The 70,407-nt window shown below is 43.7% G+C and overlaps 2 protein-coding genes across 4 annotated transcripts in view; both read left to right on the top strand.

Annotated features, from left to right (window-relative positions):
- Positions 1-13,310: 13,310 nt before the first annotated feature.
- Positions 13,311-50,135, top strand: ZFAND6 (zinc finger AN1-type containing 6). Of its 3 annotated transcripts, XM_032194797.1 has the most exons (8): positions 13,311-13,427; positions 15,896-15,990; positions 37,016-37,185; positions 38,401-38,512; positions 40,662-40,762; positions 49,104-49,217; positions 49,706-49,752; positions 49,835-49,888. In XM_032194797.1, exons 3-7 carry the CDS (start codon positions 37,035-37,037, stop codon positions 49,738-49,740), a joined length of 513 nt encoding a protein of 170 aa, XP_032050688.1. In that variant the 5' UTR covers positions 13,311-13,427; positions 15,896-15,990; positions 37,016-37,034; the 3' UTR covers positions 49,741-49,752; positions 49,835-49,888. The 3 variants fall into 3 exon arrangements, with proteins under 3 accessions (XP_032050688.1, XP_032050686.1, XP_032050687.1); XM_032194795.1 differs by lacking the exon at positions 49,706-49,752 and having other exon boundaries at positions 49,835-50,135; XM_032194796.1 differs by lacking the exons at positions 13,311-13,427; positions 15,896-15,990; positions 49,706-49,752 and adding an exon at positions 19,445-19,493 and having other exon boundaries at positions 49,835-50,135.
- A 3,892-nt stretch (positions 50,136-54,027) lies between these two features.
- The window catches only part of FAH (fumarylacetoacetate hydrolase), a 16,868-nt gene continuing 488 nt past the window's right edge, over positions 54,028-70,407 (top strand). The window contains exons 1-13 of the mRNA XM_032195157.1: positions 54,028-54,127; positions 56,510-56,620; positions 57,212-57,333; positions 58,224-58,273; positions 59,590-59,680; positions 60,211-60,308; positions 60,567-60,619; positions 61,492-61,591; positions 62,335-62,465; positions 63,141-63,216; positions 63,793-63,839; positions 64,614-64,715; positions 65,713-65,830. Of these exons, the coding sequence (XP_032051048.1) occupies positions 54,047-54,127; positions 56,510-56,620; positions 57,212-57,333; positions 58,224-58,273; positions 59,590-59,680; positions 60,211-60,308; positions 60,567-60,619; positions 61,492-61,591; positions 62,335-62,465; positions 63,141-63,216; positions 63,793-63,839; positions 64,614-64,715; positions 65,713-65,830 (1,180 nt within the window). The 5' untranslated portion in view covers positions 54,028-54,046. The remainder of the gene's footprint in view (positions 54,128-56,509; positions 56,621-57,211; positions 57,334-58,223; positions 58,274-59,589; positions 59,681-60,210; positions 60,309-60,566; positions 60,620-61,491; positions 61,592-62,334; positions 62,466-63,140; positions 63,217-63,792; positions 63,840-64,613; positions 64,716-65,712; positions 65,831-70,407) is intronic.

Here is a 70,407-nt window from a genome sequence, read left to right as displayed (position 1 = left end):
CCTCTCCAGCTCAGCAGCGATTACTTTCCAGCAAAGAGAAAAGCAAACAAACAAACAACACTATTAGCCTCCACAGCACCTTGGTTCTCTTCAGGATGAATGGCGTAATATAAATGTGGAGGATTATTTAAAAACCCATTGTGAACACTTCTGGCACATTAGCCATAATATTAGTCTGAGTGTTTTATTTGGCCATAATCCAGTTCTTTTGTCGAGATACACTACCTGGTGCGTGTGCTCGCAGATGAACCGATTGGCTCATAAAATAGCAGGATGGCAAAATTATCAGGAAAAACAATGTGTTTTTATGTTGCTGTAAGTCATGGATATGTAATAAAAGGGGGACATGAAGTTCCTGAGCCAGTGAGCATAAAGGTGAGGGTTTTATTGCGGCCATAAGTTCTGAAGTGTGCATTTAATACAGAGTGATATTTAGCTGCCCAGCCTGAGTTTTGTGTACTGGAGTAATGACAATAAATGTGAACTAGGTAATTTAGGAATTAAGAAGTCTAGCAAGGCAATGTTTTCTCTGAGATCACTGAAGAAAGGAAAACAATGTAAAATGTTTCCAATCAGAAATAAAAAAGTAAGGGCCTCCATAAGAGCACTAATGAGACACTGGCCCGAATTCATTCCACATGTAGTTTATTTGAAATCTGAGGAGGTATCAAGAGTTCACTTCTGGTATTTGAACAACATAGCCACAATCCCACAGTTACAATAGAGCTTAGTTTCTATGAAACTTACTTTCTATGTGCAGTCCTTATTAACAGGTCTGCGACCACTCCACACAGGATGGCTCCAAGGTGGAACGGAGGCATGGCACAGTGCCGTTGCTGACAAAATCATGTATATTGTACTAATTGCCATCCCTAAACAATGCATATTGATGTTGATAACACTCATCAGTACTCACCAAACTTCCTGAACAACTGATTTTCAGTGGTCTGTGCAATTGGTTGAATTTTAAAACTGTGTTTTGAATCAAGCACTTGGCTGAACATGAAAAAACTCCCTGGAAGGGTTCACTGAGTAGTGCTCTCGTACTGTCAGTAACTGCCACCACGTCTGGGGGTTTGTGAGCTGTGTGCACTCACGGCAGAGCTTCCACAACCAGGGGCTTTATGCTAGGCCTCAAGCTCAGCTTGTGTCTTAGACTCAAGTATAAGGATTTTCAGAAGGATCTCCAGGAAGATATTGTGGGCTCTTCACCTTCTCTGCTGCTTCAGGGTTAAGTACAGAAGAGGAGCTCCGTGATCCTGTCACCCTCCCGCAGCTGCAGTGGGCTCTCAAACTGAGCAAACCTCAACTCCAAACCCCACCCTGTTCCTGTTCCTTTGCTCACACCCAAAGGCCTGTAGAGAAGAAGAAGAATAACTGATCTCTGTATCTCCATGTGGCTGAGCTAATTAAGAGATGCATTAACCACGGGCCTAACTAGTGAAGCCTCAGAGCATCTCTTGTGCTGCTGGTACATCGTATAATCTCCTCACATCCACAGTGGGCCTCAGTCATTCATGTTCTGGCATCTGTGCAGTTTCTTGCTTCACAAAGAGTGTCACCAGGGAAGAAAGTGTTACTCAACACAAGTAAATGTGACAGCGTCTGAGTCTATAGTTAAGTCTAAACTACTCTGAAGTGAGAACTGAAGAAGCCTAACCCTGCCAGATGAGTCACTGGCAGAATCAGGACAAGAACAAGAATCCTTCATTACCAGCTCTGCGATATAAACACATGCCTTCCCTCTCCGTTTCCCCAACCTTTCATTAACACAGCGGTAGCACTTAGAGATTTGGTCTATTTTTCTCAGGATCAACTTTCACCCATTTTCGAGTCGGGAAGGAATTCTTCCTCGCCTCTTCTTGCTCTTCATTAACTTTCCCTGCTCCTGTAAAGCACCAGCAGTGTAAGGCTCCTCCTGGCTGCCAACTGGCCAGTGTGAACATGAAGCAGAGATTGCTGGCATGGGCAGGATGTTTCATACTTGCTGGGCTGCCCCTAGCCTCTCACCTGGGTAGGCATCCCCCTACAGCTCTTCCCGTTGCTTTTCATTCTTTGTGGGATGCTGCAGCCCAATGCAAACTTATTAAAATGCTGTGAGTCAGGCCTCCTCGAAAAGTCATGCATGACTTAAAATCACAAGGATGATCAAAAACAATAAATTGCATATTTTCTACTTGCCTTTGGGTTTTCTGAAGTTAAGGCACACCCGTTCCAGGTTTGCAAGCTTGTCTTTGCAACCATGAAGGCTAGAAACTTGGGGCACCCATTTTTCATGAGCTACACACAATATCTTTTTTCTTTCCTCCTCCCCCCACCTCCCCGTTTTTTTATAAAGAAAACTCAGTGAATAATGTAAGACCTGCAGTAAAATGACCAGAATTAGCAACACCGGTGCTACCACTGAATGTACTCAGTGAAACCAAATGAGGGATTTTCCTTTTCCATCTAAAATGAGGGGTCTGATTTTCACAACAACACAATGACTTAGGGTTTGGATATATAAAACTACTGTAGGAAAATACAGATAGCTTTTGCTGAGATTTTTTTTTTTTTTTAATTGTGTCAATGGATTGGTGTTAGATGACGGTCACAATGGGGCTGATTGTCCCAAGACTGCACCTTCAACTTATGATTGAGTGTGCCACAGGTTTGACTTGGGCTTGGCATATTCATTTCTTCCTGTTGCCTTCACATGGCTTGGTGTGGTTAAGCCGAATCTTCCAAGCTTTCTCTCATTTTTCCTCTTCTCTAAATAAATTTCAAGCCTTAAAGCAAGATGCTGGCAAGGCTGTGCTTGGCATATCCAGTTGCTCAGACTAAGCACCTCGCTGGTAGTCATGCCCCTCAGATAAGTGGGATGCTGCAAAATGACTGTGCAGCCTGTCCAGGCTGGAGATAGCTCCATCCGTGAGTAAGCCCTGCATTTCTGGGGGGCTCACTGCTGTCACAAACATCACCACCTCCTGCTTCCTGTGCTAGCAGCAGTTCCTCGAGCTTAGCGCTCTCCTTGTATCCAGGAATGCGACAGAAACTGCCAAGAGACGCGGTCCTTCCCTCAAAAAGAAAAGAAAAAAAAAAAAAGGCTGAGAAAACAAACTACATGTGATGGATGTTAGTCACGTTGCTTATTGCACTGCTGGCACACTCTCCACCCGGGGCGCCTATACTTACATCCAGGATTTGGGGATGAGTCAGGCATCCCGCATATGTACTTCTGGGTGATTTGAGCATATGCAGAACATAGTGGGGACTTCTTGATATACCAACATGCTTTTTTATTTCCCTCTGTGTCTGTAAATCCTAGGCAGAGAGTCCTCTTTCTCTGACACGAGTTTGCTGGGTGGAAAAACCTAGTGTGCCAGTTAGTCTGCTGGAATTGAACAGATGAATTTTGCCAAAACTCACAATTTTACTGCAGGACACAGGGCCTGGTTGTGGTTCTTTCAAATCTCTCTATTCCAGAGTCATGTTATTACTCAAGAATCCTTGTCAAAAAGTAGTTTACAGCCTTCCCGTTTATAAAATGAAGCTGGTTTCATGTGATTTTCCAGCATATCAAGAAGTGAAGACAAATAAGAACAAACTGAACCTGTATTTTGGAAACCAACACTCTATAAGGCAATTGTGTGGCTTTGGGGAGAGGGGGGGGAGGCTGACAGTTTATTTCTGAACAGTTTGTGTTGGCAACTCTGTAATTTTCCTTTAATAGCTATGTCTATGCTTGTGCAGTTTGGCTTACAACACCTTCTGCAATAAAGCTATCAATGTTCTTTTGTATATATTAAACTTTGTTTTATTTTTCCTTCTAGTTCCCGAGTCACTAACAGGAGAGATAATGTTATATGTAAGGCAATAATTCAGGCATTTCAAGACTAAAAGATGGAATATATTTCCCTGGGAAGTAAAGTTTTTAGTCTTTTCCATTTATTTAAAGGGGGTGGAAGCTTAAACACTGCCTGTTCTGCTTCCTTGTTTGTAGAAAAATAATTTTCTTTCTTTCTTTCTGTTGTGAAAGCAGGAAGATTGATTAAAAAAAAAAAAAAGATTCAGAATAGGAAAGGCAAAAAAGCCTCTGAGCTCAAGTAACACATCGATGAGAAAATGTTTGCTAGCCCTTTGCTGTAGCATCTTGCTTCCATGAGGCTGCTTTACTGCAGGCAAAACACAACAACATTGCAATGAATAAAATATTAAATACTGCCGAGGCTTTTATAAGGACATTTTTATAGTTCTGCCAGGTGCAGTGGCATCCTTTTAATTACCTGGACATGACAAAGAGTGCTGCAAAGCTGAAGTGTTGATCCTCTGTATACATAAGGCTGTAAAAGTAGCAGCCGGGCAAGAGATCAACTGCAGGTGAAAGGTTCTCTCCTGTGCACAGCAAAGGTCAGTGTCTGTTTGTTTGGATCTGTCTGTAGTTATTACCCTGCTAATGGGCGGAAATCATTTCTAAGTGTGTAAAACCCATTCATAAGAAAAATCACTTGATTTAGCCAATAAATGAATTCAAAGTACTGGTGTCTTCCCACCAGGCCTTATTGAATCTAATAAACGCAGTGCTGTAAGGAGCAATGTGCCCAGCCACCTGCTAACGCTCCCTGCCTTCTATCTTTGTAGCTATGTGTCCAGACCTTCACACCGAGATCCCCTGTCCTTGCACAGCCCCTGCACGTCTGATAACTGCTCTGCTTTGCCAAACAAGTTGGCTTGTGTACTCTTGTTCCTTGTCCTCCCCTCTTTCACGGGACCTGACCCCTTAGAAATTTCACTCCAATATTTCCCCAGACGTTAGCAGGAACTCATTCCTCGGGAGCAGAATCGATCCTGACCCCACTGAAATACTTCCTACATGTGGTGCCAATGAGAAATCAATCTTTCTTTTAGCAAACAATCGATTTGCCCACTGAGTATTAAGAGCAAAACTACTTACCCCTAAGCTAAACCAGCTCCCAGCGTGCTGGTTAGGGAAAGGTTTCCTTATCACGAAGCTGAGTCTGAAAACTGCTGAGCATCTGCCAAGACCTCAGCTCCCACTGACTTGGGAGACACCTGAAGTCATCCCATTTCTATCCACCTTTTACAGGATTTGATACAACCCTAGCTAAAAAGTATTCTTTGAAATTCAGCAGCTCACAACACAAGCTACAGGGTAGGGAAGCATTACCTAACTCCACAGCAGAGAGAAATTATGCATCTTGCCCAAGATCATGTGGAAAATCTCTTGAAGCACTGGAGAAAAAAAAAAATAATCCAGTATGTTTAGATTCTGGCTAAGTGTAAGAAGTTATTTTCCTTATTCCAATGGAAAGGGTCTGATACACACTGCAGGGAGCTTACACCTCTTGTGTCCTGTGGGACCATTTATTCATACGCTGTCTGGAAAGAGGCAACTTTTTGTTAGATGTGGACTAATACATCAGTCTTCGATATTTATGACTTTCTCTATTTTGCTTATTGCTTTGCTTTCTCTGATTTACTTATGTCTCAGTATTGATTTTGGACTTCACTGGGATGTTTTGTTAGCAGACAGCCTTCTGTTTCATGGTCTGTAATTCTCACAATTCCTTTCTTCCAAGAGCAAGGGCCCTGGCAGATCAGCTCCAGCATATTTAGCAGTGGTGTTTGCAACCAGCCATGCTGCTCCCAGTATTTTCTGCTGGACTTTATTGACACCAGCATAAAAGCAGCACAAGAGGCTGTGTGTCTTATACCGCAGTTCATAGTCCAGCATCCTAGCACCAGCTCATCCCCACCAGCACTTTAAGCTGGCTAATTATTACAGGACTGTAATATTTATGGAGTTATTCTGGTTGGTTTTACAGGCCGTGTGGCTCAGCAATGGCTAAACTGGTAGCAGTACCCGAGCTTCATTTAAAGGTAGTTTGGGTAAATCTGTGTTACTTAACAGCCACATCAATGACTGTCAGGTAGACATAACTTAATGCTTGACATATTCAACTGCATAATTAGGTATGTCAGCAAATTAACAGCAGTGTATTAAGCACAATTCTTAGCAAGACCTGGTGAGCTTGGTGTGGTGTCTATAAATATTATTTTGTACTAGTAACGACAAGAAAATAGGTAACACGAATAGTCCCAAGCAGATTCCAGAAAACATTACATAAGAGAGCAAAGCACAACTTGAAATAGATTTTATAAAGCAATATTTCCGAAAAATTTGAATTACTCGCACATTCCAATTCTCTCATGTTGGAGCTTTGTACTGAGGTGCCTTGCCCTTTTTCTGCAGAACCTGTTGTTTATTGTGGCAACTTTGATAATTAACAGTTTCCCAAAGGAGGGAAAAATTTTGCAAGCCTGTAAAATGTCAGAATATTGTCAATTGACCACTACTGCGAAAATAAAATGCTAACATGCATTCATTTTGAAGAGTGAAGGGCTGAGGAAGCACAAATATATGACACAAAAATGTCACAAGTTTTAGAGATGCTTAAAGGGATAAAATAACACACACACTCTGTATTTTTAAAGAGAAAATTAATAGATACGGATGAGCAGCCAAGAAAAAATTCTTATCCCCACGACCAATGCAAGAAGCATTATATCACGCAAATCTGTGTGTGCGAAGCTGATGTGAGCAAACCAAGTGACTGCCTGCACAGTTCACACCAACATGCAGAGATGCATTTTGTCAGTGTGTGACGTGTATTTTGACCAACACATCCACTGGATGCCAAGGAGAGAATGCAAACAAGGCAGAGGTAATGCCAGAAGAGAAGATAATGCCAGCATGGTAATGCCATTCTTTCTAATGGCCCAATTTTCCTCTTTCTTTTAGGAGAGGAGAAGCAGAAAAGGCAGAAAGAAGCAGAGAGAAGAAAGCTGGAAGGGGTGGGATGGAGTGCTCTGATGTCATAATCTTCCGGATTATCAGATATGTCATAATCCCACTGCTCAGCAGGAACACTTTGTAGGGCAGCAGGAGAGCAGAAAGCAAGCAGCAGAGAGGGAGAAAGATGAAGAGGGGGAAAGATGATGGGGAAGGAAGCAGGAATCACAGGCGGCTGAAGTTCCCCGTTGACTGATGCACATAAAGAAACATTTGCTAAGCAGTTTACAGGCAACGTGAATTTTCCTCCAAGTGTGACGTTAAGACAAAGCCTCTCTTCAACTTTAGACTCATCAGTGATCCAAATCCTCAACCTTGCTCTGTGTGCACTTCTGCCCAGGAAGCCCGTTGGGGCATTTTCTGTGTAACTGGTAAGTTGCTCGTGTGTGTTTTTAATACATTCTGTACAGTGCAGAAGATATTAAAATGTAGTAAAGGGCACCAAGACTTTCTTCAGATCAAAGTAAATTAAACTTCACATGAGCTGGACCAGATCTAGTTTTATAAAATGTAGCAGGGACAGGATGGGAACGAGGATGGACAGGCCTCTGGTGTTCCTGGGTTCTCTGTCACTGTGGTCCTCACACAGGCAATTTTCTAAGTTTGTTGGCTTCTTTCCTAAAGTAGAATACCAGCCATCCCGTTCCAGCTTTCGTGTCCCCCACCAAAGCCTGAGAAGGCTCAAAGCTGATCATGACAAATTACTCGGCTATTATGGGACAAAATGTGTGTTCTAGGTGTATTAAGACTTTCAGCTCCAAATTTCCTAAGGAAAATAGACAAATCTCAAATGCATTCTAAACATCTGTGAGTCTATGGAAATGTCCTGTTTTATTACTCTCTCTAGTAAAACATGTTATTGTTTTCAAATCTGGCAAAATCTGATGACAATTTGACAGAGAAGATTAATTGTCTCACTTAGGGAAACACTGATCAGATCTGCTCTGCTGTAAAACTTTTTATTGGTTGCAAATTTCAAGTCATTCCAGCTATCCAAGTCTGCTTTAGAAAAAAGACTCGAGACGTTATAATTTTACAAGAAGTGAGTAACTGCTCAGAGATCTTTGCAAAACAACCAATTTCGTTCTGAGCAATCAAAGCAAAGTTTCAGTTTCTCTAATGAGGTGGTTGTGTCGAGAAGCTGGAGAACACCGACACTGGATATTCCCTCTGTTGTTGCAGCAGATTCCTCTGGCATTGACAAATAGCCTGTCTGAAATAGCAAGGTCAGATGGACAGTAACAGAACAAACAAGAGTGTCAAACCCGTCGTAGGCTGATGCTCTTGGCATTCCTAAGCAGGCAGGTAGATGGATGAACAGACATTTTTGTCATTTGTACCGTTTGTATCTAGATCCTTGACAGCCACGTCAAGTGTGCTGTTTGCTTTCTAGACGCTGGGATGTGTGGCCAGGCACCAAGATTATTTACACAGAGCAGGCCAGACCTTTCTTTGTCTCTAAATCCCAAAGTCCAGTGACACAAGATTAACTAAGAGCTCTGCTACATGTAACGGAGGCAACCAAAAATTGCAAAAGCAAAAAAATGGCCTCAGGGACGTGCTCAATCCTGCTGGCTTGCAATGCCTCCACAGGAGCTCTGCTGGGAAGCGATCACCCCACAGTGCTGCACTGATGGCAGCACCTTTGCTTCCCTCGACTTGCGAGGACCAGAACAGAGCCACGTAGGGCCAGATGGTGTACACAGAGGCTTTTGGTTCCTGGTGGCTGAAGGAATTCTGGTGTCCTGTTGGAGCATCCCTGGTCCCTTTGTGCTCACAGCCTAGCAATTGGTAGCCTACGGGCTTTCTGTACAGTGACCTATTTGTGCAAGGGTTTACACAAGCATGGTACAGGGATATTTTAATGTTGCAGAATATAGGGCTCCAGATTTGGGGTTTAAACAGTGATTAATAATAAACCCCTGTTTCAGCTGCAGGGTGATTGTCAAGCATACACAGAGGCCCTCGTGTTAAGATGCTGCTGTTGAGGGTAGGACTGAGGAGCACAGAGGCTCTCAGTGAGGCTGGCATTCGCTGTATTAATGACTAAACATGCAGAGCATGAGCCTCTCCCTTCCTCAAAGCCTCCACTATCTACATAGACAAAGCAGATGCAGGAGGGGAAAAAAAAAAAAAAAAGCACAGAGGTACCAAATAATTTCTGCGCCTGAAGTTACTCATTGGCCAAGAATGGCACACTGTTCTCCTGAATACCAGGCCATACTCAATGATCTATTTAACGTGGATATTAAAAGCTTAAGTAGGGAGTTGTTAAGGTTTTAAAATGCCCCAGCCTGGATTTCTAAACGAGGCCTGTCTAGAAGGAGGCTCCCAGATTTGTAATTGTATAGCCAAACAATCTGCTTCATTTTGGACAATGCTGAGCAGACGGGGCTCTGCTGCATGGAGGACCTCCATCATCCACTCCTTCCTACTCAAGAAAGATGCTCAGCAGCTAGATTGCTCCAAGGTCCCTTCCCCAGCTCCAGCGGTATCAGGGAGCTGTGGCTCTGAGGCTGATGCTGTGACTCTGGGCAGGGCAGCACAGACCTGGCTCTACTGCCTGCCTGGATGCTCTCAGGCAGCAGCAAGCACCATCAGACGTGCTTTGCCTGCCATCCCACCTACCTGTTTTTGCAGTCAATCTCTACTTTGTTTTTTCCTGTTGGCCCTTGTGATCATTCAGCTTTCCCTAGAGCTCCTTCTCTGCTCCCACCCCTTGAGAGGCAGAAAGAGATGAAGTGTTTTTTCAGGGAGGGACTCTGACTGGGACACATGTGCATAGAGACGAAAAGCTAAATATCAACCTTTTTGTGCGTTAATAAATATTTATTATTATTATTATAACTATTTAAAAACAGACTTAATGAGCAAGACTCCAGAATTTCATAAATCAATGCCAAGAAATGGGATTTTTCATTTCTGCATTCTTCTGGTGAGAAAGAGTCTCTGGGTTGTTTTGGAAAACGAATGCTGAAAGCTGGAAATCCTAATGGTAATCAGTGTTTTTTTCATTTCCATGTGTGCATCTTTCTTGCAAACTATGTAACATCAGCACAGTAGATACCCTTTATATAATTTAAAAGTAAAATGCAGCGTGAAGCTTGCTGTTAGTTCTTGATGATAACATCGTATAAACAGAAGCATGAGGGAATCTGAAAAGATCTTGTGCCAATTTCTGCTCTTGGCTAAAATCCTACAACCCCCTTGAAGTCAGTGGCATTCTGGGCTTGCAAATACAAGCAGGATTTGGATTCTAATTCTACAATTTTCTGAATGTGGGCATTGAAAGAGAGAGCTGGCATTGCTGCTCATTAAAGGGAACTGCCAAAGGACTGCTAGGCCAAATTTCCAGTAGGTCTGGATCACTGAAACTCCAACTCATCTTGTTATTGTAAGGTGTGGAACAGAGGTCAGAGTGACCGTGGAAAAAAAATCCAGAGAGGTTCAGAATGAAATCAATCTCATTGAAGCCTCAGCTGTTCAAGAAAATCTTGTGCTTATTTCTTTTGGATTTATACAGGCTGTCTCTCAGGAAGTAGGGGCCAATTCCTCTCTCATTAAAGCCTATGGTGAAATTCTCAGCAGTCTCAGGAGGTGCGTGCTGGGCCCCAAACAACTAGGTTATAAGAACTGAAATGATGTTAGCACTAAACACCTGATCCAAAGCCCACTGAAGTGAAGAAGAGACTTTCTATTTATTGCCTCTGAAGATAAATCTACCTCAAAATGAATACATTACTAAGATTCCTCAGGTGATTTCTAAAGCTTTAGCAAAAGAAGAAATAACAACCTTCTATAGCTGAAGGAAACATAAAAGGAACCAAAGAAAAAAGTCCTCTGTGCAGGCACATTGGTTAAATAGCTTTGGGAGAAGGGGTTAAAAATTAGAAGAGGAAACTTATTTCAGATTTTTTTGCCAATGTTTTCTAAAGAGGCAGATGGCCCTTAAGAATATGAAAATAAATTGTGCTGAGATATCAAGGTGATGGGAAACTAAAGTACGACAAACATCTAAATAATGCAGGTCAAGGAGATTAAACACTTTCAATTGTGACATTATAAGTTGTGAAGTAGTAATGTTCATGGGTTGTTCCATCTTGCCATATGTCATCAAATCACCAGCATACCTGTGAAATCTTTCACCCCTCTCTGGGGTGTTTCAGCTTGTACCAAGGGTCATCTTAAAAGTCCGGAGCTTCTTTTTGACTACTCTTGTCAAAGAAAAATCATGCCTGGTAGAATTAAGTTGGGATGTTCATCTCCATGCATTGCCTATCAAGCTGTACATGCTTCTAGTCATACTATGTCCTGCTCAACACTTGTGTATTCTTAAAAATCAAAACTATTCCTATCCTCTTTGGCTGATTTCTGGCCCTTTCTGAGTCAAGGAGGCCCTTCTTTGGGTGCTAACAGTCATTTCTCTCATTAGACACTTCCCTCTCCCCATACCCTATGTGAATTAAGCAAGGTTTTTTAGACTGTTGATCTTAAGGTCCTCAATTGAGAAAACTGAATGCTATTTCTTTATCTTCCATTCACAGTTGTTGAAGGTGTACATTCATTTTTTAACCTCCACACTTCATTCTACATCAAAAATAAACATGGTCATCTTTTTCATGATTTTTTTCTCCCTCAGAGACAGTTTGACTACAGGCTCTTCTTCTACAGATGACATGCAGCTTTGCATTCCCCATTTCCCATCTGTTTGGGTCTTGAGTTGTGGAGGCTTTTGACCATTCCAAACATGCTGATTTTGAATGCTTCAAGAAATCCACTTACTCCAATCACTGTAACTAAGCTTTCTCATTTTGGCATATCAGAAAATTGATGAGCTTCAAACACAATCAAGGAAGATTACATCTGAATGTGCTGCAGTCCCCCCCTTGACATTTGATGCCATAAGTTAACATTTGTTCCACCATGTGTTGCTGCTCAATAACTCCTGGCAGGAGGTGTCCATCTTGTTCACTGTCTGAATTTCCCTTTTTATTCCCACTGCTGTCCTGCCAGCTGTTGTGTTGGTTGCTCACAACTGCAAAAGAATCAGCTGGCCTTTTTCTAAAGAGACACTGTGAATGTTCTACCCTTCTACTAAGCATCTATATTTCTAATGATCACAGAATGAAATGATGAGATGAAACCTGGCGCAAAGAAAGTAGTCTAAGATGAAACAAAAGGATTTAAGTATTTTTTAAAAGAAAACATATAGAAGAGATGACCATAGACAGGCTTGGAGGAATGTGATCATCACTCCCCACAGCTCCTTGTGATTACTGCCAAGACCATGAAAGCACTCCAAATAATGTTGTGGGGAATGCAATGCAGGTCATCTTCTGTTCGTGCAACCTGGCATTTGGAGGACTTATTGCATCAGCAAAGACAGCCAAGTGTGAATAACCTCTACCAAAATAGCCGTGAAACTATGTTAGCATTTCCACGCTGGTTGCACCAGCATTTTCTGGTGTTGATCCAAGCTGAGATATTCTTAACAAAAATAATGGGGGACTTCTTGCTATTAAGCCCTTTTGCCAGGTTTATGGATTTGTCTGCTGGGTTCACAACGTTGGCATCGGTGAGCTCTTCCCAACAGGCCATCTCCACTTGGACTTGATCTTTGCTGAAATCCTTACGTGTCCTCTTGCAATCATGGCCCCCTACCCTGCGCTATCCACAGATAAATTCCGCTCTCATTTGCTTTGTTTCATCTCTCTGGAGTCCCGTCCTCCCCCCTATCTGCTAGGAGCCCCCATCATCCTTAAATTTCACCTCACACCCTTCCCTGACAGGGAAATTACGCCAGACCGTGCTGTGGGTGCGACATAAAAACATTCAGTGTAAAAATAAGCTGTGGCACACATCTCAGAACCCTTAATTTTAATAAAAGGAGCACAAAGAAGGCCGGGCCAGGTGACATTTTAACATTTTGGGGACCAGGAGGAGAGCTGGAACCCACAGCTGACTCCCCCGGGGAAGCGCTGACAGGGCCGGGGGAGGCACAGGGCCCCCGGGAGGCCAGTCCCCTCAGGCGGGTTTGATTCCAGCGAGCGCTGATCCTTCGCGAATGTAGAACACGGGACACAACATTTTATTTTATTTATTTTATTTTATTTTATTTTATTTATGAGGGGGGCGTCCTCTCAGGCTCCTCTCAGCCAGGCCGCGGCCCGGCCTGAAGGGAGCAGCCCGGAGGTGTGAGGGCTCCGGCCGTGTCCTCCCCCCCCCCCCAGCCCCGAGCTCGCCTCAGGGCCCCGGGGTGGGAGGGGGGTGGGGGGTAACGGGGACCGGTGCCATGACGCGGGGGGGGGGGGGGGGGAGCACCCGGGGTGCCGGGCCGCTGCCCCTTTAAATCCCATCCTGCGTTTCACGTCGCCGCCGCCTCCTCGCCGTACACAACCCGCCGAGGCGCCGCCCCCACCCCCCCCTCCCTTCCTCTACCACCGCCTCCCTTCCGCGGCGCCGCCAATCCGCGCCCGCCCGCGTCACTCCGAGGGCGAGGGCAGGCGGAGAGGAAAAAAAAAAAAAAGAAAAAAAAAAAGAAAGTTTGGTGAGGAGCGAGCGGGGCCGCGGGCAGGTGAGGGGAGCGTGGCGGGGCGGGGGGGGGGGCTCCTTCGGGACCGTTTTTTTTCCTTATTTTTATCTTTTTTTCCCTCGCGGGGCTGCCAGGCTGCGTGCGCAGGAGCCCTCCCGGGGCAGAGGTGTCCTTGTGAGGGGGCTGCGGGCCCGCCCGGCTGCCTGAGGGCCGGTGCTGGGGGGGCGCTGGGGGGGGCGGTGGTCGGGGGGGTTGGGGGGGTCGTGAGGCGTTTGGGAGCCCCCCCGGTGGGGTGAGGGCTGCCCCCGGCCGCCAGGGCCTTCCCCGCGGGGCAGGGCGCTGCCAGCCCCTCGGGGAGTCCTCGCCGTTAGAGGCAGGGGCCGTCTCGTCAGCGTTTTTGGTGTTTTTAAGAGGGAAAAAAGTTCGTTTTCGGCGTCCCTGTGGCGCTCGGCGAGGAACCCGGCTGGGTTTAACCGAGCTGAACTCGCTCTGGGCTCTGAAAAAAAAAAACAAAACACAATAAATAAAAAGGCTGGAGCGAGAGATAAGGGCTGCGGGCATCCACGGCCCCCGAAGGACTGTGTGTGTGTGGGGTGTATGTGTGTGGGGGGGGGGGGGGGGGGGGGCGTGTCTTGTGAAATAAAAAACCAATATTTGTCTCCTTGCTGCTACCGGCGGAGCCTCCACCAAATGTGCTGACGTAAGGTGGAGGCGTTCAGCAAAACCAAGGGCAGCTCCTTCGCCCCCTCCGCGGACCGACGTGGAGCTCACAGTTGTGCTCTGAAGTCCATTCCCTGGATGTTTGTTCAGGCTTGCCCTATAATGGGTGTCATTGCATAAGAGTTGCAGGCAGCGTGCTGGCTTTCTTTCCTTCTCCGAAGGGTCCGTGCCCTCCTCCTCGCCGGGCCAGGCTGGCTGTGTGCGCCGCAGAGGGAAGGGTGCAGCTTTGCGAGCTGCCCTATGAACTCCAGGGGAAAAAAAAATAAATAATAAAGCAGCTCCTCTCTTCCTCCTGCTTCTAAGCAAATGATTTTGTCTGATGTCATCGTAAATAATTCCTTTTGCAGAGCGCTAATCCTCTTCTGAACCGTGGACGATGGTAACTCAGCGGCTGAGGAAGCAAATATGTCAATTCCTTAGTTTCTTTCCTGTGTCTCCTTTAACTTTTCTAGCATTGCTCTTTGAATTTGGCCTGATTTGTTTAGTTAGTGCTGGGGTGCCTACACCTGTTCTTCGTATTAATTATCCCTTGGCCTAGAACAAGGGGACTGGCTCTTGCCTCGTATGTATTTGTTCTGGCCAAAATAACAGTGTGTTCTGGGGGAATTTTTGTTCCTCATGATAGTGAGTATCAAATCCTTGACACGTCAGTGGCATAATTCCTTGATTGTACTGCTTTCCAGATAGTGTCTTCAGTAGTGAAGAACTTCCTCTATGTATTTATTTCTGCGGATCCTCTTAAAATAACTTTTGTCTTAGAAAAGTATGAATCATATTAAAATAACAACAGATTAAAATAAACTTACCTCTTGACTAATCATGAGTTGTTGACAAAGACGAAAAACTTGCATGTTACAGACCACTTTTGAGAGTGTAAGAATGTAAGTTTACCTTTCAGGTTTTTGTTACTTTATGATGTCAGATGGCACATACAAAACCTTGTACAAATAGCTTGAAAGAGATAGTGGCAAGTTATCAGGAGGGGAGTAGCATTGACACAAACTAGTGAAAAGCTGCTGTGGTTACAGATAAAGGTAATCCTTGTTTCTGCAAAGGTGTGTCCTTCTCTAATAGCTGTATAAATTAGTTTGATTTCTGAGAGAATTGTAAGTGCACAAACTTCCAGCTCTGTTTTCTTGGCAGTTAGTAGTTGTACATCTACCTTTTTCTTTTAATTAAGTACTGAATAGACTTTGACTTGTGTTCAAGATACTTGATTTAAACTACAAAGAGTATTACAGATTATATATAGAATGTTCTTGGAGCATGCTAAATTCAATGGAAATCAGCATTTTTTTCTACCCAAGAGATACCTGATGACAAGGAAAAGTCTTTCAAAATGTCTGGATCCCTTCTCAAGTACTCTGAAGAGAGTGATGCGTGGCATCTGGCACTGGAGTCCTCAGCTGTGTAGCTGAACAAGATGTCATTCCCTATTCTGATCTTAAAAATACATATATTAAAAAAAAAAAAGTCATAATAGCAATACGGTGACTGCTGAGTGATTAAGACTCATTATGGCTTTGCAGCTTTATAAGCCAGGAGATAAGAGTGGAACAAAAAAGGGGGGGGGGGGGGAGAGGAAATGAAAGCTGTTTTCTTAATGGCTTACTCCCTGTGCAGAAGGAAGCAGTTGGAATTTAACATGCTAACCTTTGGGTGATTTGAGATAGCTGCCTGAACTTCCAGGGGAATGTTGGGTGCGTAAATACGGTTATCCAGGCAACTAACCAGCCCTCTCTGATGAAGACCTGATATTTACCACATGTACCTTTTTCTGTTATTTCCAGATTTGATTATCACAGTGCGGTAATACATCTTGGATTCAAAGCAGCAAGAGAAATCTCAGGAAGTTCTTCAAGCTTACTGAAATCTCATCAGTCTGGTATGTTGCACTCTCTAGACTCTTGGAGTAGCAAGCTGAATTCTTTGTATGCAAGGGCCTCCTTAGTTGCTGCTAAGGATACTGAAGTTTCTAGGACTTTGGCTTGCTACCAGCAACTTTATTCTCACGAAGTAATATGCTACCGCAAGTATGGAGCTTTGTTTTGCTGGGGTAGTGTAGAAGATTGCTTTTGGTAGTGGTATTTGTACCAGGGCAACAAACCTGTACTTCAGAACCTTCAGTCAACACATACTGAGACCTTGTTTTCATCTTGCCTGTCCTGCCTTGAAATTCCAGGTACTTGTTGCAGACTCTTTAAAGTAAAAGCAGGCTGGAAAGAGGCTACCACTAAGTGACTTTCAAGAAACTGCACACTGATATATTGAAGAATGTGTAAGAATACAAAAGGGAATGTTTCTTTTATCACGCAGGGGTTTTCCTTCTGTATGTAGGCAGTTTGTTTAGGTTTGATTAAAAAAAAAAAAAAATGCCAACTTCTCAGAGCTGTTTCTTAAATGGCAAAGTTCTGAAATTCCTATGCTTATGTGCTTCTAAATTTCTATACTTGCAAAAAATCTTATACAGCAAGTTTATGGGAACTGGAGTTTGTAAACAGGTATTGCAACATCTGAGGATACAAAACCAATAAGAAGCTAAATATTCAACTTAAAGCTATCTCTAATAATAATAATCTAAAAGACAGAGCTGTAATTGTTTTAAAAAAATCAGCACATACTGTAATGCTGACACAATTGACAAGGAGAGGGTAAAGTCCTTTTCTACAATACAAGTTCAGTGTGTGAAAGCACCAGTTCTGTTACTGTGCTACTTATTAACATGTACAAAATCCAGAAGTTCTGTTGTATTCAAGAGGGTGAAAAACAGGTGCAAATTGTGAGGAAAGCTGGTGTGCTTCGCAGTGATCTTTTGGGAACTAGAGAGCCAGTAGCCATCTCTTTATCTAATCCCTGAACAGCCATCACATGTAGCTTTTGATCGCTACTATTCTGGTCTCTGTTTGAACTGGTGACTTAAAGATGAAAGGCTCTGTTCTTGATCTCTTGAGCTGTCAAGTCCTCCAAACTTGCTGTCTTCTGTATATGTAAGATTGCAGAACAAATGGGCTTTTAGCTGCTCCATGATTACAATAGTCAAATGAGAGTCAGGTGCTCTCTCTTGTTGTTGTCCTCAGAGCAAAGTTCAGTGGCAGCAAACCGAATCTTTTTTATGCTGCTGTCAAAGCTTCCCTGTTTAGTGTACTCGCAGCTGCAATCTGCTGTTTCATGTTTTTGTGTGTTACTAAAGATATTGTAAGATATTGGCCTAACTTGAGCCCAGACCTAAAAATGATGCCTGTGCACTTCCTCCCAAATGTGCCTGTGTTTTCAGGGAAAATCGGTTACTTGTTTGCAGAAACTGAGCTTATAAATTGAGTTTTTTAGTGTTCAGTTCTACTAGTTCGTCTTCAGCATGGGATAACAACTTGAGTGGCATTTTCTATATATGTTTGGATTTCCAACATGTAAAAGTAGATGTGTGTACCCATGAATTCTGGTTCAGTGAGGCAGGGCTAACTGTGAACCTAGTTTTGATCCCCTATTTCACAGATTTTTGGGTTCTATTACTTTTGCGAGGGTAGCAAATTACTCCTGGAGCATTCTTAGTAAGACAGTGGTGGTTTTTTTGTTTGTTTGTTTTTTGAAGAGGGACTAACAAATCTAGGAGGTCAGTCTTGAACAGAGGAGAATCTGCTTTGCCATTTCCTGGATGCTCTGGGTGAGCCATGCTCTTGCTTATCAGAAGCTGGCCAAGCTCCTGCCAGATCAGTGAGTCAGAGGGGCATGGAAGGGGCTGATGAGCACCAGAGCTGTAGTAAGGCAGTAGGCCAGGCTGCATGGCTGGGAGGGGAAAGATGGGGAGAAAGAGGAATGAAACTTCTCCCTTGTAGCGATAAGGAGCTGCTAGCTGCCTGTTTAACAGAAGTATGAGTTGCGTTGTTCAATGATAAAAGTTATTTTTCATCACTGTTGCAGTTGCCAGGTGGTTAGACTTCTGTAATAACACACAGAGCCAGACAGTTGCAGGTTAATACATAGTTGTTTTTTTTTTTTCCTTTTGAAAGTACCCAAACAACAAGAGTGGCTTTAGGGTTGTCATGTCCTCTGCCATTACTGGGCAGCTCTGGTGATAAGATTGGTGACTTCTGACGTTGTTTTTATGGGCCTAAAGTTAATGTGCTCTGCACTGAAGCTTTCCAAGATTGGTCACTGAGATTCTTGGAGGACGCTTTCCTGGTGCGTTTTATTTGCATGAACTGTGTGCTTGGATTTGATTGCTTTGATAGCGTTTGGTCAGCAGTGTCCTGCAAGCGGCCCCACAGCTATCCTCAGGGGGCCGGCTGACTTCCTAAAGCACTGTTGAAGTCCTGGCTCACGTACAGCGCAGGATTCAAGTGTAAGGGTTAACGTCTGGTTCTTACAGCTCGTTTTAGGTTCTGCGGGGGAAGTTATGTAAATCTTGTTAAAGTTAACTCCAGTCTTGCAATGCTTTGTGCTCATTAACCTAACAGCTGTACGAACTGCTGCTTTCCAGTTCAGTTTGGCTCTGCGGGGCGATACATCGCTCTACAAGAGAAGGCAGCACGGGACAGGTTACGTGACTGCTCTAGAGGAATCAGATGTCCTTCTTGACGGTGTTTTTTGTTCTTTTTGGTGTGAACCACCGCGTGCTAAGCTGTTTGAGCTTGACTAACCTGCATTGGGAAAGTGAGGGGCTGTATGGCAGCACAGCCATCTCCAGCGTGTCCCTGGAGGCAAGAACTGTCCTGTGAAGGACTTCTCCTCTCCCCCTCGCTCAGCACAAACCCAGCGCGTCCCTGCAGACCAGCGCCTGAACTTCCCCTGCCTGACCCTCTCCATCGGGCCTCAGCGACCCCCCCCCAAGTTTCCAGCAGCGCCCGCAGCCGCTGCCCCCGAGGCGCCGCCCGCCTCTGGCCGTGCTGACTCACGCTTCGCAGCGCCGGGAGCCTCCTGCCAGCGGCCGCCGAGCCTATTTTTAGCCGGGCCGGCCCTTCCCCGGCCGGGGGCGGCGGAGGGGCCGCGGAGGTGCCGCTGCTCCCCGGGGAGGGACCCCCGGAATTGGGGGGGACGCGGATCCCGGCGCTGCCTCCCGTGAAGGGCGGTGGAGGGGGTGCGGCCCCTTTAAGAGCCACCCCCCCACACACACAGCATCGGGGGGGGGGGGGGGGGGTGCTCGAAGCGCTGCCTCAACCGAACCTGCTAGCGAGGAAAAAGTTCTTTAACTAACAGACGCGCCGCTCCGCCAATCGCAGCGCGGAGCCGGGCCGGCGGGGCGGTGCCTTCCTTTCATTCCACCAATCGCGGTGGAGGCGGCGCGCGCAGGCTGGGTTGCGCCGGGAGAGCTCTCCCCCCCCTCCCCCCCCCCCTCCCCGCGGGAGCAAGAAGTGAAGTTGAGCCGGGGTCGGAGCGGGGAGCCGGGCGGCGGTAGGCACCTTCCCCTCGCGGCCGGGTCCTAGCGCCCCCCCGCTGGCCGGCAAGCAGAACAAAAGGGGCTCGGCGGGCAGCAGCCCGGCTGCCGGGGGGCTCGGCGGGAGCGGGGAGGCGGAGGGGGGCGGGGGGGGGGGGCCTCGGGCACGGCCGGGAGCCCCGGGGGGAGCCGCAGCGGCTCCAGCTCCGGCCCCTGGGGTCGTGCCCGGCTGCGGGGCAGCTCGCCGTGACAGCCGCTGCGGGGCCGGCCCGCGGCAGCGTTTGCTGCGGGCGGTGTTGTCTCAAATGGCCCATTGTTGTGCCGCCGAGCCCCGCTCCGCCGTTGTTGTCTCGGGCTTTGCTCCCTCTCGCTCGCAGGAACGCCTGGCAGGTCCTCGGCGTGCAGAACAAAGATCGCTGCGAACTGCGAGCACGGAGCGCGGCTCGCCGCCTCCTTTCTCCTCGGCTTCGGGGCTGTGCTCACGGACACGGGCAGGGGAATTGTGGTGGTGCCCCCAGGGCAGCTGCGGCCCCTCCAGCCAGCTGGGGGGGAGCGGGTTTGGCTCTCGGGAATCCTCTGTTGTCCGACCGTAGCGGGTGTCTGCTCCGAGGGGAGATTATTTTTAGTTTCTGCGCCAGGTGTGTCATCTAAGGCCTTCCCAGCACTATTTTTAGCGATCCTTGGTGCCTCTGAAAGACCTTTGGGAAGAGGACAAGTGTGATTTGCCACGGGTGGCATGGGATGAGGGCGAGAGGGAGGAGAGCAGGAAGTGGCGAGTCAGGAAGTCGGGGCTTTTAATGAGAATGAAGACTTTTTTGTTTTAATCGTCATCCTTTTGGTATCTTTGACAAGTATGTTAGACGAGGCCACATACAGAACAATGCTTTCAGAGCGATGATTATATTTTCTTGCTTCCCTAAATATTTCCTGTTGTTTATTTAAAAAAAAAATAAATAAATAAAACAAACATTGTGTCTCTACACGGCTGCTCCTGGGAACTGGAAAGAAATACTCGTGGCCCTAATACTTGTTGAGACTAAGTCAGGAGTTTGACGGGATTTGTATGATTAGTCGAGATGACAGAAGAATGGCTGTGAAAACTGAGCAGCAGTCTTCCAAGCGGCAAAGGAAAGCTATTGTTTAAACCTGTAGCGAACATAAACAAAAGTGTGGCTATTAAAGTATACCCCATGCTTTCAGTTTTGTACTGAGCCGTTTTGCTTACTCCAAAAATGCTGGCTACAGATTACTTCTTAAAAAATATGTCAAAGCACCTTGACACGCTGGCATCTTGCCATACTTCAGTGGCTCATAGGTCTGAATTACTAATTTGCTTTTGCTTTCTGTTTACAGCATTTCTTTTTGTTGTAGATTATATTTAAACCTTGAATATGCTTCTGTAGAATGAGCAGTGACTGTGCACAGTCCTTTAGGCGAGAGGTGAGCCAGATCTCTTGCATAAGGGGATATATACGTTTAAATCCCCGGGGTTTGATTCATTTCTTAACTTTACAACTAATGCTAGGCCGAGACTGAGTGTCTAGGTTTCATGTCTCGGGTGAGGGCAAGAAGAATAGAATAGTTTGCTTTCATTCCTCTAAATGCGTGGTATGAGTACGTGCATTAGACTTGCTCAAACAAACTGGAGCAAACTTAGGTATTTGTGTGCTGTTGAATATTGTGTTTGGCCAAAAGCTGGTTTTGCTTAAAACAGAAGAAAAGCTGCATGCATCAGGCAACTTGAATCGTACTGCTTGGTGTATGAGTAGCAGTTCTTCCCTGGTCCCCTCTGCCCCCCAACTTAGTTAGGAAAGAGCTTATGTGGGGCCAATTTTACTGATGTGTTCAATGCAGAAGTGAAGTGCTCAACTCTCTCACCACATGTATACAATTCTAACGCAGGCTGTTTGTAGAAAGCAAATCTGCCCTAAAGGATAAACATACCACTTTGCTGGCACAGCTGTACAACTTCTGTATTCAGGCTACAGCAAATGTTTCTTGCCTGCATTGAGAGCCGTCACTGGCAGGACGCGTGTTGTCCCCGCACACCGATTGGTTGTTCCAGCACTCCTTGTTCAGAAAAACCTCCTGCACATGCTCCATCTGCGAGCCTTAAATGCTGTGAATGTGTTGTGTGCTGTGGGATTTACATGTCTGCTTCTTGCGCCAGGATGGGATATACATCTCTGATGTGAATAAGAGATTCGTACAGGGATTGTCAGCCTGGGTACAGAGTGCAGGGCCGGACCTTGTCTCCCCTGTTGGTGAGGCAGAGAGGACCTGTGCTCCCTCCTCTGCTGGCACCTCTTCCTGATGCTGTGACATGGGTGGCTTTCTGCTTGCTGGGATGGTCACCCCACACTCTGCTTCCATTTAATGCTTCCTGGAGAAGGCTGTGCACCTCCCCTGGGGCAGTCATTGTAGAACATGCCGGTAGCCTTAGGGAGGGCAGCTGTCCACCCTGCAAACAGCCAGGTGGGCTCCAGGGCCCTGCTTGTTGCCGAGTGCCTTTTGCACTGTGAGGTGCCTCCTGCTGCTCTCCCAGCACAGTGGGTCCTGTGGGTGCTGGGGGCGAAGCCAACTAGGCTCGCTTAAATTGTTTTAAATTAGTGGCTCGAGCCAACCCAACTGGCTCTTTTCCCTTACTCTTCCTCCCCGTATTCCCCAAGTGCTTCAGGGATCATTTCTGCTAATTGCTTCATGCCCAAGGCAGAAGGGAGGGAAGTGGGTGAATAATGTCATCTCACAGACCTTCAGCCCTACCAAAAAGGGACATCTGTCCATGGTTTTAGATGTGGGTTATGCCTGCTAACAGGTTTCATTGCAGTTCCTAGGAGAGATGCGGTAAAGGGGTGAGTAGCTGGCGATCGTTGCAGCCGTGCTGGTGCAGAGAAGGTTGGTACTGGAGGTGTGGCCCTGGTGGACAGATACAAGGCTCCTCGAGGAGATGGCTGCTGTCCTCTGGTGTGGAGCCTGGTCTGGGTGGGGCGGATGATCAGGCCAGTGATGTTTACGTTGTAGTAAGGTCTTGTGAAAATAAGCAGTTAATTACACATGACCAACAAAGGAATAAAAACAGCTAAGGTAAGGGACTGTCCTTGCTTTAAAATCCATTTAACAGAGGCATGAAAGGTTTAAGTTTTTTTAAACCTGCCTTTTTTTTTTACCTTTAGAAATATCAGGAACATTAAGTCTTTCTTCCCTATTCTTGTTGGATGTCTCAGATGTGTCATAAGCTTCTCAGCCCTTAATTGAAGGGGTGGGGTGATATATTTTTAACAGATCCCTTCCAACTGTGTTTATAGGGCTTTTGAGTTAAATAGAGATTAGCAAAAACAAAGCCTTGACAGTGTAAAAATTGTTTCTCCTCAATCAAGTTGTATTTGCTTGTGCATTGTGCAGTTGTTGACAGAAACTCAGGTTTTGTGCATCAGAAAAGTAACTTTTCTAGCTATTAAATTATACATAGAGATAAACCAAGTTAAATCCTAACTTCATCCATCTTCTGTTCCATTTAGATCAACTTAAGAAAATGTTTTGAGTATTACTTAAACAAATGAACTCTTGCATTTGAGTATTTCCTAAAAATAGTTCCTTTTTAAGCAACAGTTTCATTAAATGTATGGCTCTTCCTTTAACTTAATGCTTCAGCAATCTTACAGAAGCCGAAACTCTGGTCTCCAAGCTGAAGACCACCCCTGCTCAGCCGTTCTGCCCTGTCAGGATATATTTGTGTCACAGCACTCTAACCTTCAGGGTATGGTATTTGTCAGTCTGAAATGTAATAATCCTGTATCTGTAGAACGAAACTATAAACAGTGCGGCTGACTTGGCAGGCCCTGACAACCACCTGAACGTTTAACTAGCCCAGGGTTTAAGACAACACCGCGCTGGTGCGTCCTGTGATTCACAGGGCTAATGCATTTTTATCCATGTGAAGGATTAGGGAAACAAATATAAACTTCATTATCAAATTAATGTGGAAGCTTAATAGCAGGATTTTTGAGGACAGAAGTGAGGTGCTCTTGGCCTGTTTAAATGTTTTGCGTTGGGCGTGTTTTGTTTTTTTTCAAACAATGACTTGACTTCTCACCATTAGCTTGGACAAGGCAGAAGGCTAAACAGCGTATGCCACTGGATATATGTACAAAATCAGGCTGATGGAAATACTGCACGGGGAAGACAGTTGCTTTAGCTGCTGGCACTGAAGGCTTTAAATTTTGGGAGGTGAGAGGCAAAAGAGCATCACTGCTTTTACAGGCAAAACTACAGAGCTTCTGTAAGTAAATTGGGCAGTTTCATGCCTTTTTATACACAAGTCTTATCTTTGGGTTAGAGTGTCAGAAGAAAACATTTAACCAGTTGTTGATCATGCTGTTTCTTGAGGACAGGGCAGATGAGGCTGCAAAGAAGGATGAAATTGTCTCTGCTATCTGCTGTGTGAATTTAAGCTTTTTTTTTTTTTTTTTTTTTTTTTTTTTTTTTATATAATAGGGAATCAGCGTCTTTAGTTCAATGTAACTTTACCATGTAGTAGAACATTTTCTGTGCAACAGAATCGTCTTTAGTTCAATGTAACTTTACCATGTAGTAGAACATTTTCTGTGCAACAGAATCGTCTTGCATTAGAGCCTTATCAAGGCAGGGGCAAAGGAAGTGCCTGTGTTGTGTCTAGAAACTGAAACACTTGCAGGTTGTTCTTCCTGCCTAGTTAGTTTCCTAAGTGAAATGTACAAGACTTCTGGGGCTGGGCCTCCACCATCCAAATATCATGTTAGTATGGTGTACTGTTGGGTATTGGTGTTCAGTCCTTGAATAAGTGATTTTGTAGGAACTAATTAGAATTAGCTATCAACCAAATGTTATTATCTTGGGAAAAAGTAACCAGAAAAATAATTATTTTAGGGCGTATGATATCAAAACCATTTGATTTCATACCTGAAAAAACAGTGTCAACATGGGCGGACTTACCTAGAAAATTTTTTAGGGAAGAGACTTTAGAATTGCTCAACTGGGTTGTTTTGAATATCAGTATGTTTTCATGGGCTTTGTTTAAAGTATCCTGGAAGAGCAGGAAGGAGGCATTAGTAACGATAGGTCAAGGTAAGTGTGTCATTAGTTACATAATAAACACTGTCAGCTGAGTGTGACAAACTGTGCTGAGGCTGAGACCAATACTCAGATCAAGGAGTATTTGATTTGTTGTGGACTGGCTCAGCAGCAGTGCATGAATATTTTGCCTTCCTAATAAGTCTAGTCAAACTTGGCGTAGGGCTTTGATTTCAATTGAAAATTCTTGAGCATAGCCGTGGAGTAACTGACTAGCTTTTAAACTCTTTTTTTTTTTTTTTTTTTTTGGAGGCAGGAGGAGGGTCAACAAACAAACACAAGAAAAACAAACAAACAAGCCCAAAACTTAAGTCTAATTTCACACTTCAGTCACTTAGTTGATTGTTGCCGTCCTGCATTTGCTTTTCTCTAACCTAGTGTCTGTGAAACTTTTGGCTGTTTTTTGATCCTATTGCAAGAGTTAGCTTGTTGTTCTTCAAAGTCACAATGTGACCCATGGTCTTAAGTTTATACCTAGTCATTCTGTATCTAAATAAATCCCTGATTAGTTGTTACCTACTTATCCTTCTGTCTTTTACCACAGATCCCCCCCTGCACAGCCAAAATGCTTGAAATATCAGTCTGTTCTGTTGAGGAATATTTCTGTCCTTGATGCAGCTATGACACCTTAATTTCTCAAACTGTCAAGGCCTGAGATGAAGAGTTTGCTGAAACTTCTTTGTATGAGCTGGTGAACTTGTGCAGGGTGGCACATACAAAGTAAAAGGCATGTTGTGGTATTGCTGGGTTTTCTTAGGCAGCATCAGTGCTATTTATTAAAATAGGAGGAAGTCTTCTCTTAAAATCCAGGGTTATGAGTGAAATTAGTGATTTTTATGCAAGGGATACAAATATTCTTCAACAGTGGTAATTTGTGTGTGTGTGTGTGTGTTCCCATCAGAAAAGGAGTGTGAGACATGTTTCTGGGAGACAATGCCAGTGCATTGCCACAGCTTGAAAAACAAATGGTACTCACGGAATTAGCCTAATGTAATGTAGCAGCTGAAGCTGTGATGCATGTGAATGTGTCTGTAGGGCTTACTGAAGGGCTCTGGTCTTGCTGATCTCCCATGTATTTTTGAGCTTATGCCTTAATAAATGGGGTATATTGTGTCCTGTTTTCCAGTGCTTCCTGATAGAAGTCCTGTTGGCCAGTATTTATGAATGAAAGGGAACGAGTGCTGTGATAGAAAGCCATGCAGTTGCACAAAATGAGGTTTGATGTCTTCTGAGCAGGTTCTGTATCACACATTAGAATAGATGAAGAGGTCTTAGTATGCCAGGCAAAGTAATTGAAGTGAGATCTGGCTTTTGTTTTCTGTGATTTTGTACTTCTCCTTTAGATCATGAATTTTCCTTTCTCTGAAGGTGTTGTTACTCTGTCATGTGTCGATCTGTTCTCTGGCAGAATACAATCACTATGGCAAGAGAAGAAGTTAGATGTATTTAAAGAATTATTGTTCAAAATGCAAATTTCTTCTCATATGGGTGGATGAAAAAGGGGGAATCCCAAAGCACTGCTTAACAGCTCAGTCCTTTGGATACAAGTCCCTCCCTTAAAGCTATTTATGGCTGTATTTTTCTTTGTAGAATTGTAAAAAGAACTCTGTACAAAGGTACCATCACATTAAATGGGAGACAGTGGCATCCAGCCATGCTATTTTTAGGCTATTGTGCTCTTAACTTGCTGATCTGAGTGTTCTGGACAGTGAGCGGGGGAGACCTCGTACTAGAAATGCCTGCTCATGGAGTTGAATCTAGTCTGAAAACAGAACGAATAGCAAACTTGGCTGTCAGAAAAGCAGGTCAGAGTTGTACCTGAAGTGACTATTACTAAGTAAAAAGTGTGATTAAAGCACAATGCCTGCAACGTAGACTTTTACTCGAAAGCTGGCAGTTAGCTCTGGCTTTTGTCCTGCTCAGGTTGAGTAACTGAAATCTATGCAGTCTGTTCTGTATGGGCTAAGAAAAGAAGGAGAAAAAAACTGATTGTCTGTTCTGTGATGGCAATGGGAAAAATGCCAGTTGTCCTCAGTTAAGTTTCTTCCAATAGTTCTTAAGCTTTTCCTAAATGCTGTGACAACCCCTCCATCTGAGCAAGTGGTATAGTTTTAGAAACCTTCAGAAAGGAAATTGCCTTATACTTGGTGAATTTTGGATTATTTAACTCATCTATTAATCTGATACTACCTCAGATAGTAAAGGCTGCAATAAGGCATCTCGTATGTAATTTTCACCCTGGCCTCTTTGTGCCATATGCAGCTTTCATCTTTTCTTGACTTCCACTATGACTGGAGCTGTGGCTAGAGTTGAGTTCCAGTACTACTTCAATATTTCCACCTATCTGCGGCAGAGCAATGCCACCTTGACTCTGCTAGCACAGAACTGTAGAGCTGCACCACGAACCAGATGCAGGAACTACTCTAGGCTCTGGAAGAACAAAGTCCTCGAGGTAAATCAGTTCCTGGTGTGCTAACATTAAGCCCATGTTACCCGTACCATGAAACCACTGCACTGGTTACGTGGAAGTACAAATTGGATGCACGTTTGTTGGTTGCACTTGGTTGCTGGCTTGTTGCAGTGTTTCAAGCAGTGTAAGTGACAGCTGAAAGGAAACTAAGGAAAGGCACTCAGCTTCATGGTTAGTGTGACCAGTTAGCTGATACAGCCCTATATTTGGTGCAACGTGGCAGTAAATGTTAGGGGATGGATAAATATCAGTTGCCCAATGCGGTGGCTGCTGCTCAGCTGTGTAATATTTTTGTATGTTTTGTGCAGGGTGATTGGTTTTACTATTTAGACAATTCAGTAACTTCTTTGGGATCATGTAAGCTGGCTTCCCTCCTGATTGAAAAGACACAACAACAGAACTGGAATCGCACTGGGGTTAAAACAAAGTAGCACCTTTGAATCCTTGGCTAAATTTAAGTGCATTGCAGAAGACCAGGAATGTAGCTTTGCCACAGGGAACATTATACTTATACCTCTTTTGCCGAAAACTTGTCCCTAAATACCCTGTTTGTTTGGACAGGCTTTAGCTTTAGGTTAAATTCCCCATCAAACCACAGTAAGGGTATTGTGTAATTTTGAACACTTAAATTAGACATGGTGCATCATTCTAAATAGAACAACACATCATCCATGATAATCACAATGTTCTTGGAAGTTAAGTTGAATTCAAGATGCCCTAACCAGAAGTGATGATGATGATGATCCTTTTATTTATTAACATCTAGGAACCCTAATATTAGAGCAGGACCTCCCTGAGCATTAGGCCTAGGCAGAACTGTAGCATTATGAGCTAATTAAAATTCTACATGGTGCTGTTTACAAAAACAAATTATAACGTGTTTTGTGCTTACTGTCAGTTCTCAGCAACAGGTGTTTTGTTAGCAAGAAGCTGTCTATTTTGGGAACTCGTGTTAAAGCGGCTTTTATCTCTTCTGGGTTTGATATGCTTAAAATAAGTGAAACTTATGCTGTATTGTGAGCAGATTACTTATTCACTGAATATCAAAAGAAGCGATTACTGAATCTGTTTCTATTCTTTTAGTAATTATATGGGTAATCTTGTAAGTGTTTGAATCTTTCCTACGTATTATTTTTATCAGTTTGTAAATCCAAACCTGTTTTGAAACGGCATGAAAGAGAGTTTATGGAGTTGCCCTCCATGTACGGCCCTTAAACTTGGGTCTGGTATCGTAAAGGAATGTAGGGAATTTTAGGATCTTCTAATTTTACCCAACCCCTGATTTCTGAAATGGCTGAGTGCGCTGTGTGGTGCCAAGGCAAGCCAAATGTGGCTTTGTCTTGCCTGTTTCAGAGTAGCTGTCTTGTCATTTCTGGAGCACTTTGAGAATTTATTTGAAACCTGACAGATTACTGACATGCCTTCTTTTAATTTATAGAGCTGTGATAGAAATATGGAGAGTAACTTGAGGGTTCCTGCAGGATTCTTTGGCTCCAGGCACCTCAATGCCAAAGCAGGGCTATGAGATAGCACTCTCTAGAGTTTGTGCCGGGGAAGAAGAGGGCTCAGCAAGCAGTGCCTGCAGCTCCTGCAGCTTGACACCGGTTCTGCTACGCATGGTGGAAACTGGTTTGTGCGAGCTGAGGTGGCGGGCTGCTGGAAAGCAATTACTGAGATGGTTTGGTTTTCTAATGGGTGTAACTTCTCAATCGTTGTTCCTCCTGAGCAGGCGCCTGAGCAGCACTGCCTAAAACTTGTGCTCTTTTGTTCATGTTTACGTATCCTATCACCAAAATAACTTCACGTAAGGTTTCTGTGGCAGTCCGGTCACAGAGACAGCCATCTTCCAAAAATGAACCTGCTACCTCTAGTCTCAAATCATAGGTGAACTGGGTAGGCTAAGCTAAGCAAGTGCACCTTCACGTTTTGGGAGAAAGAAGCCTTTGTGTCTCCTTGGCTTGTGTGCTGACTGAGGGTGATTTGGGTAGGACAGCGTGACCAGTGGGGTGCTGGCCGGTGTCCTCCCTGCGTTCCTCAGATATGCCTCTTGGACTTCTCCCAGAGATAGCGATACAAAAGCAGCTTCCAGAAACATGACCTGCTCTTTTCTCTTGCTTACTTTTCTTGGTCTGTAATTCATTCAAAAGTTGTCTTTTGCTCTGTACAAAATAACTGTAGTTACTGTGTTGCTCTTGGTGCTTTCAATGTTTAACTAGTTATCTTTATTGAAGGTCCCTGTCCTGTGTTACTGTAAACAAGTGTGTCCTGCTCCAAGGGCTGCTTGCTATTTTTTTCTCTTGAATGGGAGAAGTGATTTTTGTTCTCTGCATTTTTTTTAATTTTTTATTTTTAAATGTAGGTTGACCTCTCCGAAAAGGCAGCTTTGTCAGCTTAGATTTTCTAACAGTCATCACTGAAGAGGCCAAAGCTTTGAGCTAGCGGTGGTGCTTCTGAAAGCTGCTAGGTACTTCTCTGCGCTGGAGTTTCCTGTGTTACCTGGGACTGTCTTCAAGGGTATTGTGCTGCTAGGGGAGAAGAATTAAAGAAGCAGCTGTTGGGTTTTCTGCCAGACTGGTGTCTCTTTGAATTTCACAAAGTTTGGATCATGCCATACGCAAGGGCCTAAAGCTAATAAAGCTGTGGTGTTAATCTTGATGAACTAAGAAATCCAAACATTATTTTTAGTACATCTAAACACATAAACCTTGGTATCTTGAGTTGTATTTTGCTGCTTTAGTCTTTGTGTGAAACACATCCAAGATAGGAAGATTCTTGAAGTTTTTAAATGCAATACTCTGTATAGTCTTGTAAGGTGCTGCTGGGGTAACATCTGGTACCAAAGGCCTGTAGCTCTCTGTGGCAGCTTTCTGGAATTCCAACACTCATGAAACAACTTTTGTCTGTGCTCTACCTCTTAGAAATCCTGTGTAAATGGCATCTGATTCCTTGTACTAGTCAGTAAACCACACCTCTTACCATTCTCATTGTTTTTAGGATTGAGCTTTCAGTAGAGTTGTGAACATCATGGGATTGCCACTTTATTTGGTATGGTGAAGGTAGTAAAAGGTTTGGAAACAAGAACAACTTGCTTCTGTTGTCCACTTGTAGACGTACTTAGTGGTCACTGGAAGTAACTTGATGTGTTTGTGTGAGGGGAATGAGTTTCTAAAGTATCTTGTTTTACAGAAGCTAATCTTTGGTTCTCGTAATCCGTACTTTGCAAGGGTTGAACGTGGCCACAAGTAAACAAAGTAACAGCTATTAATAGTGTATGCAGACAAGCATGGAAAGCTGAATGCTTATCAACGATCTTCTTAAGACCAGTATTGAATCTGCACCTTTATTCTTTCCTACTAAGAGCAAAGAGGTAGTCCTGAAATGTTTTCTTGTTCCTCGTGTAACCTTGAGTACGACAGCAGGCAGCTGAAGTTAACAATGTAAACTCCTTAACACTGGAGGCTTTGTCTATACCCAGTGTTCCTGGGTTGTGCAATGATGTAACGCTGTTAGTAGGGTACTCTGCCTCAGAGCAGTTATGAAAGTTGCTGATGTTCCTTCCCTTTGTAAGACCTGTGCTCTGTGCTTTCTGTCCACCTTCTGTCTCTGAGACTGCACTTTGTTGTGGCTTCCTCTACCAGTGTGATTCTGAGCTGTGTGAGTAAACAGTCTTGCTCCCGTCTTAAAGCTGGGATTTATGCTGTAGGGTGAGCGTAGCTTTCTTGAGGGTCCAGACTTCACTTTTAATTATAATTTTTGTATTGAAAGATCTGAACTAGCTAGCTACTTGGAATTAGAATTGGAGAAAAGACTTCCTATAACTCTTTCCATTTTTTTTGGTAAAGTTTCTGCAGGGAGTGTCTAATATAAGTGCTTGTTTTTATCCTAAAATAAGTCTATGCATGAAACAAAAATAAAAAGCTGTTCAACAGGAATAGACTGGAACACAAGTAGATATTAGATGACTTGTCAAGTGAGTTGCAAGAACACGTTACGCAAGTCTTTGGTCACTAGTTTGAATATTATGTTTTCAATATTAAGCCATTACATAAAATCTGCTTCAGTAGCTCAAGTTGCAATTTAAAGCTGCATTCAGTTCTGAGCAGAAGGGGGACTCAGGGCCTACTGGAGTCAACTGAAAGCTTTAAAACGCAGGGATTCTCTGGGTGTTGAAGTTAGATAACTCCCGTGTTTTGAAAAATGCAGCAGCTGTGTGTTCTGCTGCTACATGAACAAAGAGGTCACTGCCCTTACAGATCTGCTTGCACAGTTGGTCCTTAACCATATTCACTTTTTTTTAACCCAGAGCGTTCTGATGAAACTGGGTCAGAGTGTAACTCTGCGTGCAGCTACGCTGGCAAATCTGAACCAGCTGGAGTGTTTTAGCCAGGGTGAGCTGTAGATGAAATGACATGTCTGACTGCAACCAGAAAGCTGGGCTGAGCCTTAATGACTGAGGCCCCTATTCAAATCTGCCAGTTCTTCTTGGCTCCCTAGCAAGTTGCTGGGACATGGCAATGCCTTAAAGCAGCTACAAGTGTCTGCTCTGTGAATGTAAATTGGAGCCTTTTGGGAGAGAGCAGAAGAGTAAAGAGAAAGCAGGACTATTTTGTAACTCTCTATTGATTCACACTTCTAGGGCTTTATACCCTGAGCAACGTCCTGCTTTCAGCATGACACCTGAGCAGCCATTCCCTGTTTCTGTGGGTTCTGCAGGGGACTGGTATCCTCTAACACAGCCCTTTGGAAATTTATGCAGCAAGATTCGACAGAGCTCTTTGCTTAGGCCTTTATTTGCCATTTGTTTTTGAAATTCCTGTGGAGGAATGTATTTCCTATTTATTACTTTTCGTACTAACGTGCCTTTTTCCTATGGTGATACAGGTGGCATTAGATAAGCGTGCCAGCATGTGCTATAGAAGTAAATGCATTTTTAGTCTACCCAACTTCTTATCTCGCTTTTGTTTGGGCCTGGGATGAAGGTTTGTACGTTTAAGCAGCACAATTTCCATTTTTATAGTTACATCCTTGCTTCGTTAGCACAAGGGGAAGATGACCATTAGCACTGGTGCTTGTTAAATCAGCGTTGAACCGTTCCATTATAAAGGTGATTATGATAGAGGAGGGAATATTCTAATCACTTGTTTAAGAATTGGACTCATCCTTTAAGTGATTTGAGATGAGTGTCAGTTGAAATCTGTCAGTGCACTGATCCATCGTCCTTGACAGTGAGGAGAGGAGCCTGAACTAAATGCTCTGCTTTCTCTTTGAGGAGTATTTTTGAAGCTGGCATTGGAGCGCTTCAGACTGCGTTTGGGTTTGCTACCGCAGCCAAAGCAGCCGAGTGCTGCTGGGTGGTCTCCTTAGCTTCAGCGTTGGCATTTGGGAGGGATCCTTTTCAGACCAGTAACGGATTTTAGGAGCGTACTTCAGGGGTGGTTGATGGGGCAGGGATGGCAAACACAAGCTCTCAACTTAAAGTGCCAGTGGTGGAGTAGGAATTGCCTGTGCACTGTGCACCTCCTGGAGATTTTCCTCAGTGTAGACAGTGTTGAACAGGACAACAAAAATGGTAATTAGAAAAGGTTTAGAAGGGAAACAGAATAAATGCCATTCAATTGGACATCCCAGAATGGAAAGGGAGTTTAAGGAGAACTTGAATTTGGGATCTTTTCCTTAGGGGAAGACAGATAAAGAGAGAGCTGACTGCAGAGGTAGGATTTTTTCTCTTCTTGTTGAGAGGAAGGGGGGAAAAAAAAGATTATTTCTAAACCGTGTGTGTTTAATCCTACTAAATGCTGCTCTCTGATCTTACTGATTAATGATTCAAGCCTGTAAAGCTAGAGTATTGGTTATTTGAAACTCGTATCATATAAACATTTTAATTAATAAAAAAAAGAAAAAGCCGAGTATCATGGTGCTTGCTCCATGGGGAAAGGACGTGCGTAAGTATTTTATTACTTGCTTTGTGGAGTATTGGAAGAGGCATCTCTCCTCACAGTGAGCCTGACGTCCAGCAGATTTAACCAGCTCTCATGTTTCCACAGCCTCAGCTCTGTATATGTGTTATGATTATAATCACTAATGTCCTTTATATGGTTCCTCGTGGTTGCTGCTTGGTATGCAGAGTAATTGACCCTCTGCGGACGTGTGCTGGAGCGGAGGGAATGGTGGGACCTGTGTCAGCAGGCTAGTGTGAGATTTCAGTGAGTCAGGCCTCACAGATACAGGAAGGTATCTGTATATGGCAAGGCTAACAGAAATGGGCAGATTTTACTCTGAATTGGTAGGAAAAGAGGGATTTAGCATGGTAGCACACAGCGCTGCAGACTTATACTGGCAACAAAGAGTATTTTTGAATTGAGCAGTAATAAAAATTACCAGAGGTAATCTCAGCTTAAGTTTAGCAATTTCTAGCTAATGCAAAAAGAGGCTGTCTCCTCCATAATCTTCAGCAAAGTGGATGTTCTGGGGTTGTGTTAGGGGAAGATTGTGTAAGGCTCTTGGCCTTCCCTCTAGTACACTTCCCTCGCATTAGTGCTCGTATGACTGGTTATACAGCTATACCATAAAGCACAGCAGGTAACATGCTTAAAATATTGTAAAAAGTGTTGTTTTTTTAAAGATGAATCAATTCTACATTCAGAGTATCAGGGTGACCCTATGAGCATTGTGCTAGCACAGCTTGCAGGGAACAGGCAGAGGCTGGAAACCTCTCCAGCAGTGTTAAAAGCTCCACACTTGTTCTGTGACACCTCCGAGGGGGACATACACGCAGCCACATTGGTCCCAAGACCTTACTGTCACTGCAGCTATGGAGTTTCTTCCAGTTTTGTACTCAAGCCAAGCTGGGAGACCAGACTTGAAAGTACAGCTAGGGTATGTGCTTGGCATGTGTTGTACAGCAGCTTAATCCCCAGTAATGGCCTGCTGCCACTCGAAGGGGCCGTCCTGTTTTTAACCTTGTCACTTCCTTTGTGCCCTGTGTTGGTTCTCGAGTTGGTCATCTGTCAGATCTGCAGGCTCTCCAGTCCAGCAGCATAAATATTGCTGTTTTTCCATCGGATGAACGAGCTGCTCTGACTCACCCCGTGATTGCCGGCTCCAGTGCAGAGGAAGGGGTGGGAAGGCGCAGCGGGGGCCGGGGTTGTGCAGGCAGGATTACCCCTTTCACAGCCCTGCTAAGGTGCAATTTCCCTGACAGCCCCCCATTACACGTGATGGTTGGGCTCGGCGACGTCGTGGGTCTTCCTGCATGAGGAATAAGAGACAGTTTTGAAGCACATCTTCTGAAGTTGAGCCTGGAGCTGGAGGGGGGAGGTCTTTGCTCCCCCCAAACATCTGTTCAGGGATCAGTTCAGCGGCTGCTCCCAGAGCACGGTAGCAGGCCTACCCTGCAGTGCTTGCTGCTGTCTGACTCCTGCCCGAGTTGTCGGGTAGGAATGCCACCGAGGCATGGCACTTGGATCTCAACTCCCTTGTATTCTGAATGCCTGCTTTTGGCCGATGGTTTTCCTAAGGCTTTCAGCCCGCTCAGTTGCTGGAACAAGTGGTTCCCCGTGTGCCTTCAGCTGCTGTCTCCCACCCTAACCCCTCTCTTGTGCCCAGCAAGTGTAACAGATACAACTCGTTTGAGTGGCTGGTTTGCTAAGGCTGATAAATTTGATCCGTTTCAGTGCCTGTTTGTACTGAAAGGGAGGGAACAGCATGGGAGAGGGAGTGAGAAGCTCGGCAACAAGAGCTTATTGTGCTGGTTTGGCATTCTGTGGCTTTAGGGTTTAGGTAGATCAGATCAAGCTTCTCACCCCGGAGCTCACAGGCTGCTAAAAGGGGTGGTCCCCCGTGTGGCATCCCGCCTGTTTGCATGCCATCCTTCACATCCCTTCCCAAGTTTTTCCCCTGAGCGTGGTGCTTGTTTATGTTGGTTTGTGTGCATGGACTGATTGAGCTCACTGCCCTGCCAGAAGAATTGTGATGGCTTTCCTTCTCTTTCTGGCTTGGGGATCTGGTTTGTGGGTCAGTGCAGGTCCTGGTGAGCAGCAGAGCTGGTGGGGGCAGTGTATGTGATGGCCCCCTTCTGAATGCCACAAGCTATTGTAGAGGTTCAACCCCGTTCTCATTCGACTTCCTAACATTGCATCAGTTCAATACTCTTTTCTCCATTTTTATCCCCAAAATATTAGCAACCAATACAGGATCTTCCGTTTCCTGTGGCTTTCCTTAGAACTCTTCAGAAGAATCCCTGGCACTTCCCTTGGAGATCTGAGTGTTCTGGAGCTTCCTGCCATTGGTTTGTGCTTTGCCTGGTGGCTGGATCCACTGCTTAATGAACTCGGGAGCTGGCTGAGCTGGAACTCAGTCCAGCTTTTCTTGTTCTTCTTCTGGGCATCCTTGTGCACCTTTCACAATTTGTTTATTGAACTGGGGCAGGCTCTAAGTCCGTGTTAGAAATTGTTACTGTGTGATTGCTTTAGCACCTGGTCCCTTCAGCAAGAGTTGTGTTGGGGAATAAGAAAATAAGCAGTAACTGGTGCTGTTACTGAGTTCCTGCATGCTGCTTGAAGCTAACTGTTGAGCAGGAACCATGGTAAATTTTGAAAGTCAGTATGGTAGAGTTTTTTAATCTGCTGCTGTCTAAAATTAAAAGGTGTAATACTTGCCTTGTGACACCGAATCTCTATTAGCCATTGAAATACTCTGTCCAAAATGTTTTTTAATTAGTCGTTCAGTCTTAAATGTACTATGCCAGGAGTGACTTGTGTAAGGTTTCACCTTTAAAGTGGTTTGAGTTACCAAAGCAGAGAAAACCCGTGTTAATTTCAGCTAAGCCATTTGAGTGAAGTGTAATGTTGGGCTCAGCCAGCATAAGAATTGAATTCCCACATGCGTTACTTGCAGCTTTGTTTGAAAGGGTTATCTGGAGAAAGGCAGGCATGAAAGTGCTCTTTTAGCCACAAGTATAATACTTCAGCAAAATCAAATTTAGCTGCAATTTGAGGTCAATGGGGGCTTTGTGTGTCAAAAATCAAATGCTTTTATATTGGGGTGGGAGAGTGCAGTCAAACAGATGAAATAAGCTTCAACCTGCAATTAAGGTTAATAAAATACCGAGATTTTTTTGTCTTCCTACCTGTATATCTCCCTTGTCTTATATGTAGTTTATGGTTCTTAGAGCAGAGCACCTTACTGGCCAGGTTCTGTGTTGCTCCTAGCTTTGCAACCCAGAGATTTACTTCTGAGGTATCAATTTCCTATGCTTTTGGGAAATAACAACAAAATGCAACGGTTGTGGGTGTGAGAGGAGCTGAGGATATTTGTCTAAAAACAAAATAATGGGAAACTTGTTAGCATTTGGCTTCAAATGCATCTTATGTAAAAGGAAATGTTTTTACCCTGGTGTACTTCTGACTGTGGTTTAATTTAGTTTTATAACTTGGCAACTGGTAAAATATGCAAATATCTTGAAACCTCTTTCCCTCTGGATTTTCTTATCTCTGCTTTTGATATATATATACTGATATTACTTGAAGCATTGATTAGCAGTGATACTGATAATTTATCTTTGTTTTGACTTGCAAGGATTAAAGTCGTCTATGCTTCAATCTAATTTTTAATTGGGAGTGTTAAATGGTAGACCTAAATTGATCTTGAATGGAATAATTAATATGTTGAGATACTTAGTTTCTTAGTGAGAAACTTTTTTCTTTCACAACTGGTAAAAAATAAATAAATCTCAGCGAGTGACAGATGTCAATAACTCATCTACAAGTTGGACCATTAGAGAATAGGAGGTTCAAATACCATTGAAGAGGGGTGTTTGTGGTAATTCTGTTAAGAAGGTTTAAGGTTATCCATAAATGTCTCTTCTAGAAGATCTTGATGAGCCTTAGGGAAATCCAGATTTCCAAACACGAACTGTAAAAGTTTTTCCTGAGGCCTCTAAATGAAATTTCTCAATTTCAGGTGTGTAGAAGAAGGGAAAATGGCTCAAGAAACCAACCGTAGCCAAGTGCCTATGCTTTGTTCCACTGGTTGCGGATTTTATGGGAACCCTCGTACAAATGGCATGTGTTCAGTGTGCTACAAAGAACATCTTCAAAGGCAGAACAGTAATGGTAGAATTAGTCCTCCTGGTAAGTAATGCTATTGTAGTGCTGTTTGAAATTTGAAATGGAAAGTTAGGCTGTAGCTTGATTCTTGACCACGTCCAGATACTAAATATGCTTGAAAGAATAGGAGCATTAGAGCAAACCACTCTATCCTATTCAAGTATTTTACCTGCTAGATTAAACTTGGGTGAAATGTTCACAGTGCAGTTGTGCTGTGATTAATCTGCTTAGAACTTGTTAATATACTTTGCTTTGATACATGTATGTTATGTTGTTTCCAATGTCATGATAAAAATGCAGGAAAGCACTACATCAACACATTTCCTGAAATTACTGGCAATAGAGAGAACATCTAGCTTGGGGAATGTTTGTGAAAAACATTTAATATACAGGCATCTAGGTTTGTAGCCTGATGCTAAAAGATTAACTTCCCCTTCTTTTGAAAAGTTTCTCCTAATGTCATAGTTTGTTATCCTTGTTTGGCCCAATATACTTTGGTACAAAGCAGATTGTGTTTATTTCTGTGGGTTGGGGAACTCTTCCTATACTGCTCCCCAGGAGTAAGCTAGGAGATCTCTTTCCCCCTTAAAAATTCATGGCAGTTCTCTCAGAAAGAGGAACCCTGTCTCTGTTTTACCTTCACTATGATGTTTCTGCTTTGGGAAGAAGAGAGAGGAAGTGCTTCCCTTTGGAACCTGACATGTCTCTTCTGGCTTGGCTGGATAGTGACACCAAGAATCTCATGTTGTGAGATTCTCAAGACTTCCTTAACTTTTAATATTAACTTCTAATATTTAAGCAATATATTTCATTGCTTGAAATCTGGGGTTCTAGGTTCTACAACTTCAGAATGGATCCTAAGGTGATGTTAGGGTTCAGTAATACTGTTTCTCACAGATCCATCTTGTTTTATTTAATAAAACTTATGTCAGAAAAATTGAGTTAATCCTGAGAAGGCTGTTTGTAGACACTTGAGGTAGCAGAAAATAGTAACTATTTTAAAGCTCCATCTCTACGGTTTTGTGTTGTGGAACTTGTGGGGGCCTGGGGCTTGGAACATGTTCAAAACATGGCCAAGCAAAATTACTTCTTGTAAAATTATTTTTCATTATGGTATTGACTGAGATTCAGTTACTTTCCTGGCTCGTGTCACAGAGGTAGAAGAATAATTGCACTGTGTAATTTATGTAATCCCAGGAAGTAGTGTACCACATTTTTACATTAGTGTCTTCCTTCCAGCAACTTCTGTCAGTAGTATAACTGAGTCCTTACCAGTTCAATGCACAGAAGGCAGTGCCCAAGAAACTCAGTCAACTTTAGATTCTACATCAACTCCATCTATGCAGCCAAGGTAAGTGGTTTCTGTTATTTTTTGTACATAAAAATGTTTTAATCAGCATGATGAAGTTAACTATGCTCTGACTCTGCATAATTAAATGCCAAGACCTGGATTAGGAAAACATGCAAGATTTAACTGAGAAATTTAAAGCATGGGATCTCAGTAAATAGTGGCCGATCTGTTAGCTACATCTTGCATTCAAATGCAAATTTGCCTTTAGAATTTAGCCTCAAATAGGAGTATTGCCAGCTTCATGCTGTTCTACAAAGACTTGTCTGGCTAGTCTTCCGGCTCTGCAATGTGCAGTTGGTTGTATATTTACCAAAGGAGAGCTCTTTCCATCCCAGAAATTTGAGGGTTTTGTAAAATGGCAGAAAGCTATTGACTAGTACTCTCATAAATAAACATATGATAATGTGTTAAGGAATACTTGTTTCACAAAAAGTGGAACATACAGAGGAAAAGATGTCTGACTCTTAGTACAAGTGGTACCGCTGAACTGATGTCTTATTAAACAACTAATTTCCAACCTGATTATTCAAGGAGAGGTAACAGCCTGTTGTAAATCCCTCAGACTTAAAGTGCTTTCCATTTGTGAAAGCTAAATATTTATTTGGTAGCTGCATTTCAGTTTAGGAAGACATAACCAACAGGAACTTTTTTTTAAAGTGCTTTGGAAATTTTTGCAGTGAAAAACATTAGTTACACTATGGAAGCTAAATGAAAGTATGTAATAAGGGACAGGCCAAGGGTAAGCAGGATCTGATTTCATCTGTTATTGTTGACTGATTCTGTTCAGACTGTTTTCTGCTCCTTAGCTTTTTATAGGAGGTGTTATCTCATGCTTGGGTCCTGCGTATGAACTGAGTGCTAGGTGCCATGCTTGATGCTATATTCGATCTTTCTATTCTGGGATTTCTAATTGAGGTAGAAAGTATATATCTTACCCTGCTATAACACTTAATCTGTATTTAAAAAAAAACACCTGTTATATATATATTTATACATAGATAATTGTATATATACATATATAAAATCATCTAGGTCAACGCACAGAGGTGAACCAATTACAGTGCCTTGGGCTTGTTTTCCCACCTAACCTTTACAGTATTCACTTTTTTTAAAAAGTATTTTTTTGATCACTAGCTCAGTTACGGAAGAAAATATGGATGGCGGCTCTGAGACTTGCATTTTAAAAAATCAGTATTGCTTGTTCTTTTTTCCAAAGTAAAAGCAGGGGCTCTGGTCGTACTTCAGAGTTATGATACACTGAGGAAATGTCTGCTAAATTGAAAATGGACTTTCGTAGGTGACCTAGTCTGCAGTTCAAGACCTCTATGTAACACTTGGCAATTAAAATTACAGCTCTGGTGCCCTGGTTGCGTCATGGACTACTAGTAGGGCTTTGTTGGTTCATAGACTGCTGGGTAATCTGATTTCTTGGATTCAGAGTGAATCCCTGAGAGGAAGGTGAGAAATAAATTGGACAGGTGGATCGTTTTACCCCTCACTTGGGCCTTGTCCCACAGCACAAGTGCTGCTGAACAGTTTGTCTGCAACTGCTAGAATTAAATCTGTCTCCCGTAACTGTCCAGGGTATTCACCTCTGAGTTTTCAGACACACTGATTTTAGCTGACAGGGTTGAGAAATCTGGCCATCACTGCTTTTCACTGCAAAAATGTAAGGGGTTCTGCATACAACTGCGGATTCTTTATTGCTGGAAACATTGACATGCTGCAATTTTCTTGTTCACTGGAATCACTGGAATACCAGAAGTAGCTCCTCTACAATTATCTCAATGGCGTATGTTAGAAATCTTTGCGAATGTTGCATTGTTGCTTCTGTGTGGAAGGATAGCATGCCAAACTACAAAAAGGGGGGGGGGGGAGAAGAGGCAAACGTTTTTTGGTAGTTGAACTGACTTACTATATTCACTATGAATGCAGTGAATGCAAAAATGTTCAATTTTTCATCAGCTCAGCTTGTCTGGTATTCTTAGCGTAACACTTTTTTTTTTTTTTTTTTTTAGTGGTTACTAAAGCAACTTCAGAGTGAAAAGTTTTGGCATGCTCTCTTGTCAAGACTTAAAGTATTTCTTTAATGAATGCTCTTAGGGTATGGATGTGCCTTCTTTAAAAATAACTTTTTTTTCCCCTCTAGCCCTGTGTCAAGTCAGTCACTTTTAACAGAATCTGTAGCATCATCCCAACCGGATAGTACGGCTGTGGACAAAACAGTACCTGAGACAGAAGACTTGCAAGGTTGGTGCCTAGTTCTCAGAGATGGATCTTATGAATAATGTTTTTAAATCTGTGTTCATAATACACTCCTGTTGGAATGATGGCTCATTCTCAAAACCAAATGTTCTGTGAAATCAGATGGCAAAATAAGCATTTTTTAATATATGAGCCTTAAACTGGAAATTTCTAACTTGAATTGTGGATTTCAGTATCTGTTGCAGCAGGTTTATTAATTGGGGTTGGAAATGCACATCATAAATAAACCTATTGTTAGGTCTTTATGCCACAGCTGCTGCATGCAGATAGAGCTCTGACTATATATTACTTCCCAAAATAGTCATTTTCAAGTAGGGCAAATATCACAGAAGTTTAAGCATATTTGTTAAAGAGGGTGCTATGTCATAGCTAAGAACAGTGTTATTCTCTAGTATAAACATGAAATGCGTACAAAAGAGCCTTTCACCTAAGAATTTTATTGGCTCTGGTGTAATATTTTAAACCACTGAAATTAATGTTACCAAAGATAAAATTACAGAACTATGCACTCTGGTTGCTTGAAGGAAAATAACTGAGTGGATCACTTCAACTATATAGGCCTAAAATCCTTATTGTTCTTACAATGTAAAGTGTTTTTTTCCTCATTGATTCTTATGTACAGGCTTGCAGAGCTTAAAACTATAGTGTTTGATAGCATTTATTAGCAAAATGCAAAAATAACAGTATACCAAGTCTGCTCAGGCCTGTAATCTACAGATGTTAAAAAAGTTATTTTAAGGTAAGTCAGTAAGTATTCTGCTTTTTCTTTTGATGACACAGCTAAAGCTTCAGTGAGTAGAGCTCTGTTTCTATGGACTTGTCTTTAAATAGTTGTTTGGGTTTTCCCATAAATAGAACATACAATTACACTTAAAGCTGATAAATATGATTTTTGTTGAACTTCCAGTATTGCAGATATTATACGGAACATGAATTCTCCCTTTTATAAAAGCAAAATAGTAAAGTCATTGTTTGTGACTGTTACCTCCTCGGTGCTGAGTAAAGGCCACATCATTGGTCACACAAACAGTAGCTGTGAAACTCAGAGAAAAGGTTGTAATGCTAATGCCATTTTGTACTAGCCTTTGAGAAGTCAGTTATTGAACAAATGGTTGTTTAGTCTTGAAGATGTATTCTGGATGTATGTTCTAATAGCTGTTACTTAGTTTTCTGGAGCTGAAAGCTTTTGTTGCCTCAGCTTTCACAATGCACACAAGGCATGCTCTTAATACATAGATCAATGACATCTGACCCTACCTGGTTTGACAGAAGAGCAAGGGCTGAAAAGGCTTATGCTTCTCAAGTCATATATATTTGCCCAGTGGAGGTAGATTTGCAAGGTATGCTTTCAGCTGATACACCACTTAGTAATAAAAATAGTTTCTCTTTCACCTTAGCACTATAGAGAAACTGGGATGTGCTGCGTATCAACTGTAACCTAGCTCCTATGCAGGTATATCCCTTGCAGGGGACCTCAGAAGTAGAACAAGCACTGCAGATACACAAATTTGCTACTACAGGTTTATTCTGGTATTGACATAACATGTATCAGGCAATATAATGTCAATTTTTGTAAGCTGTTTTTCCTTTGACCGTCATGTTTTTTTCTCCCTCACTACTTCAAAAGTTTCCACAACCTGTTAGTCTCATGATCTTCGTTTTCCATCCAGTGCCTGAATTAATGTCTCTGTTTACATATGTATCTTGCTTGCTCGGCTTAGCTGTAAATCAGAACTCCGAGTTTGTAGCATGTACTGCTTTTTCACTTGGAGGCAGAAGGAAGAGTACTTTATTTTAAAATATAATCTTTGGTTCTGGTACTGTGTGGTGACTTGGGCCAGTGAAAAGACTTTCCCCAACAAATTTCCAGAAGAATGTCTCTCTTCTTAGCCATTTGGATAAATGTTTGCTCCTTCTAATTCTCCTTAGGAGAAGATGGTTTCATAGCTAGAAGTTTTGATTTCAAGGGTATATTCCTATTTTACTGTATGCATTTCAAGGGTCAACCAATGTCTGGTGTTTAGAGTACTTCAGCTGTGTCCTTTTCTTTGTACCTTAATGATTTCTAAACCAAGAACATCAGCACGTAATTGCAGTTCTAAATTACAATCTCTATTTATAACTCATGGTGGCAGGGTCAGCCCCATTTTCTGAAGAGTGCTTCTGTGCTGTCCCTTAACTGAAAATCATAGGAAATGTAGTGTTTCCAGTTTTAATATTCTACTTTAAAAAGTGTAAGTTTGGAAAGAAAGCAACTTACAATGGATGCTAAGTGGACTTAATTGAATTGTCACAATTCTGCATCCTAAAGACTCTTTTTTTTTTCTCACATCGTTCAGAATTTGAATTTTAGGCTGTTGACAAGAACGTAACAGAAATGTGTGAACCAATTATTTAGCAATGTCTAGCTATGTAATATTTAAAAAAAAAAAGTCTCAGTATTGTGGGAATTGGTCTCAGACAGAAGACCTTATAATTCTACTCATGTTGGTGCGGGGGAGGAACAAAAAATAAAATTGTCTGATTCAATCACTTGTTCAGCATTTATTATTCTGAAAAATATTGCTTCATTAGAATACTTGTCTGAAGCAAATTGTTTTGTACTGCTATAATAAGTTAGTCTACTGCAGTTGTTTGGTCGAAGTCCCATTACTTAACATTTATTAGAACTTAGTAGTATATAAAATCAATGAAAGATTAGCTGAATGCTTGGTTTCCTAGATCATTTTAAAGCAGACATAAATGGACTTGAGCTGTGTGCACACAGTCCTTGCTGTTTGCAGAGAAACTAAAACCACAAAGCTAAAATCCCAAAGAGCAGTTGAGATTTTTCTCTTCGTTGAATTTGTGTTTCAAAAGAAATAAAGGAAAATTACAGAATACATTAATAAATTTGGTCTTTACATTTAGTGATTGCCATAATGCTCGTAGGTACTGAACACCACAAAAAGCCCAGGTGCTAAATAGTGGCTAATAGATATTTTTATTTTGAATTTAATGTTCTTATGAACATATCATTAAAGGTGACCTAAAATGAAACACATTATAGTAGGTACAATCGAGCTTCTCTAGCAGCTTTCTTCTATTTGGAGCATTTCTTGAGTTCAGTTGAAGAAATGTCTCATAGATGCTGTACCTCTCACTCATTACAGCACTGTTATAATTAGCTGGTTAGGATTCCTTATTTGTTAGCCAGTGGGTTAATGGGGCTGCCTCCTGGCAAGACTGCAAGCGAATAAAGAGGCATTTCACTGCTCTAGGATTAACAGTCTTAAGACCATCCAGGTTAGGATGTGTACTCTATATTTCAGGGATGCTTTTAAAGGTAAATGAAACTTGTCCTGGGAAGTAGGATTATTCTAACATGTACTTAGTGGAGATCTTGCAGCTCAAGAGCATTGGGATCGAAGTACAAGCTATATTAATGGGTGAGCTCTCAGCCTCTGAGGCTGAAAACTACAGAATACCAAGAGAAACAATTTTTTTTTTGAGCACGTTGTGAATTAGGAAGGTCCATATATTAGCACTGCAAAATTCAATCAATAATGTAATATGCACTATTAGTATTTTTGAAAAATCAAGCTTAACCAACTTGAATAACTAGCTAAAAGGTGCATGTTTGTTCTTCTCAATGAAATCACCTGGCTTGGCATTGCTCTAGGTTTTTGAGAGGTAAAACATTGTAGTAATTATCATTGCTGACTAAATAAAAAAGCTTAATATTAAAACCAATGAGTAGCTACAGAATTTTATGTAGAGATAACTTGGACTTAATGTGAATTCTAGTGAACTAACGGCATCTACTGCAGTGGGCCTTATCAGGGCTGTTTAAGTAAACAGTGCTGGAAAGGAATTGATGGTTACTTCAGGTTTTTGTGACAGTACTAGGGATTTAGATGTAGAGTATAATTTTGATGCAGAAAATTATGTAGGATAGCCTGGGATACCAGCTGAATGATCCAGGGAGAGATGAAATGTTTATGATAGAGGTTTAAACTAAGTTCTGTGGGTAAGTGTGCTTTTATTTAAATGTTCTGTTATCTTAAGTAAACTTTTACTTAGTGCTTCCGTACTAAAACTGCATACAAGCTCTCTTATGTACATAGTAAAATATATATATTTTTTTAACTTCTGCTCTTCTGCTAAGGCTACTCATGTAGCTCAGTGATGTGTTTTTTTCTGGCGAACTTTGCTTTCTAGTTCACATTTGTAAGAAATAGCTCATGTTTGTAGTCCATGATTTTAGTAAATGATTTATTAAAAAAAAAAAATGCAAATAAATACTGTAGCTTTAATACATTTTTTTCCTTTGCATATTTTTTCTTTTCATGTACTAGTTTTGTTCTTACCAGTCTTTCATTTTTATCTTCCTCTCCAGGTTTCTATGGGAGTAACTGATCTTTCGTGTTTTACCTCTTGTCACAAAACATTTATCACTTTTAGCCTCACTTTCTATTATTATTAGAGAGTTTCTCCTGTAGAGTATCAGTGAAAACTTGGCGTACCCCACATCTTTTAAATATAAAATTTTACACACAGTTTTATTCCATAAAAAAAAAAAAAAATCAGGGGAAACCCCAGCCTTATGATGGAATATAAATGTAGCTTTCAGTTTTGGAAGTAAGGCTTGCTTTCCCAGTTTGCGTAAGATCTGCAGCAGTTCAGAGGCAGTTGGGAATCAGATAAAGGAAGCTTGGGTTCTCTGATAGTTTCTCAGATGCTTTGACATCTGAAGAGTCTCACCTCAAGGAAAAGCTGGAGCTACCATCAGTCCTTGGCTGAAAGAACTGAATTTGAATCCAGTCTTTTTTCATTTCCATAATATCTGCTGGACTTTATCTTTCTCGTCTTCACTTGTAGGCTCAAGATGAAAAGTATGGGATGAGGAGGGGAAACTCTTTTCCCTACATTGTAAGTTGTAACAGGCTGTTTGGTAACAGTTTGAGAAGTTAGAGGATGCTGGATGCTTTTTTCAGCTGCTAGTTTTAGTTTAACTGCAATAATGGAAATTTTAAGGGGGAGTGAAGTAGTTCAAAAGAGTGTAGGTGAAAGGTTTCTGAGGAAAACTAGGGGAATGTGCTTGCATTTTTTACACAGCTTTCAAAGAAGTATTTTGTCTGTGCTAGTGAAATGTTGGTCTGATCCAAGTGGATAAAATTTAGGAAGCAAGCCTTTCTAAACTGCATAGAAACTTAGTGTGAAGTGCAAGTGATGTAAGAAAGTTGATTTCTCCTTTTGTCCTGTCTTTAATCTGAGACTGAAACAATCCCTCTGCACTGTTTAGCTCACGTGGGTGGAAAAATGCAAACAAAAAACCCACCACAAAACTGGAATGCACCAATATCCTACTGTTACCTTTTTGTAGGTGCAGCATATTTTAGGTTGATTACTTCAGTTTGTTGTCAAAATGTTAGTAGTGATCTTCTGGTTAGGGTTAACCTTAAGTATTGCATTCATTTGGAGGAGACTGTGTTCTTCTTACTAGGTTTGATGAAATGCACTTAAAAGGTAAATATAGCTGTTAGTCCCCTTCCTGTGGGAATGACCTTTTTCTTTCAGAAACTCTGCCTGGTAATAGAGAGGCAACAAACATAAAGCATCCAGAGCAGGGGGAGAGAAGAGAACAGAAGAAATGTCAGGAGCTTTGCAACAAATGTGCTCGGTTCTGTGTTGAGCCTGCAGGGATACGAGGACTGAAGCGTGCTTCATCTCCTAGGTGCTGTTTTCATGGTCAGTCAGAGTATGTTGAAGTTCAAGCAAGCTTGGCACAAGCAAAGCAGTAGCAAAAGCTTCTGCCTCTAGGAGGAAATCCAGGCTCTGGTTGTTTTGATCAGCTAGGAACATGTTCTGTAAAACAAGGAGCGTCTAGCAGGCAGGCCAACTTGTCACCTGCAGAAAAATGAGTGTTTCTTCATGCTTTATTCTTTTTCGGTTAGTTGGCAGCTTGTACTGGTACTGCCAGTGCTTCTGTTCTCTAGCTAAAGGCAGAGCTGGGGCTGGGGGAAGGGAGGGAACCGGTTCAAGCAACACAGGCAGCAGCATCCTGGAATCCAGACAAAGTACAGCAGCTGGGAGTGGTTGCAACATATTTCCTGCGAGCTCCAAGCAGGGTGGTATTGCACTTTACCTGGCTTTTTTTTCTATTGTGTTTATCGTGTTTAGTTTATAGACAGAGCACTAAGCACTGGTGCCTTATTATCTAAAGGTGGTTTAGTAGTCAGGACATCTATAATTATCAAAGAGGATTTTGAGTTAAATCTCTGGCTTCCATGGAAAAGCAAACGGATCTAAAATTTATGGTTACTACAGTAGGTACAAAATGACTCGTGGCAGCAGTAGAAAAATCTTCCCACTCGGTTCCACAGAAAGCAGCAGCCCTTAAATATTTTTAAACCTTTTTTAGTGTGAGATTCATATGCACAAAGAAGATCTATGTATGTATTAGAGCCTTGTTATGCAGGGAACAGTGCCAGTTTTTCCTAAATCTGGCTAACAGTTAAAGGCTTTCTGTAAAACTTATATTGAAATAACTGGATCTTGCTGCAAGAGGAAATGCAAGCCTGAGAGTTTTAGCTCCTAAATGCCAATTTATGGCATAAAGCTTTCTTAACAAATTAATGAACATAGGAATGTCTGTTCCATATAATATGGCAAGAGTTCATTTCAGTAACTCTTACTTCTGATACTTACCTCACATCTTTTGATCCTTAATGCATTTATACTTATATTGCAAACCTTTTAATGTTGTCCGTCCACTCACATATTTGCCCTTTAACAGCCATGTAAAGTCACTTGCAAACTATTATTTTATAAATTTCAGGAAAAGAAAAAGCTGCTGCTTGCGACATAGATGGTGATTTTAAAATGGTTTAATAGCCTGTCCTTGCCATCTTAACATTTGAAATATACTACCCACTTCTGCAAAGTCTCTGCTGTTCAGATATTTTTCTAGCTGTTGTTGTCTCTACCATGTTTTGATACAATACAAAAAGACAAAGTGCTACTTCCTTAACCACCCTCTACCCCACAAAAAAAAATGAAATAGTAGCACGAGGAGAGGGGAGAGCAAAAACCACCTGGATTATGGAGCAGAGTCACTGTCAACTGGCACAGAACTAGCAAGGTCCTTGATGCATCTGACAGCCTGTGCCTAACAAAAGTCCAGCTGCACAGAGATGCCTGCAGCTATTTCCTGATAAATGTCTGGGCTTGGTGCTGTATTTTATTCTTTACCACACTGGTTCTAGTTCTGCTCCCACTGATGCTCCTCTGAGCTGGAGCTTGCTTTTGTTCTTTCCCTCTTTTGCTGCAAATACTTCTAGCTTGTGTGTACCTTACTAGAAACTTGTCCTGCTGTCATACAGCAATAGCTGCTTGGCAGAGCTCGGATCTTAGCGCTTCTTGGAATTAAGTGTTGTTTTTTTTTCCTGGTTTCTATTTCTGTTTTGTAATGTAAGGAATGTGCAAATACTTGAGGAAAACCAGCCAATATCTATTTTTACCTAGGTAAGGCAAATACTACAATTACTTGTTTATAATCTTCCATGTAACCTGTCCCTTTCAGACATGGGAAAATATAAAGGTAGTCTGAAGGTTGTCCCAGCAAGTCTCTTTAAAATGAGATAGGCGTTTACCTACCTCCTGAGTTTCAGGGTAGTGTACTTCCCCTTATATTTCTGTGCATCTTTGGCTATTAGTATCTTATCTCTAATTAGTGACGAGCCCCTGTGTGGGCTTTCTCCAGGTGTATATGAGCAGCAGCATCACAGTAGTAGAGACTGTTCTGAAACACTGCACGTTGTATGGCTTCAGTATTGCAGCCTTCAGCAAAAAATAACGTTGCTTCAGCATTTGGAAGGGAATGTTTTTCTGAACCAACCCTAATAATATGCAAAGCTTCTTATACTTTTTATAAGCAGATCTTAAGAAACAGACCAGTAGCACACATAGGAAACACTTGGTGTTGGATGTTCATTTTCTTCCAAAATTTGGTAACACTGAATCTCAAACCTAATTTTTATTTATTCTAATGTATAAAGGGATGGACATCAATTTTTTTCCTTTATGGTATTGTTGTACTGTGGGTTTTGTATGAGTGTTCAGTGAATTCTCTCCATGAATTAGGCTGAAGGTTCGGAGGGAAGGAGTTCTAGTACCAGAGCTGTGAGTACGTTATACTTCAGACATGAAAGTTGCAGCAAAATTGCTAACCCCAGAGCCTAAATTTACAATGTGGGATTTAGTTTTATCATATGACTTAAAGAGGGGGTAGGGAGAGAGAGAGAGAGATGCTTTTCCACTGTTCTCATCAACTTTTTAATATTAGCTTCAGTGTCAGAGAACGCAGAGCCTACACCTGAAGAACAAGACAAGTCACTTGACAAACCAAAACAGAAAAAGAATCGCTGTTTCATGTGCAGGAAGAAGGTTGGACTTACTGGTAAGAAATACCAATTTTACTTCTCTTTCTGAAAAGGATATGTAGGCTTTGGACCTTTGAAAGGGTCTTCTCTTAGGGCAGAAATGGGGCTTGGACATCTCTTGATGCTGTAAATTTGAAATAAAAATTGGGCAAAGGTGTTTTCAGCTGGCTTGTACTAGGTTTAGTCTTTCATGTATGCATTTTGTTTTTCAGCTTCCTTTTTTTTTTTCCTAGTGAAATTTATAATTCCAAATATTGCCCTTTTGAAGTCTGCATAGCTGAGGAATTGGCTGATGTTTGCTGCCCTTCGCTAACCACCTTTTGCAGTGGTTCAGTGAAAGGGCCTGAGGAGCTTGAGTTCTTTGGGGTGAAGATTAGCAAATTAAATGAGCAGGAGGTCTCCAAGAGTGTTTTGTACTAGTATATCATGATAGGAGGGGATGGTCAAGTCAAATCTTACTGTAATTGCTTAAATATATTGTTTGTGATTCTTATGCTTTCTGCAGCAGAGGCTCTTTGGCTGATTGACACTGGTGACTGAGATTTATTGATAGTGAGTGAACACATTCAGGATTTAAAACAAGCCAGTCTAATTAAGAATGTTGAAATGGCTAAACTAATATTTGTGTCCACAGGGTTCGAGTGTCGGTGTGGAAACGTTTACTGTGGTATGCACCGCTATTCAGATGTACACAGTTGCTCTTACAATTATAAAGCTGATGCTGCTGAGAAAATCAGAAAAGAGAATCCTGTAGTTGTTGGGGAAAAGATCCAGAAGATCTGAACTGCTGCTTCTGCTGGAATACAAAATCCTTTGACCATCTGCAGATTAAATTGACTTGAGCTTTTTTCCTTAGTCATCAGGAATGTAGAGCAGTGTATCTTGCCTAGACCTTTTAATCATGCATGTCATCAGATGAATAGATTTTGTTTTTGTTTCTGTTTTTTTTTTTTTTTGAAAATGACTGAACATTTATTTTCATTGCAGTTTTCTGTGGCTAAAGACTTAAGTAAAACTTTACAAGTATTATCCTTTAAGATCATTTTAATTTTAGTTGAGTGCAGAGGGCTTTTATAACAAACATGGAGAAAATATTGGAGGGCTGTGCTTTTCCAGGTTAAAACATGCATGCGTTAACTTTGCAGTTTATTTTCTTGTTGTATATAGCTTTTCTCTGCAGCACAATTTCCTTTTTTTGATAATGCCTTGTATGGCACAACTAGTTATCAGTAACTGAATGTATTTTAATCATTATGGCTGCTTCTGTTTTTTTCCCCATTAACGAGAGGTTATACATGTTCGCATATTAGCTTGTTTGCACCCTCTACCTATTTATGTATGAATCATTTGTAATGAGAGCGTGTGCTGAGATTGTCTGTGTGTTTTTTTTTAAATTGGTTTTTGTTTTTGTGTGTATGGGGGGAAGGCTGTATGCACATCACTGACTGCAGGTTTCATTGGGATTACATCCATCAGTCTGTCTGTACACAAATATGAAGAATGATCTGAAGTACCTGTGCTGTATTTATGTTTATCCACGTCTTAACTTTGATTAAATAAAATTAAAAAAAAAAAAAAAAAAATGAGCCCCTGTGGCTGTCACTAGCATCTGTCATCTGGATTTTTCCTGCTTTATTTTCATGGGACCTTCCACTGGTGTTTCCTTTACTTACAATGCATTGATCCATAGGCTGTACCTAACCCAATGCCAGCTAAGTTCTGGTTTATATATATAGAGAGAACTTTTTACCTGTTCACTTATAACTACAGGTAAGACTCTGATTTCCAGAAGCTTTCTATCTTGTATACTTTGGTATGCACTGCTATTCAGATGTACGCAGTTGCTTCTACCTTGTATATTGATCCATACTGCACAGGGAGTTCTCTGCGCTTCCTGTGCAGTGTCACTGATGTCTGACAATGCACTTTAGCTGGGGACGTGCCTACAAGAGCAAATGTCTCCAGCTTTAAGTCAGTGATTAGGCTGTGGATCCATGCGTGTGTGACTATGGTCCTAAATGATATTGCTGTGGGGTTTGTGATCCACTGTCTGATGGAGCACTGTCCAAACTTCCTTGAAGATGAAGATGGGTGAGAGAATGAATGGTTCCTGAGACAGTTTCTCTGGTGAGCTGTTCTTTTGAGGTTTGAAATCTGTAGGTTTCAACACTGAACACTGCACAATCACCGTCCCTACACTCCTTAGTGGATCTACAGGCTTGTAAGTAATCCTCCTGTGGGAGTAGAGGGTATTTTTTTATGATCTTGTCAGGGGTATTCATTAATTTCCTTTCAGTTACGTCTGCCTGTTTTCTCAGATCAGAGTCAGTGCCTCAGCTATTCATCCATCCCGTTCATCCATATGACAAAGGCTGAGTGGTTTGTGTAGTAGCACAGTAAATTCAGCCAGGGTTGCTTATCACAGAACATAACAGTACGCTAAAGTAAAACCAATTCCTCTCCAGATGGTACTGATCCCAAGTTGAAACTTCACTTTGGTGACTTGCCTGCTGCTTTTGAGCATTTGTGAAATAAATGAGATTGCATGGCTTTATTTAAAATGTTAAATTTTTAATCAAAGCTGACTGCATCCTTTAAAATTCTGAATGCTCTTTAAAAGCTATGGCTGGCAATTAGTAGATAAAGCACTACATTCAGCATATAAACACTACGCAGCAGAAGGAGCTTTCTCTATCAGATAGCTATGGAAAGTGATTTGCAAGACCCAATAATAATGAACTATCTTGAGCTTGCGAAAATGGTTTAATCACAATTTATGGAACACGTGTGTGGGTTTTTTTAATAGTAAAGGAGGGTATAAATAACTCCAGCAAGTTTCAGTAATGGTCTGCTCCTATGGGTCAAAGATCTTACAGTTCCTCACAGCATTTGCTAAATTTTCTCTGACCTAGCACAGACAAGGGAAGAGCAGCAGCATCGTCTTTCATGGCTGTCTCTGCTTTCCTTCTCAGTTTGATTTCTTCTCTATTCACTGTTTCTGGTCTCTCTTCCTAAAAGTGTCTTTTTCATACGTGTCCCTCTAGTCTGCCTTTCATCTGACAGTGACACTTCTGGGCTAAGCAGAGAAGATGCTGTAGGTTTAACAGTGGAGGAAAAAGAATTGAGCTTTGTAAGTTCTGCTATCTGAGAGACTGGAAGAAGGAAGGGTAGGAAAGCGGCTGCCCTTGGAATTCACATAATCTCTTTACCACTGCCTGCTGTGAAGCAACAACTCTTCTGGCCCTTGATTGTATGGTAGGAAATGTGACTGTGCCAAGAGGAAACTTGACTTGCAGTGTGGTGGCAGTACTCGGCCTGGGTCAGTATTAGGCAATTCTGTTTCTACACATCATTCTCAAAGCAACCTAAAAACCTTTGTGGCCTGGTTTATGCAGATAGGAGTTAAGAATATACATCAAGACCATATCTTTCAATAAGCTTGCATTTGGACTGGAAATCCTTCTTTCCCTAACAATAAGAGTTGTGTCATCTTCCTTTGCTTTGGCATTAGCTCCACGTTATCATGGTGGTTGATCTGCCTCTCAATCTGGATAACCAGTAATGCTTTATATTTTGTCATCAGCTTGAGGTTAGCAGATGAACACTTTAATTAATACCAGCGTATTCACAGCACCACAAAACACTTGAATAAATCTGTTTTTTCAAGATGCACGCAGTGTTTGATACATACTTCCAAGGTCTTGTTTGGAGTAAGGTCATATGCACAGTTCCTATAAGCTTGGCACAAAACCTCTTCATTGTGTTAAACATTTTAAACAATCATTGGAATGGAGTGGCACCTAAGATACTGAATTTGCTTACAGGAAATTTTACAGGAGTCAGTGCTAGGAATTGTATTGTTTTAAATAAGACCCCATGCCAGACAGCACCATGTGAGCTTTCTTCTCCACGAGGGAAGAGCTGTCACAGATGGGTGGTTGTCAATGGTGTTGTGTCATCTTACACTGAATATCTGGCTCTACAGCTTGCTGCGTTTCTTCTAATGAGTCTTCTCTGCCAAAAAAAAAAATAAAAAAAATTAAAAAGTTGAGCAGCGACTCAGTTCTTTGGCTTGGCAGTCGCAAGCCATCTAACTTTTTTATTGAAAAGAGGTGGTCTTTGCTATTTAGTTTTAATTCTACAGATATTCCCTCATTGGTTTCTACTTTTCCTGAATATGGATGTCCTGTGGGTAGGAAAAAGCTGGGGCTGGGAGCAGAAAAAGGCAAAATCTCCCTGTTCTTTTTTTGTTGTTTGTACGTGTTTTTAAGCAATTGGGGCTATCTGGGGAAAACAGGGCTTGGGTCCTGCATTACAAAACTGCTACGCACGTGAAGTGCAGTTTCAGGTGCAAGTTGTGCAATTTTCTCAGGGTTGCAGTGCTCCTGGGAGAAGACCTGCTCCATCTGACGTGGGCATCATCATCTCGCCATCGCCCTGGCAGGTACGCAACCCACGGGAGGTGAACCAGCAGCGTGGCCCTGCTCCGACCGCACCGGCCGGAGCTGTCTGCTGGGATTCAGCCACCCGCAAGGATGCAGCCAGTAAAAGGCGGCTCTGGTTTCACGGAAGGGTTTATCAAGCAGGAAGAGCCTGTTTCTCGCCAGGAACAGTTACCAGCTGCTGACTCACGCAAACCTCTGGCACTAATTAACTGCGGCGGCTGCCAGCAGGAGCAGGCAGAGGGGTGGGATGGAGACGGGGCTGCGATTGGTTTGGGGCCGAGGACGGAGGGTGGGATTTGGTGCTTCTGTGCTCCCCTTTGCGACATCTGGAGAGGTTCTTCCTTCCAGGTAGAAGCACAGCAGCCTGGCAGGTTCGTAAGCAGGGACTGCTGGCACTCAGCATGTCTTTCATCCAGGTAGACAAGGACTCAGATTTTCCTCTCCAAAATCTCCCCTATGGTGTTTTCTCCACGAAGGAGGAGGTGAGTAACAACATGCATTGCACTGGGGCTGTTGTAATTGTTCGGAGCCTATGAATAAGAGGAGAAATTCCCAGCAGCGTGGGATAAGGAAAAACTTCACGGGCTGGGACATCGGTGCAGGCTTCCTTGTTTGAGAGCAGTAGCTGGCACGTTGTCTTTTTGCTAAATGTGGTTATTTTTATGACAGCTTCCTTGAAACTATGGAAAAGAAAGGGAAAGTGTTAGTATTCCTGACGAGTGTTTTAGCTAATACATCCTAGAGTTTTTATGTAGTTTTGACTGTCGGTGTTTTGTTTGTTTTTGTAAAATCATTAAATCTGATCCTTTCACATCACTGTTTGCACTGACTTTTTTTTGGACTCAATTCCTCATTCTCTTTGTGACTGGGTATAATTACACCTTCACCCTCAAGAAGCCACATTAAATACCTATTTCATCTGCCATTAACTCTGTAGCATCCAGTCCCGTTTGCACAATATGAACTAGCATAGGGGGAAAATGAATTCTGTCCTGAAATAGCTGTATTTTCAAGTGAGTGCCTTGTTCTGTTTTCTTTTAAGAGCCTGCTCTTCATCAGTTTGGTGGAGCTGGGTGCAGAAGCATTAAGCAGGGCACAGACTGTGTCATTTCCATCTCTGCAGCTGACCAGTTGTGGTTTATTGGGCATAAGCATTGCAGCAATGTGTTAAATGTGCAAAAGTCCTAACTGCTATGCCCAAAGGCTACATCTTGAGCCAGCTTCAGGTCTTGTATTTTATCCATCACGTAAGAAAACGTGGCTCAGCCTTTTCCAAAGAAGGTAGCTCCCAGTTCCTATGTGCTGAGCCCAGTTAGGCTGACTGCTGACCTCAGACCTGCAGACACCCAACCTGCCAGAGCCACTGAAATGTGCCCTGGAGAAGAGAGTGATTTCTGGGAAGGAAAAACTAGAGGATTGTGAACTGAAACTTTGTTATTATCTCCTGCTTGCTGCTGTCTCCACTTATCAATACAGGTTCAAAAAAGAATTTAAGCCCAAAGATTGTGTTTTCTGATCTGGTATTTTCCCAAGATAAAATGAGATGGTTCATTTAATCTCTTCCTAGATGCGTGTGTTGTTATCTAACAAGTTTGGATTATTTTTCCACCCTCTCCAGTGACCGTTTGCTGAAGAAAACATCTTTGCCAAGATCTTATTAAAAGGCAGAAATTATTTGGGAAAATAACGTTTTAAAAGTGGCACAATGTTCCAGTGATTTCAAGTTAAAGCAGTCGATGTAATTCCTGTCTATCCCAGTTACAAATTAACCTGATGTGACCTTTAGAGTTTTCTGCAGGAATGTTTGCTGAATAAATACTTATTATCACACTTGGAAACTTGCTTAGAAATTAAAGGCTAAAAAATAGGTTTAATAGCATGGATTTTCATTGATGATTTTCCCATTTTGTTAATCTACTTTTCGTAATGACTGTGACCAGTTAGTGTCTACTTGCTTAAAGGCATGAAAAATTGAAATTTTGTCTTTGAGCACAGCAGCGTTTCTATAATTTCCACCCAGCTGTGGCAGAGCTGCATTGGGAATGTCTGCACTGCTCCGGCACCGCAGGCTCAGCACGCGCCTGGCGCGGGCCCTTCGAGGACTGCAGCAAATGAACGCGGTCTTTGTTTGTCTGTGTGCATCTGGCAGGCAAATGCATCCACAGCAATCTCCCATATGCACGGGAAGCTCTTCCTACACCAGGATCTACACCAGGGTTTGCCTTCAGGTGGTGGACTGCTGGCGTGCTATGAGGTTGCTCCAGGCAGAGTAACCTCCTTCGACCTTATGCAGGGATAACGTGGCCGAGCAAGATGCACAGCAGTGGAGCACAGAGCACCTTTCCTCAGCTCAGGAGGAGCTGGAGTGTAGAAACACCAATTTCTTTCTAATAATACACACACAGGGATGAGATCAATCCTTTGTGCCCATTGTGCATCTATGCTGCAGGTCCCCATCTGAAGGAGAAATAGCATCTTCCCACCTCACAACCTATTTCAAATACGTGAACTCATTCTGAAATGTTTGTCATTAATGGGGAATGGGCAAATACTTCTGGAGCAGGGAAAGAAACCTCTTCATTTTCCTCTCCTTCCCCCAAAAGGCCGGGATGAGGGGAATGTGCTCTTCCATCCCTGCAAGTCTGGGAGGAGTCTGTGAGGATGCTCTGCCTCCAAGCCTTAATGTTTTTCATTAGCCAGCCTTTTCTGCTAGCTGTCAGTAGTAAACGGCTGTGACATTGAGCTCCTGGCCCTGATGGATCCAGCTCCCTGTGACCGCTGCGTTCCCCCATGCCCTCTTTGGAGGATTTTTGGGTGCAAGCATAAATTCTTCTTCTCTTCCCCCTGCTCTCACCGTTTTGCAGCCTCGGCACAGGATTGGGGTAGCAATTGGAGACCAGATTTTGGATCTCAGTGTCATTAAGCATCTGTTCAATGGACCAGCTCTTGCCAAACACCAGCATGTCTTTGACCAGGTATTTATCAGTCTCTTGTTTGACTTTTTGCATGTGTTTTAGATATATTAATGAGAGTTGTTAGCAATGAGCAATGAGATGTAGGCCGTGAACTGGACATGGTGGCTTTTACTCAGCACTGAAGCTCTGTTGGGCCAGTTTTAGCTTGGTGTAACTGTCAAAGAGCAGCACAATGAAGCAATGCCACCCAAGTTTTGGGTGACATGGAGGGGTGAAAGAGAAACATCCAAAATTAGCAAAATATTTCAGACCACCTGAAGGCCTTTTCCATCAGGTTGGTTAGCAAAGCACAGAGCGGCACTAGCAGCTTTCAGTTTGAAACTTTGGATTTGAGTCTAAAGCAGAAACAGGAATCCAGATTTCCCAGGGTTTGGTGCTGGGGGGCATGCCTCTGTGGCAGAGCCCAAATTTGGGGCAAATTTCCCCTCACGGGGAACATGGGCTTGTGCCATCAGTTGTGCTCTGCTCTGAGGGAGAACCCATCGCTGTGGAGGCAGCCAGGGCAGCAGGGGATTTGGGACCTGAAGGGTGTTTTTATGAAGTGAGGCACAGTCTGCTATCTGCCTCCCCCTCCTCTCTGTCACCCCACAGCCCACCCTCAACGCCTTCATGGGGCTGGGCCCCGCAGCCTGGAGGGAAGCCCGGGCCCTGCTGCAGACGCTGCTGTCGGCCACCGAGCCAACGCTGCGGGACAACGCGGGCCTGAGGAAACGGTGAGCGAGCACCGGGCCCGAGGTGGCCACACGCCATCTGAGGGGTATTTAACCCAGCGTTGGGGCCTGCCGAGAGCTGCCCACTCCTCGTTATGTTGCTGGTTAATCCTCTCACCGCCCGCAGATCCGGGGCGTCAACCCCTGCTTGGGAACATGGAGATTACGCCCTGGGGTGTGCCCGGATCTGCTGCATCCCTACAGAGGGACGAGCTGGGTTCTGGGGACACCTGGGGCTCCACACACAGCGTGGCAACCATGGCCTCCACACGGGAGGTAGCCTCGAAGCCTCTGGTCTGTGCCTCCCACCTGCCCAGCAGAGCTCTGTCTGCCCAGGCTGTGGCTCTTCTGCCCTCCAGCTGCCCCCCTGAAGCCATCTCACTTTGCCAAAACCCAGCCGGCTGGGGCAAAGTGGCTCAAGATATGTGGTGGTGCTTGGTGCGGGAGGGGAGGGCAGGGCAGGGGACTCCTCCCTGTCCTGCTGGGTGGCACACATGCCAGGAAGCTGCTGAAGCTCTGCTTGCCACAAGGACCTTCCCTGCACACCCCCAGAGACACAAAACACAGCCTCGCCCCTTCCTCACCAAGGAGGGCAGAGGACAGAGCACATTTCTGCACAACAGCCTGCTCCTGCATCCATTTCTCACCTCCCTTGCCCACCGTGAAGGGTGCTGCTTCTGGTCATAACCCTCTCAGCAGCAGCAGCCTGTGCAGTCTAAGTCTAAATTTTCCTGTATACCCTGAACTAGAAAGGAATCACTGCAAGGTTTGGCAAAGCAAATTAGAGATTGAGCTGCTCGAGAGAAACGCTCAGTCCCTTACATGCTTGTAAACCACTTCAGGGTGAGAGCCTCAACTTTGCCGAGAGCTGAAGTCTTTGTCTTTTATTTCAGAGCATTTGTACCTCAGGCTTCTGCTACCATGCACCTGCCAGCACACATCGGTAAGCCTCCTGGAGCCGCCGGCTGCTCGGTGCTGCCCTTTGCTCTTGCCCAGAGGAGCTGCTTTATGTCCAGATTGCTCAGACAGATCCTAGCTGCAACAGGGAGCGGGCTTTGTAGGAGCCAGAAGTACATTATTGTATGCAATGAATGGTAGGTGCTGTCTGCAGCACAGGAATAGAAAAGCCCAGGGAAGCTCAACAGCAGCCAGAAAATTCCTGGATTTTCACTAAATCAGGGTTGTCTGGTGCCACAAACTCTTGTCATCAGATTTGCATCACCAAAGACCTTTGTGATTAGAGCCAGGCAGGAAACACAAGTTCAACTTCAAACATTGTCCCCATTTGTCATCAGAAAATAATCCAGATCTTACAAAATTTTACTCAGGCACAGCCTCATAAACAAGCGTGAGTCCCCGCCACCAGGCCGTTACCCTGCATCCCAGCCCACATCAGGCCGCAGACTGTTTTGGAGTGAGAAGCATCTTCAAAGTTTTGACAGAAATTTATATATGAATCAAAACCAGCTCGACCAAAATCACTGGAGAGATGTGACCAGCCCAGGATTGCGTGAACTTGCCCATTCCCCTACCAAGCACTGCTTCACTAGCCTTTTGGCTCCCGCGGGGCGCAGCAGGGCTATGGGACAGCCTGCCCTCTCCTGCAGGAACCGTGACACCTTCTACAAAAAGTGTGGGGATGAATAGGCCCATGCTTCCCCAGCAGACAGCTCGGTGAAGGATTGCAGACCCCGTGCATGCTGCTAGTGAGAGCACGACCCTGGCAATATCCCCCTGCCAGCACCTTGCAGCTGCGCGTTATTTAGCTTCCCGCAGCTTTTATGTCCTTGTGCTCCAGTCCTGCTTGTACCGAGAGCGAGCACTGCCTGTATCCCCTGCTGGGGCTGCGAGATAACACACCGAGTCTGCAAAATAATGCAACGAGGCTGCAAATTAACACAGCGAGGCTGCAAACGAGCGCCAGGCCGCCGAGCTGCTCGCAGCGGCGGCAGCAGAGGGCAGCAGCCGCCCGCCCCGCGCCAGCCCCTGGGTTGTCTTCGCCGCCGGGGGCTGGAAACCAAAAAAACAGCCGGTTTTGTCATCGTTTTCCAGGCGAACCACATTAATCACCACCCTTACGCTATTCCTCACAGCCCCGTAGTAATCATGTGAAATGCTGAATGGCTCCGCTTCACTCTCTGCATCCCCCCCTGCTCTTCGCGTCACGTATCGTGCGCTTTAGCCCCTGCAGATGATGGGCTTTCCCATTGCTGATCCACATTTGTGTTTGTTTGTTTGTTTGTTTGTTTTTCCATTCAGGAGATTACACCGACTTCTACTCGTCACGACAGCATGCCACCAACGTTGGGATCATGTTCCGGGGCAAGGAGAACGCGCTGATGCCCAACTGGTGGGTCATACAGGTGGTTCCCTGGGGCACCTTGTTTTACACAATCTTCTGTCAGTATATGTACATTTTTAAAGGTCTGGGTATTTCAGCAAAATACTGATTTCACAGTGGACAAGAAACTGTGAACTTTGTGAGTCTGTCAAGAACTCAAGAAGAGAACCAAAAGCCACGTTTCCCAAGAACCAAAAGCCCTGTTTCCCCAGCCTATGCTGGTACACCAATAGCAATGCACACCTCTGGTTCAAGGGCAGATTCACCTAAGAAATTGTTTTGCCACATGTCAAGAAACCGGGGTTTAAGCTCTGAGGAATTTAGGGGAGCAGTGGCACAAGAGAAGCACAGCTACATGGCTGCAGGACTGTATTTTGTTCCCATCTTTATCTCAGAGCAGGGAAGGTGCAATTGTTTGTGCCCATCCATCAGAGCTCAGGCCTCAAACTTCACACCCCGAGATGCCTCTGCCCCGAGAAGCTGCTCAGGGTGGTGATGCTCCCCAAACTAACCCATGCTCTGTGATGTTCTTTCACAAGGCTGCACTTACCCGTGGGTTATCATGGCCGGGCATCTTCTGTCGTGGTGTCTGGGACACCCATACGGAGACCTGTGGGACAAATGAAACCCGACAATGGTGAGTCCATGGCAGGCTTTAAATGTGGCTTCTTACTCCTTATTTAACTTTTATTTTTCCCCCACATCATCCAGTAGTAGGCAGCAAGTGTCTGGGATGCCCAGGCTGGGTGAGGGCAGAGAGCAAAGGAAAGCCCAGAGCTAAATCCATCTTATGTCTGCATGCCAGGCAGCATCAGCTGCTTCGTTTTTTTCTGCATGATGCTTTCATTGCCCTGTCTGCTTCCCGCTCATAAACCACTCTTCTTTCTGCCCACAGATAAACCTCCAGTGTTTGGTGCTTGCAAGCGTCTGGATATTGAGTTAGAAATGGTAAGACAGGCTATTTGCCTTGCCATTGTAATAGAGAAATATTAAAGAAAGGAAAGAAAAGGTAAATTCAGCTGCTTCTAAAATTAATGTCTTGAGGTCCACTCATTCATTTCATCTGGTACGTCTGTGTAGCAGGCAACGAAGAGTTCTGTCATGGAAATCTTCCTGTCTGATGGCTGGAGGGTGTTTTAGCTCATTCAGTGCTTTGGTAATTGAGCTTTCAGGCTGGAAACAGCTTGTCTGGCCAGACCCGAGCAACTTGGAAGCATGCGGCATGTTCTTCATATCAGGCACCACCGCCTGCTATCTGGCCAGCAGTTGCCTTTGCCCTGCAGCCAGGATCCTTTAGCAGACAGGGGGATTTTAGAAGCCCAGACCGCCCGTGCTGTGAATCCAGGGCTGGGGAAGCCGGGAATTGCTGCGAGTGCCATCCAAGCACCTCGCCCTGGCTAGGAAGAGAAAACCTGTGCTGTGTGTGTTGGAACAAAACATCTGTGGGAGGTGCATTTTGTGGCTTAGCCTGGTCCTAAAGGATTGTTTTGTCGTTTTGTAGGTTTGTTGTTTGTAATTTATACAATATATATCATCTGGATTGTGATTAGGGAAGACCATTTTACTCCCATGTTTTGGTGCAGTCAGGTCCTTGTTTAATGGCTGGCTCTTGGCAACACAATGCTTCCAAGCACTTCAAAGCTGCCAGCCTTAAGGAGGGGGGGAGAGAGGGAGTAGGCCATGTTCCTTGTCTAATTGTGTCTGGGAAATGATGCAGAATCACGTCCTGCCCAGCCTTGGTTGTTCACACATGTAACCCTCTGTATGGTAAAGATTTCTGACTTCAGAAACTTAAACAACACTTTGGTTTTTGACTTCAGGCATTCTTTGTGGGACCTGGAAACAAGTACGGGGAGCCAATCCCTATCAGCAGAGCCCACGAGCACATCTTTGGGATGGTCCTTATGAACGACTGGAGCGGTAACCAGCACTGCGGGCATCTGCCTGGAGGGGGGGATCACAGCACCGTGGGAAACCCTAGATATGGATAAAGGATGTCTTTTAATAGCAGATTAGGGGGCATTGAAATCACTGGGTATAGTTGAAAGGGATCAAAACGAAACACTACCTGCATTTCTCAAGCTCTTTCTAAACCTGTCTTTGATCAATCAGTAGAACCAGTGATTGCTGCCTAATGAAGATTTATTTACTTATGAAGGAGCTAATATCTATCTAGTTTCTTCTGAGCAGGGATGGAGCAGCCCTAAGGACGACGATTTCATCAGAGGATTGATTTCAGTGTCAGGATTAGGGAAAGGATTTGACAATCACAAATCCCTCTCTCTGTTCAGAGATTTAAGCAGACAAAAGCATTGTTATCGAGGTGAAATTAGCCCTATGACTGGCATGGACCCCTGGCGGGGTGTCAAAGCATTAACTAAACTGGGGAGGAAAATGTGGTTATCTGAGGATGGCCTGGCTTACTTTAATTATCCCTGCCTTTTCTTCCTAATCTAGCCTGTCTGAGAAATTTGGTTTGAGGGTTGGAAAGGGATGGATTTAAATCAGGGTTTGGGCACAATGGCTGGAAATGGGTGGCGGTGACATTTCCAAGTCCATGCAGCTGGTTCAGTAGCTGTGCAGAGATCTGTGTCTTCAACCAGTGTGAAAGCTCACAACAATTACTGTGTTAAATGGCATTGCTTTCAATTTTTCCTTCCTAGCTCGTGACATCCAGAAATGGGAATATGTTCCTCTGGGCCCGTTCCTGAGCAAGAGCTTTGGCACAACCATCTCACCTTGGGTTGTCACCATGGAAGCTCTCATGCCATTTGTGCTGCCCAATCCTGTCCAGGTTAGCAAGGGGAAGACTTGAAACTTCGGAGAGTTTACAAGCATGATCCTGCTTCCACACACACGGAGAAACCTTGAGCTCTTTGAGTCAAATGCTGATTGATGTCACTGGCATGGCCACATGGCACCCTGACTGCCTTCCTGCCTACTTGAGCAGGGCAGAAAAATTGTCTCCTTCAAGATATCTTGAAAATAAACTGATCAGAGAGCTTCTTGGTAGTGCTTAGCATTCAAGAAGCAGTAGAGAGAGAGTGGACTCATTCCAAAACACTTTGTTCAAACATTTCCAGTTGTCTGTGTTATGTAGGCGTTTTGTTAAAATGGAAAAAGATAATGAAGGTCTCACAGAGAATTTGCCATCTTCTCTGTGCAGGCAGAGAACAAAGTTGTGCTAGCACCGTATTTGTTTTGGATTAACATCCACACCAGAGTGATGGAGAGGGATTTTGGAGCCCAAGTGCAAAAAAAAGGGAATTTGGATCTGTGGATATCACTTCAGCTCAGAAAGGTCTTAAAAACATGTGCATGAGAGCAAGAAAAGCAATAATCTGAACAGTAATAGTGGTAAAGTAAATGGGGCGTGCAGCACAGCCTGCATAAACAAAGTCACCGGGACGGCTCATGGAATTTTTCCTTTCTGCTTGTTTAGACTGACATGCCTTTTATATGTTATTAGGATCCCAAGCCACTGCCCTACCTTCGGGATGCAGAACCCTACACCTTCGACATCAATCTCTTTGTTGCCATTAAAGGTACGGCAAAGCTGAGCAAGTTATAAAGCTGAAATTGCCAATTAAGGACTGCAGGACCCACCGGGTACTCCAGACAATTTGCTCTCGGCTCTGCAGTGCTCCTTTTTGCCTCTGTCAGGGAAAGAAGGAAGCTCCTCGTGCTCCCTGTTGGCCATGCAGCAATGCACCAAGGAGGGAATGCTGCCCACCCGGGGCTTGCAGATGAGCAGCTCATGAGGAGGGTCCCTGCGGGGGCTGCCTGCAGGGCATGGAATGAGCAGCTGTCCACGGCTGTCAGATTTAAGCCCAACACAGCCCCCAGCTAATGGCCCTGCTGAGCAGGAGGTCCAGTTGCTGCTCCTGTAGTAGAGTAGAGAATAGGAAATGGGTAGCTTGATGTTACCCTGGTGCCAGCCACACGCTTGTTTTCTGTGAAATGCTGGCCTTCATAAGGGAATGGAAAATGTTATTGCTTCTTTGCTGCAAGGGATCGCAATGATAAAAGGAGTCATCCATCTGTAAAATGAAAAGACTCGAGCATCAGTCATCCAACACAAACGAGTTGTTTTCCTGTTTCTTATTTTTTATTTTCCTCAGGAGAAGGAATGAGCACACCAACTACTATATGCAGATCCAATTTCAAGGTAAGACCTCAGTCTCTTGCCTCTGCTGAAAATCTTGCTGATGCCATCAGCTCCACTTTGGTGCCCGAGCACTGAACAAGGGAGCAGCTCCTCCTGCTGCTCAGCTTAGGATTCAGGCAAAGGCAATTGCCTTTTGCTGTGCCAAGGTGGAAGAGAGCCTCGCAGTCACAGCTGGTAATTTCCACATGGACACAACTGCAAGCCCAGGGCTATCCTTGGTGCTGCATGGGCAGAGTGGTTGGTGGCTGTGGCAGCGTGGGCTGATGGGGACATGGTAAGCCAGGGGGCGTGTGGGCCAGCTGCAGCACGCCTCAGGCAATTTTGTATTCACATGTAGTTCTGTGCATCTACAGCAATTACCTTAATCAGTAAATCAGTAGTCAGCAAATCAACAATTAGGAGATTTTTCTGTGAACCTACTGGGCCTGACCATTAATCCTGTGTTAGCAGTGCTGGCCTTAAAGAGAAAGAAAAGGAGAATTGACATCTAACTGAAAGAGATTTTAAGGGACTAAATTGCAAGGTAAAGTCTGAATTTTATATGCACATAATAGCTCCTTGTCATCATTTAGAAAGCAATCAGCCAGGCCACAGTAACTATTAAAAATATAGCACTGAGTAGCTGTGGATGTTATTTTTAGGCTGCTGAAGGTTAAATAAGGGAATTTTTTTAGTGACAATCTGACCAGCATCATCCAGAGAATGCAATACCTCGTACATAGGCATGCAAGAGGCTTGCCTTTCATTGCTTTAGCCTCCTCCTCCCTCTTGCAGCACATGTACTGGACGATGAAGCAGCAGCTGGCTCACCATTCGATCAACGGGTGCAACCTCAGGCCTGGCGACCTCCTGGCATCAGGAACCATCAGTGGGCCCGTGAGTGTTCAAATACTGATAGCCACAGCTACCTGGTCAGTAGCCCAAAACTGACTGAGCAGGGCTTTGGGTCAAAGTCCTGTTTGGTTTGAGCAGCCATGAAAATGCCTGCGGTTCCTTCCTAGGCATTTTGTGCTAATGGTTTGGCAACCCCAAAATCACACTGAGAGATGTTTTTTAATCCTTTGTTGTTGTTTTTAATCTCTCCCGTGTTCCTTTCCCTAAGAACTATTTAACTCTAGATGCAAATTAATTTATGTGTATAAGCATCCACATAAGCTTGCTTTTACTTTATGAAATACAGCTTTTTGAATTATTATTATTTGTGAAGAAAATATTAAAGGTGCATGAGTATAACTTGTAGATTTTCTAATACAACATATATGGACCTAACTTCACAAGCTATTATTCTCCTTGTACAGACAGTTGTTGCAATATCTGAGTAAGGTATTGGCACTTGCTGAAACATCAAAGATAAATGCTCTTCACACTGTCTGGAAGACAGCTTCAGGGGAAGTGGTTTCCAGACAGGGTTACCTGTACTTCCATTCTGAGCACTTCTGAAGTGTTTTCTGCTTCCTCTAACTCATTGCACTGCAAATTGACATTGAAGATGTACAAACCTTTGCCAGCTTTGCTCTTCTGAAGAACAAAAATGTAAATAAAACTGTGAAACACAGGCTACATGAAAGCACTGGATTTGCTTGAGTGCCCTATATTTGTTTCCCTTCTTTCTGTAGCAGGCTCAAACTTCTCTTAAAGGATTTAGGACTATTTTAAACAGAGCAGATAAAAGCTGGAAGGCATGGCTGCTTACAGTAAGCAAGGAAATAAAATGTGAAGGCAAAACAATAAGACAGTGTATCAATGAATCAAATCAACAGCAGAAGCCCATTCTGTAATTTTATGTATTTGCGAATCTACCTCCAGCGACAAGTAGCTTAGCAGTGGGACAGGTGCTAAAAAGCTGTTTATTTGTTGATAACTTTTGCTGCAGGAACCTGAGAGCTTTGGCTCCATGCTGGAGCTGTCTTGGAACGGGACAAAAGAAATCCCCATTGGCAGTGGACAGTCTCGTAAATTCCTGCAGGATGGAGATGAAATCATTTTAACAGGTAATGGCCAAGCTCCTGCTCTTACACTGTACCTAAGAGATGTTTCCAGATGTTGATGGCAGTGGCACAAGCCCCTGGCCAGTACACGAGCTGTGCTCCATGTGCCTGCTGTGCAGCCCCAGCTGTTTCCATCCCACCTACCACTAGGTAAAAGGAGGCAGATAGAAGTTTCCCTGTAATAAATGCTTTCTGGGTTAGTTTATTTGTTTTGTTAAATGAGTGAATGACCTCGCTATGTCTGTGTGTGAGTGTTAGTGGGATGTTGGGGTAGGTTTGCTTTTATGGGTGAAAATACCCTGGGACTAGCATTAGCTGATGTATTGTTGCCACCATGGTCTAAGTTTACAAGGCTTGGCAAGTCTTGAAAAAAGTCATTTTGAAAATAATATTTCATTGGCGACCTATGCGTATCCAATTTAATGGGTTGCAAATTCAGTACGTGGGAAGTAGCATGAAGCCTACTAGAACAGCTGACCAGGTCCCCTCAGAAAAGGGCTGCACTTGAGAACTCTTTCATACTGGGCCATGGTTTTAATTTTCATTTTGAGAAACTAAGGATTTTATGCATTGAAATATAACGTGGCCTTTTGTGATCCAAATCCAACTCCCTTCTCTTAATCCACAGTCCATAGAATCATAGAATCATAGAATCATAGAATATCCTGAGTTGGAAGGGACCCTTAAGGATCATCAAGTCCAACTCTCGACACCGCACAGGTCTACCCAAAAGTTCAGACCATGTGCCTAAGTGCACAGTCCAATCTCTTCTTAAATTCAGACAGGCTCGGTGCAGTGACCACTTCCCTGGGGAGCCTGTTCCAGTGTGCAACCACCCTCTCTGTGAAGAACCCCCTCCTGACGTCCAGCCTAAATTTCCCCTGCCTCAGCTTAACCCCGTTCCCGCGGGTCCTGTCACTAGTGTTAATGGAGAAAAGGTCTCCTGCCTCTTGACAACCCCTTACGAGGAAGTTGTAGACTGCGATGAGGTCTCCCCTCAGCCTCCTCTTCTCCAGGCTGAACAGGCCCAGTGACCTCAGCCGTTCCTCGTACGTCTTCCCCTCCAGGCCTTTCACCATCTCCGTAGTCCAGTGCAAGACAAATCTATTTTTCCTTTCCTCTCATCTTGTCAACCCCGTTATGGCTTTGAGGTGGCAAAGAGTTGACAAGAACAGTCATGTGAAACTTATTCAAACGTCTTGCTACGTTGTCTACTGAATTTTTAGAGAATTTTGGTGGGATTTTGTGCATCAGCAGCTCCCACTCTTGAGACCCAGCCAGTAACACGCCTGGCTCTGAAGTGACGAGAAAACATTTACAAATGTGATGTAGGCCAGAGAAAATGTGAGTGACTAATGTCTATGCAGTAACTGGAAGGATGTGAAAGTGTGATGTAGTACGTGTCCACAGGTCTTTGCCTACTTAATCCAGCCCACACGGTAATAAGAATAGATGGGATTTGTCCATAGAGGCATTGCCATATGCCTGCATCTCCTAGTGCTGGTGTTTGTGAAAGCATGGGCTTTGTTTTCTTTCTGTACTACGAGGCGTTTACTTCACACCCCTTAGGATCTTCATTTAAACTTTTTAACTCCCCAGGCAGTGATCCAGATGCCAACACTAAGCCTCACAGCAGGATGCAAGTGGCAAAATAAGATTGTGGCATGTGCTGCAAGCTATCATTGCCTGGTCTAGTTAATGCAGGTAAAATCAAAGGTCCTTCACCTAGCTGTGTTTCTACCACAGAGGTGTTTAATTGGAGAAAGCCCAACATGGTAAAGCAGAAGCACATCTAAGCAAAACATGAACCTGCAGTTATGCAGGACACATGTTGGAGCAGCGTTCATGGCAATGCTGAAATGGATGAAGTGACAAAAACCAGCAGCATGCATGTAGGTGCACATCACAGTCAGGTCAGCCCTCCAGACACACCTCTGGATCTGCAGCACTTCCCCTCTTAAGATATTCAGCATGAGGAAAAAGAGGGTTTGCACGCAGGAATGGCCACTGGGCCTGCCCATCTGCGTATGTATGCTGGATGAATGGCTGGGGTTTTGTTTGTTTGTTTGTTTGTTTAAGGGTGAAATATCAGAGTTATGTTGTGCTATACTTTTGGAAGTGCACTGCCCCACTGTTCTAGCTCTTTGCCAGGGCTTGGCTGTCTCTGATGACCCTCAATTGAGGCAGGAGGTGATAGGAACCAGGAACACTGCAAACCAGCTGGGGGTAAAAACCAGCTGCCAGACACATGCTGGATTTAGCTTTTAGAAACTAGTCAAAATGCACAAAACTTTCCCACACAACTCCTTGCTGGAAAACAGCTTTTTTGTGTGTGCTGTAGTTATCACTCAACATGGATCTGAGTGGTGGTTATGGGCTATTCTTGGCCAAGACTTTCAGGAATTTTGCCAAAGCAGTCTAAAAATTCTTGTTCTTTCAGAAACGTTTTTAACAAAAAGCAAGGACCTTTCTGTGGAGAAAATAAGTAGGGCTGCATTCCAGTCTGCCAGTGATGGCTGTGTGAGCTGTCCCAGTGGGGCCGCAGCCCCAGTGCCTCCTGTTTGGCAGCCCCTATACTGGGTTTGAGTTTCTGTGAGGTGCTGCCAGCTTTGCAAAGCAAGGTGCTGAGACAGCTGGAGACTGAGATGTACTGGAGGGAGATGGAGATGGAGGTACCAGGGACTCCCTGGTACCTCTGACATACTTCAGCCCTCAAACAAGCCTTTGTATATTCATGCTGCAGTGTGTAGATGTCTGATGCTGCTGTCCATTGCCCTCTAGAGGTGCAGGTCTCTCTCAAGTAACTATGCCAGCAACCCTAAATTAGGGAACAGGTGTATGAATGTCTCTTTGGAGTTCCATGCTGACATCCTGATCTGCAATGAGCACCTTGCAGTTTGGGAGCTGTGGGCACGTGGTGTCCAGCTGAGGGACAATGAGACTAGACTGTGACCCATGCTGACCTTCATGCCCAGAGCAAGAATCCTGAATGCCTTTTTGTATGATGATGTTGCTGTTAACCTGGGTGAAGGCACCGCTGCCCCAGGAGGATGGTCTCACGTCAAGCAGCCTGCTGTGCTGTTTCAAACCAGCTGCAGTTTGTGGTGATGGGGGCATCACGCCATTCACGAGAGCCACGTGCTGCTGGGACTGCCTGCAGGGACAGCTGGGGATGTGATCCTATTTAGTGATGTATGGCAGATCCAGCACCTTAGGGCACCCCTGAGGCAGGGCTGCTGCTATTGCATCCTCTCCCCACGCAGCACCACTAGCTCTTGCCAAGTGCCCAGCCCATAATTCCTAGTCTCCCATTTCAACTTAGTGTTTTTGCTCACTTTCATCTCTTCTCCCCTCATGGGAACCATTTCAGTGCCCTACTGCACAAAATGAGAGAAATACTCTGTTCCAAAAAGTACGTCCCGGGGAGGGAGCCCTGTTAGCGGTGGCTCGCTGAGGGTGTGCAGCAGCCGGCTGCACAAACCTCACCGCAGCTCCTTGGCACACTGCTCTGGCTGACACTGCCGGCAGCACAGAGCTGGCTTTGTGAAATGTGCCGCTCCTTGGTGCTGCTCTAAATCACAGTTGACAGCAGGGATAACTAAACTGGACTGAAATAATAAGCCAGTGCTCAAAGGAAAGCTGGCAATGGAGCCTGATGAGAAAAATGGAAAGTGAGCTGAGCCTCAAAGCAAGCGTCTTACTCTGGTAATGTTGAGGATTGAGGATGGCCTAGCAGGTACTGGGAGGATGTCTGTGGGATGGATGTTATACAGGTACTTACAGACACTGCTGTCCTAGGGAAAACTTCATCTCTGCCTAGCCGTGACAGCAGCGCTGGTGGGCTGGTGCTGGCAGGGTCTGTCCTGCTGCAGCCTGAGCCCACCCCATTCTCCTCTTCCTCCCCTGACCCCCCTGCAGGTGGGGATCGGGGGTTGAGCTCTGTTGTGTTCACATCCCTCCCAGCTTCTCAAAGGCAGCTGGCTTTTATCACAGGCGGGGAAGATGATGTATTCCATTATTTTAGGAAACCCATCTCTAACTATGAAATCAGCACAGCATGTGCCACTTGTGTCCTTCCTTTGATCAGCTGTTGCTGGCGGAGAGCTACAGTAGGTCTCCTCGGCTGCTTCTTCCCAAAATAGTCTTCCCAGATGGGCTCGGAGCCCCTCGCTGTGTCCGTGCCCCTCCTTCCCCTGCAGCTGAGCTGTGGATGCTGGGTTGACCCATGGCAGCAAGGGCTGCAGTGGCACCTGTGTCACCGTGTCACCTTTCCCATCGGTCTGCACCCTCCTGCAGTGGGACATGTTGTCACAGACCAGTAGCTTCAGCAGCAGCCAGCACATATGTGGTGTCTGTCTGCACAAGAGGATAATCAGATATTTTGTGTTAGTTACTGAGTTTCTTGTGGAATATTGGTGCTTGATTTAGGTCTTGTTGTTTGGGGGCTTTTAATGACCGTCCCTCTGGTTCTAAGCACCCTGATGGCCTAATGCTGGAGAGAGAGAACCCAGGTTTATTTTAGTAATTGCAAGGCTGAGCCAGCCACAAATCAGCTTAGATTGATGATGCTGCAGGTTGGG

Source organism: Aythya fuligula, chromosome 11 (assembly GCF_009819795.1).
Source record: "Aythya fuligula isolate bAytFul2 chromosome 11, bAytFul2.pri, whole genome shotgun sequence".
Classification (NCBI taxonomy): Eukaryota; Metazoa; Chordata; class Aves; order Anseriformes; family Anatidae; genus Aythya; species Aythya fuligula.
This window is presented reverse-complemented; position numbering and strand designations above follow the sequence as displayed.

Coding starts and splice junctions, on each gene's coding strand:
- ZFAND6 (XM_032194795.1), top strand. CDS start 37,035: ATGGCTCAAGAAACCAACCGTAGCCAAGTGCCTATGCTTTGTTCCACT. Junction 40,763..49,103: donor TGAGACAGAAGACTTGCAAG/GTTGGTGCCTAG, acceptor TTTTAATATTAG/CTTCAGTGTCAGAGAACGCA. Junction 49,218..49,834: donor GAAGAAGGTTGGACTTACTG/GTAAGAAATACC, acceptor TTGTGTCCACAG/GGTTCGAGTGTCGGTGTGGA.